The sequence below is a fragment of the Orbicella faveolata genome, unplaced genomic scaffold, assembly GCF_042242905.1.
Source record: "Orbicella faveolata isolate gen_17 unplaced genomic scaffold, um_ofav_v1 contig_34, whole genome shotgun sequence".
Taxonomy (NCBI): domain Eukaryota; kingdom Metazoa; phylum Cnidaria; class Anthozoa; order Scleractinia; family Merulinidae; genus Orbicella; species Orbicella faveolata.
Genome location: NW_028301563.1, coordinates 21073593 through 21145681, shown reverse-complemented (window position 1 = coordinate 21145681; position 72089 = coordinate 21073593). Strand labels below are relative to the sequence as shown.

At 38.5% G+C, this 72089-nt stretch overlaps 2 protein-coding genes across 3 annotated transcripts in view; both read left to right on the top strand.

The window, feature by feature from the left end:
* Positions 1-17424, top strand: part of LOC110064021 (mitochondrial coenzyme A transporter SLC25A16-like) — a 19410-nt gene extending 1986 nt beyond the window's left edge. The window contains exons 2-10 of one of the 2 annotated variants that reach the window (XM_020771024.2): positions 1136-1204; positions 1444-1536; positions 5053-5112; positions 9119-9192; positions 10186-10246; positions 12323-12511; positions 14786-14939; positions 15276-15344; positions 16555-17424. In XM_020771024.2, coding sequence (XP_020626683.1) covers positions 1136-1204; positions 1444-1536; positions 5053-5112; positions 9119-9192; positions 10186-10246; positions 12323-12511; positions 14786-14939; positions 15276-15344; positions 16555-16732 — 947 coding nt within the window. In that variant the 3' untranslated portion in view covers positions 16733-17424. The remainder of the gene's footprint in view (positions 1-1135; positions 1205-1443; positions 1537-5052; positions 5113-9118; positions 9193-10185; positions 10247-12322; positions 12512-14785; positions 14940-15275; positions 15345-16554) is intronic. The other variant, XM_020771025.2, reaches the window with a different exon arrangement.
* A 3854-nt stretch (positions 17425-21278) lies between these two features.
* LOC110064014 (rho GTPase-activating protein 18-like) lies at positions 21279-70181 on the top strand. The gene is made up of 18 exons (XM_089271611.1): positions 21279-21447; positions 23248-23418; positions 25126-25191; positions 34749-35213; positions 39270-39511; positions 40007-40066; positions 42412-42577; positions 42886-42977; positions 45698-45722; positions 51103-51155; positions 51859-51959; positions 52928-52986; positions 56274-56356; positions 56607-56807; positions 57108-57185; positions 57580-57678; positions 61685-61952; positions 68859-70181. Exons 2-18 carry the CDS (start codon positions 23268-23270, stop codon positions 68960-68962), a joined length of 2313 nt encoding a protein of 770 aa, XP_089127737.1. The 5' UTR covers positions 21279-21447; positions 23248-23267; the 3' UTR covers positions 68963-70181.
* The last annotated feature ends 1908 nt before the right edge of the window (positions 70182-72089 follow it).

Sequence of the window (72089 nt, the reverse complement as noted above, 5' to 3'; positions counted from 1 at the left end):
CATGTTATGATACTCCTGAGAATTCTTTCTTTCAAATTTTCAGTCACGTGTGAATGAATGAACAGTTTGCCTTAATTGGATAAAGGAACAACTCTTTAAAGAATGCAATGCATCACATGGTCTTTAATGAGAGAACAAACCACCCAAGTGATTTTTTTTGTTTTTCATTAACTTTAATGACAGTTTAAATAATTAGCAACATGGTTTATTCTTCACTTCTGCAAACAGTGATGAGTACTTTTAATTGGAGGGGTGTGTGCATTAGAATGACATGGTTGTGAACGCAGGGAGGCAGGGGAGTGAAGTGTGCTCCCCCACAGATAGCATTTTGACTATATAAAACCCGGCAAACAGCCAAAAGTAAAATTAAATTAAGTTTTTGACTTTTCACAGTATGTCAAAAGTGCCCAGACAAAGTTTTTTCGGTTGTAATTGGAAAGTCCAAAATATGTCACTTAAATGAATTGGTAAAAGTTCAATTGAGGCCTTACACTACTGTACTTTTACAGTAGTGTAAGGCCTCAATTGTACATTGTTCTTTTACCAATTCATTCAAAATGCTACTGAAGGACAACATCCAACAATTATGTCACTTAAGAAAACAACGTCCACTTAGAATGCATGACACGTTGACTCTAGAATGTTTTTTCCTCACAAAATGTGTAATTTGCTTTTTTGATTGAGAAGCACATTTCTCTCCAGGATCCTCAGAATTGAGTTTTATTGTTGTTTAAGCTAACAAAATTTCAACTTCTCTTTTTGGTAAGGAAAATTTATATTTTGGTGGAAAGTAGTGGTACCCCGTGTTTTCCATGCAGACCCCATGTTTTCTACCCTTGAGTTACCACAAAAAATGAAATTGACATTGCAGGGATTGCAATATTGCACACACTTTACATGCATATTACATGCAGTGATCATGCATCAATGTTGTGGACACGCATTGCATGAAGTGGACTTGATATTGTGTGTAAAATTACATGCAGCCATTCAACTACATGTAACGAGAACAAAACATTAACTGTGTGTGTAATGAAAACAAAACATTTACCTTTAAACATTTACTGTAATGGACTTTAGTGGGACATAGTATAGTCTTTCACCTTCTTGCTTTCTGTTGTTAATGTTCTGACAGAATCAACCGGTTTACAGTTTTTCTCCATTGTGGTTACAACAAATGACACCAGGCAGCAGCAACTAACAGGTTGAGGATTCACGTGAAATAACAGAACATAAACACATAATGTTGCTTTTGTTTTTCATTAAATTTTTAAATTACAGTAATCCCTGTAGTTTAGAACAAACTGAAGATTTATTAAAAATACTTCATACTCTGAAGCATTGGCATTTCTGAAATGGTTAACTAATTTCTCTTCATTTTTATGGAATATGACTGCTCCTACCCAGGTACTACACAAAGCTCTTGTCTCTTTTTGTTTACAGGCATTTCTACATGCTGTGCTAAGACATCTACAGCTCCTTTGGAAAGACTGAAAATACTGTTTCAGGCTCAGAACCGTCATTACAAGGACATGGGTAAGAGAGCATTCAGAGTGCACACTTCAGCTTCAGCTCAAACATGCGTAAGCTTACTTACAATAACACAATTTATTTTTCCAGAAAAATTTTATTCACAAGATTCACCAGTTTTAAATTGAAAGGAAAAAAGATACAAAAATGCCCCTTAATGAACCTTTACTTCTTTTAGAGCATAAAAATTGCGCCCAAAATATGGCAAGTTGACCTCTGGTCAGGCCTTCTGATAGGGTGCGATGAAAAAAATGCAAATTACGCGAAATTTGCGGGGCAGATTATGCGATTAGAAAGGCCAATTATGCGATAAATAATGTAAATTATGCTATTTTTTTCTGAGCAATTTTAAGCTTGTTTTATGAGGTTTCAGGATAAGAAAAACACTTTTTGCTGCCCTAAAGACATTTTGAACACAAACAGTAATTATGCATCTTGATCGACATTAGTTGGGAGAAATAAAAAAAATGAGGTCTTCTGCACTATCGGTGTACCACATTAAAAGTTAAAAGGACACAGTTAACACGCCAAATGAATGATCAATAATTTTTGATATTCTTACGTGCTACGATTAGCTTCTTACGCTTTGTTTTTATTTGCAGTATTATATTTCTGAATACAACAAACCAACTTTTTAAAATTTATTTTGCAAGGATCATCAGTAAAACCACCATTGAATTTTCAGTTTTTAAACACTTCATACTGCTTCACAATTAAAATATTATTCAATCCATAATTAAGCAGGCAGATGATAAACTTATATAAAACCCTACAGTACATGTAGGTTAATTTATAACATATGACAGTCTGTCAAACTCACATCTGATCTCATAATTGTATTGTATAACAAAACTAGCTTGAACATAACAAAACAGTCTTTCTCCCTGTAGACAGTAGATGATAATCAAAGGGGACTCTTTGAGTCACGACTGAAATTTTGGTCAAATCCAGGGGAAATTGGAGTAAACCGACTTGAGTTAGCGGGGTTCTACTGTACAAGTTGACTGCGGGAAATTTTGTCATGAACAAAAGTTTCTTAAGAAATCTCACTGGTTAAAGTTTGCGAGGTGATGAAAACACACCGCAACCAAACGTCTACAAAGATAATGTAGCCAGTAAAACAAGCCATTTGGTTAAAACTGTTGAATCATTTCCAGCTAAACAACAAACCATATTTCCAATCGAACGTATAAACTCCATTGAGTCCGAATGTGTATATATCAGCCATTGAGATTGGCTAATCTGAACAAAGGGTGTGTTTGTGTTTCACCAATAGGCGACCCTTTAAGAATAAGACTCGTACCAGGCCCTCGACATGCAAAATAACACTTTGTAGTTTCGAATGTTTACAAAATCGAAGGTGACAAAGGTTTCTTAGGCTTTTTCCAAAGTAAATCATCTTAAAAATTGCGTATTTATGCCGGAATTCCTAAGAAACTTGTTGATTTATGTTTTATTTTATGAATGTTGTGCGTTCTTTTGTGAACAAGAAGATCTGTTAGATCTTATAACCGTGCTTTTAAAATTTAACGGTTCGCTTAGCACTACCGTCGGAACGCAGTGCACATTCCAAAGCAGTCATTGATGATTCTTTTCTTACTGTAGACATCACATCACTTGATCAACACAAACTGTATTATTGCACCATCAGTGGTAGCCGTTGACAAATCTCCGATGACGTAATGGTCTTAATCTAGAACTTTCTTCGGGATATGTATGGGCATGAACGATATGAACGACACAATAATAACACTATTAACAACAGCTTTCTTTCTTAAAAGTCATGATTAAATTTAATTGGTGTTTTCCACGAGTAAAGGGCTAGCAAAGTAGTCACACAAGTCATATAATTTAATAATAAAACTCTATCCCAACCGATGTATTGATTTTGGTCACTCCAGTGACCACAGATTGAAAACGTGACAGAAAATTGGCGTTACTTTTGATTCTCACCAAATTTGTCATATCCCCCCCTCGGGAGAATTTTGTTAACTTAGCTAATTTAGTATGCAAGCCACCGTAATGGTGGTCACCGTCGACGAAATGTTTATTTGCTCAAAATTGGGGCAAAATCTTTCGGAGATGGAAGTCAAGACATTTGTAACGATACAGAAAGTAATTTGGGACCGGTTGCTGGCTTCTAAGGCTGAATTTATCCAGAAGTAAGCTGTATTTTCGTTTTCGTGCCGAAAGCCGTGCGATGAAATATTATCGGCTTGTTCTGCTGTCTTGTTCTGTTTTTCTCTTGGTATTTTTTGTAGCCCGTTGAGGCCAGTATTTCGTCTAAATCAGTTGAAAAAAGTTCAAAAAAGATGTTCCCATTCAAGTTTAAGCTCTCAGGCGATAATTCTGGAGTTTTTTGGCCGAAACGTTGGCTTTGTTGTGTTTGTGTTTTTCGGTTGCTATGGGCGACCGTTGCTTCCTTTGTCAGGTCAAGTCTGGGGAGTGAGGTCACAAAAAAATTCTAATTAATTCTGGTTTTGTTCGATTTCGCTGAAATTTTAACATGATAAAGCTGGATTGTTAAGGAATAGATTTACCGTCTGCCAATGTGTGGTAGCTATTAATGCTGAAGTGTTATATCGCTTCGAAGTCAGGGTTTTGAAGAGGTTTTTTTGCAACGTGTGGGTTCGGCGTGATTTTGTAATCGGAGGTTTCGGTTGACCCCGAAGGAAAAAATATCTGGAAAAGGTCATTTCATCGATGATTCAAACGAATATAAATATGTATATGTTCTGAGCTAAATTTCTGGTGAAAAAATATAATTTTTGACAAGCGCTGGGTTTTTAATTTTTTCCCGCGAAAGATGAGATTTATTAATGTTTCAACAGCTTTTTGCGAGTAAACATCACAGGTTGCGTGACTCAAAATTTGGCCGAGTGGAAGCTTGGGTCTGCTCGCACAGAAGTTGAAAAAAAAAAAAACCACGGGTAAACCATGAACCGCGCTCGGCCCATGGCCGCGCGGTTAATTATGCAATTTTTCCTGAATTGTGCAATTGGATGCGATTTGAGGTTGATTGAGCCAAATCACACCATTACGTAATATCAGAAGGCCTGTCTGGTAGGTACAGTGGAACCCCGCCTTACGGTCACCTCATTATTACAGCCACCTTTTTTTGTCCAAGCGAAGCACCCATACATTTTCTTATAAGACAGCCCCGTTAATGAGACCACCCCATTAATACGGCCAACGGCCACATTCTGAAATCCCAACCTGTATGTTCCTTTATAATTTTACCCCGTTTATACTGCCACTCAAACCAGTCATGTGCATCTTTCCATTGTTAATATTTTATGCACGGATTCAAGTTAAATTATATCTGCATTCCAGATGCTTGTCAAGGGATAGTGGTTTAGAAGTGTATTGTGATACATCTGACTCAATTTAGACCCGTCATGCAGTTTGACCCTACACATTAATATGGCCACCCCGGCCGTTACTATGGCTAAATTTTTATGGCCCATTGGCGGCCGTATTAACGGGGTTCCACTGTTTGTCACTGTTTGTCTTGATTTTCAGGTGTTTTACGAGCTTTAAGAGTCATTTACCAGAAGGAAGGAGCTTTGGGTTATTACAGAGGTATAGAAGATAATTCAGAATATAATGTTAGTTGTTTTGATCTGGAGAAGCCAAAGAAAGAGGCAGCTGTCAACATAAAATTGTGTCCTATTGCTTAGTTTTCTCTGCCCTTAACTGCCAACCCTACTAAAATGTCCTGAGCCAAAACTGATCACCTCATTATCAGCTTTAAACCAGAATGCACTCAATAAAAATGGGAATAACTCTTATTAGTATATACCAAAGCAGTGGATAGTGCTTTTCGCACATTCTGATTGGTTACTCAAACTCAGAATAGTGTTTGCTATTCCGAGCTCGTGCCGCGATGGTCTTAAGCAAAATGGCTTCCCGGTTTGCTACTGTGACAGAAGAGCAAATTTTAGCAGTAAATGAGGCAGCTGTGCCTGAGAACACCAAGAAGGCAACAAAATTCGGCCTGGCGGGTTTTACAGGTACGGTTTTATTATTTTTAGCCTTGAAGTTATCACCTAAACTGAGCCAACACAATTTGTTTACAATTGCTAAGTTAAGTAAAAGTTATTGTTTTGAGGTAGCGAATTTAGGAATGCAAAATTAAAACAATTTCAATGATGAAATTCCATAAAATATCTCACAGAATGGTTTCAACTGCAGGAAGAATTCACAACTCCTTTTGAAGAAATGTCGGCAGAGCAACTCAACAAGTGCCTTCAAAAGTTTTACCTGCCTGCAAGAAAATTATGTCTCTTGAGATAGTAAACTTTATCAACTCTGATTTTCGGAACGTGGTGGTTCCTCAAATGGCTGCTGCTTCTTCATCAAGCCAAGTAACAACAACATCAAGTACAACTACGGCTGGAAATTTTTCCTTCAGTGGCATTCAAGATGAACTGCAGCATCTGGTCGAAGACTTTGATCCTGGAGGCACGTTCCACAGCTGTAATTTCAACTCCAATGTCAACGTTCTGGGCAGCAGCTTTCAGTAAAACTTGTGAAGATTCTCTGAGGACCAAACTGAATGATTTTTTCTTAGAGATCAAGGCATTGACCACATCTTTTCGCTGTGTTTACCGTGCTGACATTTCAATAAACACACAAGACCCTTGTCCATCACCTGATGTATCATGTGACTTTTCTTGCGTTGTTGCACATTTTGCGCACAAACTTAAATAATAGAAGACCTTTTGTAGTCTTCTGAGTGAATTTTTGCGGATATTTTATCCTACTGGTTTGGTATATACTAAAACAATTATTCCTCACAGTGTTGGTGGCTAGTGGTGGATATTTACTTCGCCGCTTTGCGGCTCGATAAATATCCACCCCTAGCCACCTCCACTGTGGGAAATAATTGTTAAATATTTAGCTTTACATAGCTAATTTATTTGAACTTATCTGAGACTCTATTGTTATCATACAATGTTCATGTAAACTTGGAAATCTTGTCTTTGTAAATTGAGTAAACATCAAGCACTTCTATCATCTCTTGCTGAAGAAGTTTTATTGAAACTGCTGTCATCAGGGTGCAGGGGTTTTGACAATTCTTGACGTATATAGGTCTTACAGGCATCCAGAATGCTAAATGCATGATGCACTCAGTACATCACACACCAGGCACTGATCATGATCGGGGTTCATGTTCATGGCAAATAGACATGTAAGACATTTTGCTTTCTTGAACTTTTTAGGAATTGTATTAAAATGTGGAACTACTTAGCAATGATCTTTAACTGACTTGGTTAATTAGCTTTTGACTTTTATCAGTCATTTCCATGTGACTTGAAATAGTTTCCTTAACTCATTAAACACAAGACATAGTGGAGAATATATCATACGTAACTAGTGTTACTATCAGTAGATGCCAACGAGCGAATGAACCATTGTCAATAAGGATAATGGTTGTTTAGCGAGTATTTTATATGTACATGTAGATGTACTGAATTGTTGCCAAAGAAAGGACAGACATGGAATAGTTTTTGATAGAATTTAATTTATATTTGTTTGAAATGCTTAAAATTTGAGAAATTGTAATTAAGGCGATTCTGAGAAGACTGTTCACAGCCCTCTATTTTTTTGTATTTTTATTCTATCATTGAATGCACGGATAGAGTTGGGAGATAACTGGACACCAGCGTAAAACGGAAGACTTAACTTGACTTATGGCTCTCTTCACTTGCAAACCCCACCCCCACCCCCACATGCTTCATGCTTGCTTCACTTGCTTTTTCTTTCATGTACGTAAGTAGAGAGGCTGTGAACAGTTTAAGTTTGAGAAAAAAGCTCTATTTCTGATATTCGTACAGCATTACGTTCTTGTTGCAGATATTTGTTCAGAAATGCCAAGCAATTCTAAATAGTGTTTTGGTTTTGTAGTGGACGAATTTTCTTAGCTTCGGCATTCCATACAAAAACAGATACCTGGCAGTCAAAAAAATTAAACCATGAGCTAGTAATTGACTATTATGAACGTTTTATTTTTTAAATTCGTATCTATTATAAACACAGTTTTTTGAGGCCAGCGATTGGTTCTTCAGATCAGTCTGATGATAGGCTTGGATACCTTCTTAGAATTGATGGATACCTTCTTAGAATTGATGGAGTTTTCAACTATGTCATTTCAATATTTCAATTGCCGAAGGATAACTGCAGAATACTTCTTTTTGTAAGTCCTATCACATTTTTCTTTGCATTTAGCACATTTTTTTGGTCATTTGAGGTCCAATATGAGGATCATTTCTGGTCCAGGATCATTTGCAGTCCAATTTGGGGATCATTTGTGGACCCCTACAGAATTCAGCAAGCATACCCGGCAATAAATACAAGGAACTCCATTTTCAAAACACATGTAGACGAACACCTACTTTACTAGCAGCCACCATGTCATAGTTGTGAGTGAGATAATTTGCTTCCTATGTCCCATTCTGCATTTTCTATCTGACGTGTTGAATTTTCTTTATCTCGCATTTTCCTCTATTTGTATCTCTTATCTCATTTTTTATCTTGAATCTCACATCTTCTTTCTTTCATCTCTTATTTATGTGTCGTATGTCTTATCTCCTAACTTGCATCTTGCGTGTAGGTATGGATATTTTCTTTAATCACCCAATATCCAGTATTAAATAAATAAATAAATAAATAAATAAATAAATAAGTAAGTAAGTAAGTAAATAAATAAACAAACATATTGTGGTGGAAGAACTGACCAGCCTGCTGGCAAAGAAGCATTCTTGATAAGACATCTTACAAAATATGCTACTAAGAACTTACAATAATAGTGCAAACACAAAGATATTACTACTAAACTACCAAAGTTGCAGGCTCCAGGAATCATGATAACATTAATCAAAAGACCCTTTTGGCCTGCTTTGTGTCACTTGTTTTAGGCCACAGAGTAAACATTTGCTTGCAATTTGCGCTTGTGTTCAAATTTGGGACTGCGAAGACCATGGAAAATTGCCTAGTCTGTCGCTTAAGAGACAAAAACAATCCACAAAATGGAAGATGTCTGTGTGAGAAATTGCAAGATGCAAGGGATAACAAAAGTGAAATACAAGTCTTCAGATGAGATTGCCGCAAATATTGTTACTGCTTAACTCAAGGGTCAACACATTTTAATTGGCTTATCACAGTTTGCAGCATGTTGACTGTTGACAGTTTCCACCTTGACTTCATTTAGTTTCTAACCATTTTTAGGGCATTAAACACATCAATATCTAGTTCCCTTCATCACACTACACTCAGCTAGCATCCACATTCTTATAGTCGCACAGCTCCATGATCAGTGCCAGATCACCTCGGCCTAGGATTGGAACTACCCACTGAACAAGGAGCCTGATGACTGAGTAGGGAAGTGATCAGTGTTGTGGTTAAATGTTATCACTTAGTGCCTGTTATAGCATCAAATCATCCTAAATAACAATATGGTCTCATGTACACGTGCAAGTCAAAGCATGCTTCATCTATGACACATGCACAAACTGTGGGCTTATTTTTTAGTACAATTTATGTTAGCATTTACATGGAGTCTTATGTACTATTTGTTTCTTCAAAGGAAATGGTGCACTGATGTTACGAGTATTTCCATATGGTGCTGTTCAGTTTGTGTCATATGAACAGTACAAAAAGGTAAGTACTAACATGTAACAGAATTTTAGTGTCTCTAATTGTGGTTAGACTCATTATAGATCAAGTTTTGAGTTTTGTCTGTCTTCTTATTGTTGTGAATACAGTGAAGCCCTGCCTTACGGTCACCTCGTTATTATGGCCACTTTTATTTGTCCTAGTAATAGGAGAATCTTTGTTTACAATATTTGCCTCATTACCATATGCGATACAGTTTCTGATGGAGCTACAAAGAGATTAATATTGAATATTGAAAGGGCACAGCACGATTAACTGTCCCAAGGAATTTGAGCGCGATGTATTGAATACTTTTTGTGCGACAAGGGTTTAAAAGCTCAAAATTTTACAAAGAATGTATGAGCTGATTAGCGCTATTGCCACACAGAAATTTTGATGTTTTTGAAAGCTAATTTCTCCTCGAATATTACACCCAAAGAGCCAAAAATTTCACCACTTACTAAGTTTCACAAGCTCTTTAAGTTTTTCTGGTAAAATCGTGTCTAGCATGATCCCTTCTATGCGCAAAGTCGTATGTTAATGAGGAAAAATGTAAACAATGACGTCAACAAAGATTTGGCTATACACCATGGATTTTCTTATAAGGAAACCCAGTTAATGCGACCACCTTATTAATATCGCCAATAGCCACATTCTGAAATACTAACATGTGTAATTAACAATTATTAATGGATGATTAGATAAGCACTCATGTCAGTAATGTGAATATCACCATAAAGGCATTAGGTTAGGCCTAGGATTTTTCAACAAGAAGCTTTAGAAGAGCACACCGCCTTTAACACAAGCTTGTCACAGGGCTTAGTTTGGGTGATTGAGGATAATATTTCAGGTTAACAGGATTAAACCTTCTGATCTCACTCAACAATCACCACTATTTTAGAATATTTATAGTGCTGTTGGTAGATGGGTTCAGCAATTCTTGTGCTACTTTGTTAGTTTTAATATTCCATCATTTGTTTTTGATATCTCTGGGTGCAGGTCATTGGTCCAAGGTGTGATAATTGCTCAGTGAGTAAACTCTTCTCTGGGTCTCTTGCAGGTAAGAAGCACGAAATGTTTCTTATGAATAGTATTGTGTTAATGTAACATACCTGATATATGTACTTCTCCTTCACTGGAGAAATGGGACTGAGACTAGAACCTTGATACCCATCAGACAGCAGTTTTCTTTTTTTTTGGGGGGGGGGGGGGAGTGTTTACAAGTCCTGCTGAGCTGTAATGCTAATGACGAGTCAATGGGTGATTCCAAAAAACATCCATACCCTACCACGGGTGGCATGAACAATTTTACCCCCCCCCCCTTGCCTTTGGAAATTCCAAATTGCTCTACCCCCACCCCCCCCCCCCCCCCGCAAGCCCTCTGAATTCCAAAATTGTTAACCCCTCCTCCTCTCTGGAATTTCAGATTTTTTTCCAGACCCTTTGGAAATCCTGTTTGACTGCCTAAAACTTCCAAGCAATGGGAAGCTTTTTTTTTTTTGCTTTTTCCCCCCTCCAAGAAAATTCTGCACACAATTTTAGTCAAGCAATCGAGCAACTCAAGTTTGTCATAAACGTTTAATAAAGTACACCATAGCTTTCTCTTCTAAGTGTTATCTTTGAGTTGCTTACCACCAAATAAAACTTTTTGTTTTCAGTTCATTAGCTTTATATTTTCAGGAGAGTAGATCATATTAATACCAGACCATTGGAAGACTAGTAATGCAGCCTGCGAATCTGTCAGGCATTCCATGTGGAAACGAGAGACTGGTGCGAGTTTTTCGCATGCAACAAGATCGTTAATCAACAATTTTAGATGAAAGTGACAATTTTAGATCGGAAAGAAACACAGACTTGTTTTATATTTTATTAGGCTATCGACCAAATCATCAACTTTAAGTCCTCTTTGATGTGGAGCTTGTTGCACAACCCATCCACTCACTCATCCGCGTGATCGCTAACACCTGACAGATCAATCTTTATCCTGCTTCCGTGGTCGGTTCGTGCTTGATTTACAAACTGGAAAAGTTATCAGATCAGCAATTTCAAGCGAAGATTTTGCTGTCTTCCCCCTCTGGAAATTCAGAGCTGAAACCCCCCATGCGTTTGAAATTCCAAATTGCATTACCCCCCATGCCTTCAGAATTCCAGTCCAAGAGCCCCCACCCCCTCCCTCGGAATTCCAAGTTACCACCCATGGTATAGTATGGATATTTTCTGGAATTACCCAATTAAATCACACTGGGGGCATTCCTGAACACAGTGTTTTGAGTGTGCTTGGTTGTGATGTCTGAAGACACAGTTCATCAAATGAGGGACTTCTAATCAATATACAGTCACAAGGCAGTTAAAATGAAACCTGATGCATTCTCACCAGCTACCTACTTATAAATCACCATGTGAAGCAATTTTGGTTTTTGAGGGGTTTTTGTTTGATTCCTAAGTGACATTTGATATTAAGTAACCATCTTTTTTTACTTTTATTCAACCATTCAAGTTTACTACAAGTTCTTTGAGGAAGTACAAAAAAATACTATATTTAAGTGTCAATTGTGTTTGGCAATGTTGTGCTAATTGGCAAGACTGTAAATAAATAACCAAATATTACAAATGAACATAAACTATTTAGAATCCCTACTGGTGGGAGGCTGACCAGATGGCTATTTACACAACGCAGTCGAGGCGTTGAACTCAAGACTACTGAGAACAAATCTAGATAGCGGTAGGGTGAAGGATTTGAACCAGGGACCTCCAGATTTCAAATCCAGCACCCTAAACCACTCGGCCACACGGCCTCCCTTAATTTAGTGATGTAGTAAACTGTTATGTATTTGTTCCCTGGGCATTGCCTTTGAAAATTATTAGATGAAGGCATTTGTGTAATGCAGTCCTGTAGTACAACTAGTACATACAATGTGGAAATTCTTCAGTTTTGAATTGACAGTCAGTTATGTCCGCATAAACTGTTGCCAGTTAATGAAATGTTTTGATCCTGTTCAGTCTTGCAGAAAAATTTGAGCATTTCAGTGCAGTGATTAGTACAGACGACTACACAATTTGCATCTGTATCTGCTCTGCACCACATTAATTGTAAAAAGTTATAGCTGAATGTTTCACTTAAATATTGTGTGCTCAGGTATTACAGCCTGTTCATTTACTTATCCCTTGGATGTTGTTCGCTCACGCCTGGCATTTCAAGTGGCTGATGAAAAAATATACTGTGGTGTATGTCATGTAATTCGCCAGATAGTCACCACAGAGGGAGGATTTACAGCTCTTTACCGAGGATATGGAGCTACAGCACTTGCAATGATTCCAGCTGTTGGTGAGTGTTTGAAAGGCCTTGTCAGTGTAGTGTTTGTAACTGTTACTCTCCAGTTATTGGTTCCTTTTCTTTTCTGTGTAAAGCAAACAAGTTTCATGAATTACACACTCCCCCCTCCCCCTCACATTGCTTCATTATAACACCCATTAGTTGCAATATATTTGAATTCATATTCATATACATATTCTCCTCTACTTGCAATCTATTCCACTAATTACATAATTTATATCTAATATATATAAATGAAGGAACCATTGATTTTTTTTCATATATTAATGCATAAGCATTATTGCTTTTTTTCCATAATTAATTTAAGGCAGCTAGTAACAGTTTCCAGTCTGTTAAAAACACCCTTAATTTCAGCTCTAAGTGCTTATCATGTGAAAACAACTTGGTGAAACCATTTTGCTAAGCTTAAAAAAATTTGGTACAGTGTAGGTAGGGTTCAAATCCACCTTAAATTTTCGAAATTTTAAATGGCTCTGAATATTATGTAATGGGAGGTGCTGGAAACTGTTACCAGCCACATTAAAGGACCCTAGTCAGCCTCCGCCACTTTCGACGCCATCGAAATTATTGATATTGCATGGTCTGGCGAAATCTTATTGCTTTACTGTAAGTTGTGTTCCTGAAAGTATGTTTAAATTTATCTTTTCGTAGTTTCACAGTGATTTCCTTCATTTCGACATGCTCCAAATAAAACAATATATACATTTAGCTAAGCCTAAAAGTGGAGCTCCTGGGCCGAGTTGCTCAAAGCTTGATTCAGTTAACCCAGGATAAGTGAGAAATTTGGTTTGAGTTTTGTAACTTTACGGTGAGGTTTTCTGTTTATATTGTTTGGCCTTCTCTTTTGAGTTTGAAGAACCTCAAACTACACAAAAGATAAGCAGTGAAAAACATTTTTATACAAGAAAACTTTATTCTTTGATTACCCTTTGATCCTGGGTTGGCTTCCGAAAAACCCAGCCCTGGTTGATTACAACAAATTAATGTTGCTTGAGCCTGCGAGCCAATCAAAACCCAGTACTTGGTCAGCGGTCAACTTAAAAAAAAAAACATGTGACCTCAATGAACTCTAAACTTGAGCCTGCAATATGGTCATGTGATACTGGTTAGCAGATACCTTGTTTTGGCAGTTGGAATTTATAAACCTCCTGTGAGCTTGGGAGGATCGACAAGCAAACGTTTAAACGTCTCGAGGGGTTAACTGAGACTCTCCGCATTCATTCTCTACAAACATAGTCACACCTTCAGTCTTTCAGATAGCTACTAGCATTGACCCAGTTACACATGTGCTGACTGCAACAGAATATCAATCAAAACTCCCTCTCTCCCTCTCTGTTCGTTACCAAGACTTTGTCTACTGTTTTGCATTTCGTGGTAAAAGATTTGATTTGAGGAGATATAGCTACGGTAATAATTTTGTTTATCAGTGAAGTTGCGTGCTTCCATCACACAACATGGTTAGTGACTGTTATGAATCAGAGGGACCCCATTTTGAGAAGGGTGCGACTTGTTATGTAAAATTTACGTTTTACAAGTTGCATATTCTGATTTCCATGAAAACTATTGTTTTTTTCCCCCTGTTTATTGTTTCATTGAGGTATGAGATACCACGTCCAATTCTTTTCTCTTATAAATGTCAGGAAAATGGTTTCTTGGCCTACTTTTCAGGGACAGTAAAAAAGCTAGAAAGCTGTCAGTTTGAAAAACAACAACAACAACAATAACAACTACAACAACAAATTGAGAAAGCTGTTCATTTGAAAAATCTATAGGGTCTCTAGGGACAGTCTCGAGGACAGTCTCGAGTATGCCACTCTAGGGGCTTGACCAACACACGGGTGAACTGTGAAGAAGCCTGCAAACAGGCTCTTCGACGGGAAAGAAAGTATGCAGAAAGTACGACGGAAAGCGGGCTTACTGTGAAGTGTCAGATACAACGTATACTGCTGTACTCTTTTAAGGTTTCCAGTTTCTTTTAATTTGTAGTACACTTCTACACTATTCTAATTTAGGTCAAAATACTGTACAAACTAGTAAATCTTTCAAGACTGTAGAATTTAATGTTGATACGTCCAAGTTGTGGATTGTAACCAGAGAAGACCAATGAATACGTTAGTTTCTGGAACAACATGAAGTGTCCGAAATTCCGCAATAGCTGGAGTCCGAAATAGCGGGAGTTGTTTCCCTAAATTTCTTTGTATTTTCTGCGGGCTGTCCGCAAGGCGAGGGTTGACTGTAATGGAAATCCTGTTTTTTCCCCCCCAGGTTTTGGCTTCTTTGCTTATGAGAGCTTAAAAGACTTCATCCTGGCAATGAATGGTGCGTTAACAAAGGTGAACAAGGAAGATCAAGCAGTTCTCACCCCTTTGGGTGGACTTATGTGTGGTGCTTTTGCTGGGGCATCATCACAAACAGTCGCGTAAGTTCTTTATCATCACGATGAATCGGAAATATTATTCTAAATCGGTGATACGAGAACAATCATTGTAGTCGTTTTTGAACCACTGCAGCAGAATTTACGTAATGCTAGTAATCAAGTTTGTTGGCTTACACCAAAGTTGAAAATATTTTGCACTATAAAAAAAAAGAACTGTACATGATTTGGTAATAAAAACTCATTGAGTCATTTAGATGTTTTTAAAATGCAGAAGATGCATGTGTCGAAGTTATTTTCAGTCTCTTCTTCTTCTTTGTCATTGTCCCAGTATCTCGCCAAGCACGAAATTCTAAAGTTGCAGTGGAAATTTATTTCTAGATATCCTTTAGATGTTGTTAGACGACGCATGCAGCTTGCTGGAGCAGTATCTGATGGTTACAAATACAGGTAATTCGACCGACAGACGGACGGACAGACAGACAGACAGACAGACGGACAGACAGACTGACTGACTGACTGACTAAGACAGATAGGTATTTGTATATTTCACCCATTTACACTTTCATTAATTTATCTGTCATTAATAGACCATATTCGTATTCTCGGTATTGGACTGGAACTAGCTTGCAATGGAGGCTCATGCGGGGGAATATTATTAAAAAGCATTTGAGAAGACTGCCCGCATTAGCCTCAGTTGCAAGCTGGTTTCAGTCCAATACCGGCATACGAATATGGTCTACTCATGTTGGATTTTTGAGACAATTTAACTCCAACGTATGCAGTTTAATAAAAGGAATTGCAAATTCATACTGTGCATTATTTCGTAATTATGAAAACGAGTTTCAGATATTAAATTTGTTACTGGGAATACCGTAAATCCTCGAATTAACGCCCGGGACGCTTATGTCGAATTTAAGAGAAGACGGGGAGCGCTTATTCGAGTAGGTGCGCTTATTTCATTTTGCCCAAATCGTGGCCTGACATGAGAACTTTTTAATACATCATCTGCGCGTAAACACCAACATAAGCTGTTTATTGACAAAAAAAGCTGATTCTAAAGTTTAAATCGCGGCACTGTTAGTACTTAACGTGTTCAACGTGTTCACTAAACGTGTTCACAAACTGAAACTATGTACAAATCTAATACTACATGACGAAAACTACACATCCTTTGTTGTCTCATTACTCGTCCACAAAATGGGGGTGGGGGGAAGGGGGGGAAGGGGGCGCTTATTCGAGAGGGGGCGCTTATTTTAAATTTCGGCCGATAGGAGGGGCGCTTATTCGAAGGGGGGGGGGGGGGAGGCTATTTCGAGGATTTATGGTAAATTAATCCACAAGCCTACGTTGGATTCGAGGGGATTGATGGCAATCGAGGCGCGGATTTGTTGTACTGTTCTCTCTGAACGAGAACAATTCTGATGATTAGTCTATCAAATTCTTCTTCACTTATGGATCGACGGGATGCCGTGTGCGTGTCAGTATGATCTTAACTAATTGATGATGTATGAGAGACGTTAAATTTGTGGTTCGGTGTTCACTATCTGAATTTTCTTCCAAAGTATCATTCCTCGCTCGATATCCTCTAAGACGTCTATACCATTAGGAGAAGTCCGAGCTCCGAAACTGACAATTTATTACTCTGCATTTTTTGCAGTGGCTGTATCAACACCTTTGTAACAGTGTACATGGAAGATGGTGTAAGAAAAGGCTTGTACCGAGGCTTATCAATCAACTACTTGAGGGTAGTGCCACAAGTGGCAGTCATGTTCAGTGTGTATGAACTGACCAAGCAATATCTGAGTCAAGAGGTAACCAGTCCAAGGAGCGAGTGACTGGTGTATGTCCCGTCTGACTCAATGAAAGACAACTCAATGAAGGTTGTAATTCAACCAATACGGTAAAGCACCATTGACCATCATCTGGCAATTCTTTTTTTGTTCTAGCATGACATTGGAAAAGATTTTCAGAATGTTTTTCAGGAAAAACAAAACAACATCTGATGACCAGTGATTAAAAATTTTGTAATACTGGAAGCTCTTTCAAATGTTGAGTGGTGAACAGAAATGTGGGGATAAGCTATTACGCAGCCAAGAGAACACATTTTATTGATACTGCATAACCAAGCTAGGTGTAGCGCTCGTGTAAGGCATTTCTAGAACACGTGATCTGTCACTGGTGAAAAATGTGAGTATATAAAATGATTAACATCAGTGGAAAGAGTTTGACGAAATTAGATTGCAATTACTATGAGACATCTTATCAGGCAAGGAATAACATATCTTGATAACAAGAGTTAACATTATTTTCATATTGCTCTTATGGTCGGGATAGCGGTAAATAGGTCGCTCGTTTCTGGAAAACGACAACACTTTTTAATGATGCTACAAGATCATTAGCATCAACAAAGAAAGCATTTGCAAAAATGTTTAAATTCTGTAGCGTATGGAATATTAATTATGGGCCCGGAATGCTTGTCTTGCTACTTTGGTTGAGCACAGAATAAAAAGTATTTTTTCCTCTTGGAGTTTCTTTTTTTTGTCTTGTGTCTATTTTTTTTTTTTTTTCAAATGTTTGATGATGTTTCTTTCCAACGTCACTGTCTCTCGAGTTTTTCCGTTTTGTTTTTTTTGGTTTACCAGTTTGATCAGAGCAGTTTTAGTAGTTGGCGGGGCGCTTGCCATTAAGAAAAAATAATTCCGGAAATTGAAATTCATTGTGGAAAAAAAGTTGTTCCATTTCGTTACGATTAAAATCACGCCTGTGTAATGGTGCGTGTTGCCCGAAGGGGAACCTGCATTGCGGCCGATTAATTCCAGACGGACTCTTGGGGTTCACGAAGAATTTATTCTGAGGCGAAATTTAATTAAACAGAAATCGCACTGCGTTCCTGTGACATCCTTACTGGACTTGATCGGACTTTGTATTGAAGTCGGCAGCGATTTTGTCGCAAATCTCCTTTTTTTTTAGGTTGCCGCTGTTTATGATCAGCCTAAGAGGTAACTTAAAAGTTCCTCGCATTGTGATCCTGTCTCTTGTCCAGTTTGCTGGATCCAAAACAAGGGAAAGTCAAGCTGGGCTGGATGGCTGATTTTGTACCATGTGACCGGGTCGTGCAAAGGGTCTACTACGGGATCTGGGACGAGAATTCAAATATTCTTGGGTCATTCGATTGTGCACCGTGTGTAATAAAATGACCAACTTACTTTTTTTGAGAACTTTAACAGTTTTGGTTCCCGATCTACGTGGCATTTTGTCACGGGTGACCCATGATTGAAAAGTCTTTAACGAAAAAAGTCTACTGATCTGGACCATTTTCCACCCTGGGATGTTAAAAGATGCTGCTGGTACAATAGCGAATCCTCTAACTCATGTAAGTAACCTATCGTTAAAAACAGAAACTATACCGACTGGACTTGAAAGTGGCTAAAGTTATACCGCTATTTAAATCTGGTTCCCTGGCCGAAATTGATAGCTATAACCCCATATCAATACTTCCATCGATGGTATACAGTTGTCCCATCTGGAACAGAATGGTTTGCTCTCTCATTTTCAGTATGGCTTCTTTCATAATCGTTCTACAGAGTTAGCAGTTACATAACTCACCGATGATAGTGGCGGATCTAGGAGGGGGGGCTTGGGGGACCCGCCCGCCCCCCTATTTTGGGTAAAAAAAGAAGAAATCACAGAAGGAAGAAAAGCCGGCAGGGCAAGTAAAACAAAACCGGGCCCCCTCGTAGCTCAAGGTCTGGATCCGCCACTCGATGAGATGATCAGAAAACGAGCTGAAAACGGTAATTTAACAGGCTGTGTCTATCGATTTATCCAAGGCGTTCGACACCATCAGTCACTTTTGAACAAACTTTCTTTCTACGAAATCCACGGAAGAGAACTAAAGTGGTTCACTGATTATCTTTTTGGTAGAACACAGCTGTCCAATATAAAGTAGTATTGTCAGAAGCTCAAACAGTTTTTCAGGCATACCCCAGGGAGTATCCTGAGGCCTGTTCTGTTCACAATCCATTTTAACGATATCCGTAAACCGCTGCAATTTTCGAAGAGATGACCGTCTGTAATTTATACCTCCTTCAAAGACATTGTCACCATCCAAAGAAACCTAAACATAAACAACTTATGTCGTTGGTTCAAAGAAAGCGAACTGATAGTTTGTTTAAAAAGGAAAGACTGAGGCTATGCTCTTTGGAACTTCGAAAAGAATCAATCTTTAGGGAAATGAGCTCAATATCTCTGTTAATGGGACATGTATCAACAATAACTTTGTTTACAAGTACTTGCCAGTTGGGCGTTGACCTAGACTCAAATTTAAGCCTCATATCACACTTTGATTGAACTCACAAGAAAGCACCAGGTAGAGCTAACCTATCAAGGTCAATCCGTTCGTCGCTTGACCAAAAATGTGCTGAGACAATCTATAAAACAATGATCTTGCCGATTTTTACATACTGCGGATCACTTGGTCTTGGTTGGTCAGACACCCAAAAAAGTCTGATAAACTTGAGAACATTGAACAACGAAGTTTGAAAATATTGGTAAAAGCAAACTAAAACTTCCATCAGCGGAGGAGTCAAGATTATTAATGAACTAATCCAACTTAGATCCATAACTTCAAGACTTCTATTTAACAAATGCTCAAGTGAACATGTTTACTACTTTTGTACGCCTTTTTTACCTTATTTTCACTATAGTTTTTTTTTCCTTTTTTTCTTTTACAAGACACCCTTGATAACAGCGCTTAATACACTGACGGGTCATCCTGTTAAAATACTGATTCGTAATCATCGTCATCATCATCATCATCATTATTATTATTATTATTTAAATGATTATGATTATGATTATGATTATGATTATAATTATGATGATGATGATGATGATGATCATCATCATCATCTTCGGCGAAAATATGAGTTTGTGGGGGAATAGTTACGTTCGTTGGAAACACTGCGTTTGTAGGCTACTGAGAGTTCGAAATAGTAGGGTTCAACTGTACCGGAAACTGTAAGAAGTAAAAAAGAAAGCTTCTGTCCTCGAGAACAATAATAGCAACAAGCATAGCCAAATTTGCAAGTGTTTTTCCTGACAATACCTCAAACTGGGCAACCATATACCCAATTCCGTTTGACTGGATAATTGGTAACAGGACTAGGATGATCAGAACTGTTACTCAGGATAATGGACTCTTTTCACAAATTCTGCTCATTTCAGTTCAAGATGAAAATATCTACTACTCCTCTCTGCACCTTTTGTGGCTTGAAAGTTAAACCCTTCTGGAAACCTTTCTGGGATGCTTTTAATGCGCGGGTTAACTCTTTAGACACCGCACTTCAGGTAAACGTGAAGTCTGCATACGGGCCAAGTGGCTCATCAAGCCGCAGCTCATCCCGGCCCTGTGACATGAAACGGCTATTAGTATATCTACTCTACCCTAAATGGGTTGCTATCCAGCAGCCAGCTAGCATTAAGTTCGCCGGAACTCCTTTATACATGCGGTTGGAGAGAGGTACTGTGAGAGTAAAGTGTCTTGCCCTAGAACACAACACAATGTCCCCGGCCAGGCTCAAATCCGAAACACTCAATCTGAAGACAACTATATGACAAGCACACTAACCACGAGGTCCCCGCACCACATACCACTTACTTGTCGATACTAGATCTGGAGGAAAGTCTTATCTTTTGACTCTAAACAACTTCGGAATATCTGCGCATGGCCGCAAAAGATAACAAATGAGCTATATATGAGTTTAAACTATGACTGAAAACACGGATAAACTATTATTACTGACTAAACAACAAACTATGATGCTGAGACGAACACCTCACTATTTGGAAAATCAAGAGTCTTCGTGTGGAGAACTTCGAAGGTGAGACAAGCAACAAGGAATCGGATGCAGAGGATACGTACTGAACTGACCGAGGCAACATCTCAGCTTAAGATTCCTACATTTGTTTCATTGTGTTTGGTACTTGTAAAAGTAAGATTTGATATTGCAAGAGGCCAATTTCGATATATTAAAATTCTAACTTGGCTCCGATGCAAATCATTCCTCATCCTCGATGTGATTTCTTTTGTCAGGCTTTTGTTTTGTTTCCAAAACTTTTGAGGTAAGTTAGAATTTTAATTTATCGAAATTGACCTATTTGAAGAATCAGTGAAAGTCGGGCAATTCTGGTTTCCCGTTGTAAATAAGTGTTTAGTTCCCAGTTTTGGACGATTTTCCACAGACAGGTGTTGGGAAGTGTTGGGGAAGTGTTGGGGAAGTGTTGGGGAAGTGTTGGGGAAGTGTTGGGGAAGTGTTGGGGTACCTGTGGGGATAGGGGAGAGAACCTGGGATCGAGGCCAGAGGCTTTCTCTCTGTTTCGCTTCGTCACGTGATTCGAATTGCCCGATTGTTGAACATGATTCATAACTTATTGGTCGGTTTTTCCCAATTTTTTGGAACATTTTGCTTTGAAGATGGAGCTGAAGTTAGCTTGCAACAAAGGAGGGTGAATATCACGTTGTCATCACAGGAAAATTAAACGTGACTAGGTAAGGCATTATCAGGAGAAGTTGGCGAATTTATGTCAACAAGTGTTAGACAACCTTGTTTCTGAAAGTCCTTATTTTCCCTTGTTATTTTTAGTCAATCGTGTCTTAAAATGTTCCTTCTTTTATTAATAACATGAGCCAATAGCATACCTTATATAATTTCAACATTTAAGCTTAAGCTTATTACTGCTTATTACTGTGGACGAGATCGTTCAGGTGCACAATTTTGTGAAATATGGTCGGTTTTTTGTTTGTTTATTCACTGTTCATTGTTTACCTCTATCGATGCAGTTGCACTTATTAACGATTGATAGTTACTTCATCCATGCTGTTCTGTCAAGATCTCAGCTCAAGTTTAACTCCTGTGGCAGAAATATTGAAATATTTGGTTTAACTTCAAGTTGTGCAGCAACCTAGATGCTGCAATAACATTTAGGTGACATAATCACATATAGGTCTACTGGCTAGTGCTTACTTCTGTGGGAATATATTTACCATCATTGCATTATGTTAGAGTCTTATCTTTAAGCTGGTTTGTTAATGCATTTAAGTGCTGCATGTGAGTTACAATTCAGGGCGTAACAGGGTAAGCAATTTCAAAATTGTATGAACATTCAGAGAGGGCTGAGTTGAAATTACAAGCACAATTACCCCCTGAATGGTACAACACGTGGTCCAGTCACTTATAATTAAGAAAAAAAACAAAAAACATGTACCATGTTTCTATCAAGTTTTAGTATAAATCTACTAGTATTCTATCACAAATGCTGTTCTCTGAATGGCTCTGCTACTCACTGTCTATTCTGTTGTAGATAGTGAGTAGAGTAGCAGTGTGCCCTTGCTAACAAAATGATGGCCGCTTCTTGGCATTTTCAAAGTATCTGTGAACAGGATTTAGATAAAGTTTTGAACGAGCATTAGATTTATACTAAAACAATTAGATTATTCGCTCTTGATTTCTATACGTAATAGTTGACGAGGGCACAGCTCGAGTCAGCTATCACGCAATAGAATATTGAGAGAAGGAGAAATGCTGTTGGAATAAGAGCCGACAGGCACATGTTTCCACAGCTTTTTCAAGTTTTCCCAAACCTCCACGAGTCAGGTAGTTGGTGTGCAATCATGTGGGTGTCCAATCACAGGTATCCAATGACAACTTTTAGTAATTAGATACTTGCAATTGCATACCCACATGATTTACACATCAACTGTGCGTGCTCTAATGGCTTCTCAATTTTTCCTACAGTTTTTAAAGGTTGGAGTCATAGTCAGAGTAGTGAGAAAGCTTATGACCTAGCGAAAATCGGAAATCAGAGTTGTAAGCAGAGTTGTAAGCTCGACGGAATCGGAGTCGCAAGAATCAGAAGGTTTCCATTTTTTATGACTCCATCGCCAATGATCTAGGGAAAACTAGATTGTCAGAGTCGGAAGCAGAAGTGGAAGAACTAACCAATAATTTTGTGCTTTATGTCATAAAAAATAAAACCGTCTATTTCTTAAAGTCAAATTAACAATGGTTACTAAGAATTGCAAAACATGGTCAAGTAAATTAAAATATAATTAAATAAAAAGCTAAGAGCAGCTCACCAGTATTTGCACAAAGTTCTCTTTGTGAACGATACGAACAGCAATTGAAACAACATGAAAATGCAGTTAAATATTAACTGTACCACTTTTGAGTCTCAGAGTTATAATTTGACATTCTTTGGTATCCATAGCTTGCAAGTTCCAGCTTAACACTGGATAAAATTTACAGAATACTGGGCACTTTTACTACTAACCTTTCATTTCTCCTTCCAGCTGGAAATATCATCGGGCTTATGGCATTACGTATAAAAGGACATGGTGGTCATGCACTAGACCAACTGGAATATGACATATTTTGGACAGAGTTCAGGGCCATAGAGGAAAGCAGGAGCCCCATACCTGAAGAAGACCATGATGATGAGTCCAGTAAAGAACCTCCAGGAGGTACATGTATGGTTTTAAATGGTGTATGTAGAGATGTAGTATCCCAGTATGATCAGTAATCTGCGAGTTTTTGGCTGTCTAGATCTTGAAATCTCACAGAGATTCTCATCAAGATATCAAAACCTCGGAGGCCAAAAAACCTCGCAGAGAAACTGAGAGATTTCTCAGCAATCTTGACGGCATGTCAAAATGTCAACATATCCAGATATCATAAATATCATAAAATGATTTATGATATCCAGGTATCATAAAATTAAATCACAAAATTCAGGAAAGTTAACACAATGTCAATGTTGAGAGTAATACATGTAACCTCTAGCAGACAAAAGAAACACACTGAAATATGACTCCACTTAATCAAAAACAACCAGATTTATTGACAGATAAGATCATCACATAAGGCTTTAATACAGTATCAGACACTTTCACCTTCACTTCACATTAAGCTACATTTTATGAAAGGAAAATCACGTTACTGAAATTAGAAATACAGGAGAACAAACCTTTATCTGTGGGTCAATGCCCTTTACCTTGAGCAAACAAGAATAATTAACCTGATGTACTAAACTATTTGTCAGCTGCGAAGAATTGAAGGAAATTCATCTGGCTTGGCTACAACGTCATGTCAGAATGAATGTCCTGAAAGAGGTTTATCTTCATCAGCTTCTCAAGTTTTGCACTCTGGCAATACAACAATTTTGTTCTGCAGACACTGAGTTCAGTCGTTAAGTCATTTCAGCAAGTCTTGAAAAAACTGGCACAAGATGTCCACAATTCTCTTGTGAACACTCATGGTCTTACTCACACTTGCAATAAAAACATCAGCAATTAGTTTACCATATGTCTTTTTCTAGAACAAAGCAGCTCATAACTAAGTTCTTTATACTTTCAAAAACATCTGACAGAAAATTTTCCACAACAAGAACTCTGAAACTAACTTTCCTGTCAAGACTTCAACTTTGAGGGATGGTGTGTACTTTATCCCATGTGACAAGACATCCAATCACAGTGCTTAGTTAACTACCTTAGTGAGAAGTATCCCCACACTCTGTCAGTTAAGCGCAAACAAAAGGGTGAGAAAGCTGTTCAAAGAAGGCAACCCTTACCACGATCATGGAGTCTGGAAATACTACAGAAATACTTCTGCTTATCCTGTTGATATGACACCATTACACACCAAAAAATGCTCAAGTGAAATATTTAACATCATGGTGACTGCAATCTGGCTCACAGTGAATTACCTCTAAAACATAGGCACTAATTTGTATTGGAGTTCCCGCTTGCTGGTTTCCATTGTAATATTTATCCCTGATGTCTTAACATGTCCAAAATTTAGATATAGGGCAGCTGGAACTTTTCCTTTGATGTTTGAATGTGAAATACACGTATGCAACACGTTTACAAAACTTTACAAACGTCTTCTGCTTATGGAAGTCTGCCATAGTTGTTTTCCACAAAACCAGCTCTTAGTCTAGCTTGGCCAAATTTCTTATCTACATGGGGCGATCATAGAAACTCGCGGTGGCAGCCCCCACCTCCCTGAATGCACTTCGTAGTTTAGTGAACTTTAGTCATTAGGAACCCTGGTGAAATGCTTGGTATGGTTTTCAGTGTGTGGTCTCCTGTTTTGATTAACTATAGGAATCTCTGATTTTCTCTTCTGTGCTGATACAACTTAAATCATTCTGTTTTTTTTTTCCTCAATAGAATGTGAGCAAGAAATTCAATGGCTCAAAGAAGCTGGTTTTGATGCCATTGTGAAGAAGTACAATGGTAAGATTTGTAACTGTACATTAGTGGTGTAATGATTCATATTCCTTGCGATTCGATTCAATTTCGATTATCGCCTTTCGATTTCGATTATTTCGATTCGATTATGCAAAATATTAATATTTTTTCATTCTTGCAACATGATACACAATGTAAACAACACACAATCCTAAACTCTCAATTTGAGGATACAATACTAGCAGGAAAATCATTAATCTATTACAAGGATGCAATAAAAAAACATGCAATTTGTCAGTGTTCTTCTTTGAGTTCTTTCTAGATCTAGTGCGCCCTAAATTTTTCTTTAAAAAAAGTAACTTATCTACATGTTCAGTACGCAAACATGACCTCTGAGCAGACACAAGGTCCCTTGCAGAAGAGAAAACTCTCTCACTGGCCAATGATGTGGCAGGAACACATAGATATCTTTTGGCCAACTTTGACAAAATAGGGTATTCGAGCTCATTTGCTTTCCACCACGACAACAGATTAGAGTTCAATGGCATGATTTATGCACTCTGCTGGGTAAGTCATATCTAGACTCTAGAACGTTGATCATGTGTTGAAACCGTTCATTTTCCACAACTGAATAGGGCCTTGTGTCCTTTGCAATAAAAAACTCTGATAGACTTCATTATCGCCGTTGCCCTGTTGCCTGACTGTGGCCATTTATTCTTCATAACATCCTGAATTTTTAACTGTCCTGTTCCAGTACTGTTTTTTGTACCTGGTGAAGTTTTTATGTCTTTGAGTGCAACACTGGTGACTTTTCATCAATGCTGTGTTGATGTTTTAAGTATGCACTCATGCTTGAAGTTGAACCGGCGCAATACTTGAAAGTTGCTGAGCAAATTTTGCAGATAGATTTAGACTTGTCTAGATCTGTTGTACCGTCTTTAGCTGGAAAGCCATGATATTTCCACACAGCGGATCTAAAGACTCACCATTGCCTGATCATTTGTCGCCATGTTTGAGAATGTGACAATGAGCATGTCACACATGGTTTGCTTTATTTGAAAATTCTCAAGGGGTGGTAGAAAGACAACATTTCAATCAATAACGCACATTTTAAAGAGTTCTGGATTCTAATTTCACGATATAATGACTCACTGAGGGCACCCTGGGAAAGGTATGCAAAAAACCGAACCAAAATCAAAACAGGGAATCAAAGAATCGTGGATGGAACCGAACAGTCATAATCGCGATTAATTGAGAATTCGATCAATTGTTACACCACTTCTGTACATACGTGTAGTTATCTCATGGCCTCCTAAGAAGTATTGTTTTACCCTATTCCTAAAAAGGTTGAGGGTTTGAAAGATAAGTAACCTGCTCTGCAGGTATCAGTAGCAGTTAAGTCTTGCAGCGACTTCCCCAAGCTTTGTTTTCGCTAATTTAGTGGTGCTATTTAATGCTCTTTTATACCTCTTCTTGTCCGATCTAGCATGTGCCAGTGGAGTGGGCTCGTAGTGCTGGGGAGATAAGTAAGGCTTGAGAACTGTTTACATTCTAGCATGATGCTGGCTAGAGGTCAGCTTGTAGTGCCATTTAGAGTTAGGCTTCTAGGACATGTAAGCTTTTGGCCTTGCCGACTTGTCCGATCCAGTGCAGAATTAACCACTGGGGAGATAAGTTTGGTATTTGGTCACGCAATGGAAGTTCTTCTGTCATGTCGATTGCGGAGCGATGTTCCCCTCTTTACGCCATATATCGCATGTTTATTGCTTGTGATTGTTGGGGTATTTAAAGCATTACTCCCAAGGAACTACAACATTAATTAGACCTACATGTATAACCTGTAATAGTCCACCTGTTAAGGGCCAAAATTATTCGTTTTTTGATGAAAGCATCAAACTTGGCAGGGTTACTAACCTTTATAAGACAAATATTTCCTGATATGGAGCCATGCCAAATTCTCTTCCAGAACCATGGAATGCACATGTCAAAAATATGACATACAAGGTCCTAATATGGAAACAAGGCTGATGCAAAATACCATTTTTTTTTTTTGCCTTCTGGGACTACTATGCCCAGTGTCTTGCTTTTTTAATACAACAACAAATTAACCAGTGCCTTTGAGTCTTAAATTATGTCATGTGATAGTCACATGACCATTATTTTCAATTACCAGCAAAGCAATAGGCACTGATGAAATCATTACCATTCTTTACATGCCAACTTTATCATTTGCAATGTAGATTCTATTATCTGGACTAGAAAATTCAAACCTTAAATGTATGTTTGGGATATGCTAAAAACGTAATATCAGAACTATGCATCATATCAAGGGTGAGATACAGAGTCAATTTATGTAGGTTTCATGCATTGATATGATTTTCTTGTGTTACTTGCTTATTTTGCATTTGAAACTTTCAAATATACCGGAATAGATCAGGTGTGTTACAATAAACGCTAGCTGAACTTTTTGGTCTGAAGGAAATGTTTTGAAAAACAGCTTTCATTGGCTATAATGTTCCTATGCCTGCTTTTAAAAACACTAGTTGAATAAAGGTTCTTCTAGTTGCAATTTCCACCACGATTGCACAAACCGGTACAGTCAAGATTAGCCTTCAAGCATATGTTAATTTTGTAGGAGAACAAGAGTTTCCAATCACTTTTGCTGCAATAGTTTCCAAAGGAAATGCAGAAAAAAAAGGAAATAGCATTAAAACGTAAAATACATCAATCATATCAATTTAGATAATGCAGCCTATGAATCTGTTTAGGTTGCTTTTAAAGTAGTTTTGAACTTAAATGAGAAAACAAGGAAACTTGTAATACGACCTCCTGGATAGTACATTTTATGTCTGTAATAAATGTAATCTTATATTAACTTATCTATCCATCCATCCACCCGTCCACCCATCCACCCATCCACCCGTCCACCCATAATGGTGTGGGAATCAATGATGTGATATTATTTGATTAAAAATTCTAATTGAAGTAGGGTAGATTGATGCACAAATGGCTTAACTCATTATATGGTCCCAATTGCAAAAGCGATCTTTTTACACAGTTTATCAATGTGGGAATGCCACGTTAGATTTTCATTGATATATACTCCAAGTGATTTCACAGAGGAAGCTTGTTCAATCGGAACATTATCAATGGAGAGTTTGAGTGTATCAGATAGAGTACTTAATCTTTGCCTGGAGCCGATCAACATAAATTCCGTTTTTGAAGTGTTCAAGGTAACTCTGTTAGACACAAGTCATTTGCCAGCTTTTCAAGGTCGTGAGATAGACTAGACTGAATCAGATGCAAATCAGAACCAGCATAAGTAATGTAAGTGTCATCAGCATACACTCTAGAAACGGTAAACAATAGACAGTTAGGCAAATTGTTAATATGAATTAGAAATAAAAGAGGACCAAGGATCGTTCCCTGTGGTGCACCACATTCAAGAGTAGTGAAGTCAGAGAGACAGCCATTAACGGAGCACCATTGTGTGCGATTAGTCAAATACGATTTAAACCAATCAAGAGTTTTCCCTTGAATTCGGCCCCAAAATTAGTTATATCCTGTTAAGCCAGACTTAAGCAAATCATCTCAATCCATGCTTTGTCTCAGCCTCGACTTGATGCAAAGCCCCAATATGACATTGTACATGTCGAAACACAAGTTTCTAAGTTTAAATCTCTGATGACTCTATATTGTAATGTTCAAAATAATTACTTCTTTTTATTTGCGAGGAAAAATGAGAAAGAAGAAGAGAGAGAAAAATTATTAATTGTATTAATGCAATATGCGGTATTATATTATTGTTTATTGAAAATGATGGTCGTGTAACTAATCATGTGACACATTTTTAGACTTCCAGATACTTTATAAGTTACTGTTATATTAAAAAGCAAGACATCTAGACAAAGTACTCCAGAGACGGCTTAGAAATAAACATTGTAATTCAGCCTTGTTCCCATGTAGGGGCGTAATATGTCATTTTTTGACATGGGCGTAGGGTAGTTCTAGGTGTAAATTTGGGATGGCTCCATATCAGAAAATATTTACGTTATAGAGGTTAGTAATCCTGGGAAGTTTCATGCTTTTATCAAAAAGTGAACAATTCTGGTTATTTTTGGCTCTTAACAGCAGGATTGTTAAAAATCGAATGATTATATAAATTGTAATAATTTGATGAAATCAATATTTAACTCATTGCCTCGGAGATTACTGCTTAAGTGTATTGCAGGCGCATTTTCACCACGTAAAAAATGGGAAGACACATTGGATTGTAAGAGTTTTGTGAGACCTCGTGGTTAGTTATGGTGACATTAAATGGTGAAAATCTACGTTTTGTGTGTATGGAACCTTCGAACCTTTGACAGTTCTACCGTTTGAGAACAAGGACTACAAGGTCTAGTCCACGCTAGCAACATAGTGACATAACTACATAAACATAATGATATACTTGTAAGAAGGATGTTATTTTGTTATAATGTTTGCAGTGTGATCATCCTGACACTGTTGGAAACTAAATTTTTACTGCACTTGCCATTCAGGGGAGTGACTCTCAAAATACACTCATCCAGTGTAATTTACACTCGCTCAGAAAGATGCCTCCTTTACCTCCCAAAAATCTGCATAATGATTCACAAAGCATATGTTTTTAGCTATGGTATCTTGTAATCAGAGAGGACCAGCTTGCCATTTCGTGTTGAGCTTTCTTGTCTGGTCTATTTACGAGATGCTTCCCTAGGCAGGGCTTCTGATATTTTGCATGGTCGCGGGGCCATGAATTTTAAGTAAATCCACTAAATCCCGCAAAATTCACAAAAACAGGCAAATACCATGAAATTTGGTAGAAATCTTACCAAATACATGTCGGTACAAGATATTTGAAACTTATCTTGGCTATTGGGGCTGTTTACTTGCCATAAACTTGCAAATTTATCATCAAACTTCGTCACTGCAAGAAGTGAACAACATGCATAACTTACCAGGTGTTCTTAGACAAATGTTGCAAATAACTGGACAGTGGCCGTGATGTAAAAAGCTTAGTGCTATTGAAGCATTTCTTGAGTGCATTGTTGTTAAAAGAGCAAATGATGATCTCTGTTAAAAAGAATCTTGTGGTCGAACAAGTAACAAACACATTCGATAGTCCAAACAAGCTGCTCAAATTTTCCTACAAAATTGCCGGTTTTAGAAAGGCAACATTTATCAGTAGACAGTGTTTCAGTTGCACGGGCTCCTAATGTTCCCCAATAATGGCAAAATTGCCATCTTTTGTCATTAAAAATGTTTGTCAAATCAGTGCAAAACTGATTGCGTTCCAGCAAATTTTGCCCAGAAAATTCCCACAAAATCAGCTGTTTTTTATCGATTGTTTTTCAGCAAAATTTGCCCTGAAAATTTCTGCGAATTTCCCATGAAATCAGCTGTTTTTTCTGTGAATTTGTCTCTGAAAATCCTGCAAAATTTGATTTTTTTTATCGCGACCTATCAGAAGCCCTGCCTGGGATTGCAGACCAATTTTACTGTTTTGTCCTCGTTTTTATCATCAACTTTTGATGCTCCATGAAAATTTCTCCAAGGAGGCCTGTTTGAGTTGTTTAAAAATAACTTGTAACTCGTGCCGTGTTTCCAGCCTGTCGGGTTGCAGCATGATCAAGTCAACAGTGATAACTGACTCATTTAAATTATTTTTTTTCTCCACTATCTCCACAGATTTCTAAGCGAAATGCACCATTTGAAAACTAGGTGAATGTAGATTTCGCAGTACGTACAGTACCGATCAGAAGAAACCTAACAGGGAACGCGTTTGTGAACGGGAACGGAACGGATACAGAATGGGTATGAGAACGCGAACAAAACAGGAACAGAACGGGTACAGAATGGGTACAGAACGGATACAGAACAGTTATGAGTCACAAAAATGGAAAAAAAGAATTCACCAGAACACAAACTGTAAGAGAACGTGTTCTTCAGAACACATGCTAGTATGTTACGCCATCAGAGTGCTTACCAAGGATTTGGAAACGATGTAACTTTAAATACACTTTAGTCCAATTTTTGTCCAGCCAGGCGATCTTGAGAAAATGACAGAGCGAATCATCTATTGTCTTTTTTTATTTCTTTTTACATGCACTAAGTCAGCATCTTCCCTGCATCTTCTCGTCCATTTCATGTTCATCGCAGCCATTTTGTTACTGTCAACAAGCTCAACTTATGTCCAAATAAGGAAATGGATGGATAGGTCGAGTTAGACTGGGATTGAAAGGTTTCCTCATGAAGAGAAACAAAACAAAATATCGATGTTTTGGTTGACCTTTATTACAGTGTTGTTCACCAACTTTGTAGAGGGATTGGCGAGGATAACGTTCAATCTTAACTGAGCATTTGCCTATGAAAATAACATCAGTAAAAGTATCACAAAATGCTCACTTCGACTTTTTGTCAGTACTTTGCACCGCTCGCGTCCTCCAGCCAAGTTTCTTCCGCATTCACCGAACAGTTTTCAGTGAAACTTCAATGTTAAATCTCACTAAAAGTATTCGTGTAAATACAAGAACTGAAAGTTCGTCTTTTGCTTGCATTTTTTCATCGATGGTGTTAAAAGTGCTTGGCAAGCTGGTTTACTTCTTCCTTTCCTTGGGCAATCACACAGACTGCCGGTTGCTTTGTATTGTTTCGGAAAATGACTTACTATAAACTGGCCTTGAAGTTACAATACCATCTTCCCGTATTTTTTGAGTAACTGGACTCATATTTTCACCCCGAAAATTTAAGTTTACCCTTGTATTCTCACATAACGGCGACAGTTTTAACCCATTTCATGAAATGCAAATGAGTGTCGCTAATCTTGTAAACGAGTTCTCAGAAACCTCGTTCTTCTGAACGAGTTCCAAGAACGCTTACCGATGGAACGCTAACAGAACGGGGACAGAGCAGCACAGAACGGATATAGAACGGGAACGGAACGGATACAGAACGGATACAGAACGGATATGGAACGGATACAGAACGGGAACGGGAACGCGTGTGTAACGGAAACAGAATGCGTTCTTTTAAGCATTCCCTGTTAGGTTTCTTCTGATCGGCACTGTAATGATTTAGAGGCTGCAATAGGTTAAACAGCTAAAAAACCATGCCGTATTTCACTCTACTTGCCATTGAATTGCAATACGTTCCATCTCTCTTTCATCTCTACATGGCTATTGACTCATGTAAATAATTTCTTTTCTCCACTACATCTCCACAGATTTCTAAGTGAAATACACCAAGCTAGGTGAATGTAGATTCCACAGAATGTAATGATTTATAGGCCACACTGCTAACCAACTCGACACGTAAATATGTTTTTTCTCCACTACATCTCCATAGATTTCATAATGAAATACACCATTTGAAAGCTTTGAAGTGAATGTAGATTCCGTAGTATGTAATGATTTAGAGGCCACGATACGTAACACAGCCAAAAAATCATACTGTATTTCACTCTACTTGCCGTTGAATTGCAATATGATCCATCTATTTTAACTCCACACGGCTAACTGACTCGTGTGAAGAATTTTTTCTACTGTGTCTCCGCAAATTTCTAAGTGCAATATGCCATTTGAAAGGTAAGTGAATGTAGATTCAGCAGTATGTAATGATTTGGAGGCCACGATATGTAAAACAGCCAAAAAATCATGCGGTATTTCAGTCTACTTGCTGTTAAATTGCAAACACCATCCATCTCTCTTTCAACTCCACACGGCTAACTGACTCATGTATTTTTTTTTTTTCTCCATTACAACTTCACAGTTTTTTAAGTTAAATACGCCATTTGAAAGCTAAGTGAATGTGGATTCTGCAGTACCTGAAGATAGATAAGAGGCCATGATATGATAAACAGCCAAAAAAATCATGCCGATTTAAACCAAAATTACCATCAAATTGCAACATGCATCTTTCAAACAGTATGATATGGAAAATTACCCCAAGTCTTTTTGCCCCAAATCAAAGATGTTCAGCCTCAAAAAAGACAAACAACTTACAGATATTTCCTCCTATTGATGTGAACTGGTAGACTGAAGTAACTGTAGCCTCTTCCAGGCATTTAGTAAGTTGGGGCACAGCGCGAAAAACATCGTGCGAAAAACTAGGAAAAGTGAGCTGAGAGGAAACGAAAGAACACCTGTTGGCAAACTTAACAAGATTTCATTTCCGTATACTAGTAGGATTTGACATACCCTCTGATTGGTTAATTTTGACAGGTTTTGTCTACACTCGGGCATTACTGATGCAGATGAGATAGGCGATATGGCAGTGGTCAGAGACCTTTAAACAAGTGATGTGGCATTCAAATCTGTGATAAATAACATGCTAAAAGATTTTTCCCATATGGAGTGTCTTCACGAAGAACAGAAGGATTGCATAAAAAATGTGGTCAGTGGAAGATGTTTTTGAAATCCTTCCCACTTGGAAAGAGTTTAATATTTCAGCTCTTTCCACAAGTAATGTCTTTGATGAATGGAAAAGCTGGTGCCATCGCCACGATCATGGTGGTCTAGCTCTTGTGGCCATAATGAAAGACCAAGTTGAACTGTTGAACAAAATCGGAGTTGCAGCAACAGCAATAGGTATTGACAAAGGAGCTGTAAAGAACCAGAAAGTGGGAGATTGTGTGTGGATAGGGTTCCTGACATCTGTACATTTGCCGTTCTGTTTTCAGTATCTTGACCTTTCGCTTGACAGAGTTTGACACCTCTGTGATTTGCCATGCCATGCCATTTTATACTTTGTTTAGGCTAATTTCTATTGCAAGATATGTTTTATAGTCTCTGTTAAAGTATTGGCTTTTGAGGGACAAAGATCGAAATACTCCGTGAACGTTGACAACTGAAAACCACAAGCCAACGGTAATGTTACAGGTCCCTATAGGCGTTCTATAAGTATTTGGAAGGACCTGCCCACAGGTGTTCTTTCGCTTCCTCTCCCCAAGCTTTTTAAATTTTTCACGCTCTGTTTTTTGTGCTGCGTCCCAACTGACTGAACACCTGGAAGTAGGCTAAATTAACTGATGAACTAAACTGAAACTCAATGCAATCTTATGCAACAAATCACATGATGATGGACAAGTTAAATTTTAAATCAAGTGTAACGCACGTAGGGGAGATGTCATGCACGTTTGAATCCTACATACTGGCCCCTAAATGCATTTAAACATAGTTGAGTAATTCAAACTGAAAAACTTGAGTATTATATTGTCACTAAATTGATTTGAAATGGTTCATCACAATCAAGTCAATAAATATACAATTGTTCTCTCACATTGCAAGCAAACTTTTAGGTTCAGGACATAGACTGCGAGCAGTCTCCCTTTCGCTGGAAAATCAGTAGGGAAGAATGCAAAGAAGAATGCAACACAAGCAAGCGGTGGGTCGTGAGCGTGGGAACGTGATATGTGAAGCAGTGACCCACAAGTATGGCCCACAAGTATGCATTGTGGACCTATTTTTAGTTAAGCCTCCATTGTCACACAATCTTTAGTGATATTACTTTCTGTAGGGAAAAAAAATCATGTGTAATTGTTTGTGTGCATTACACAATTCATGGATTGTATTTTCCTTCATCAGATAGTAAAGAAATTGATCCTAATGATGTCAATTTTGAAAAGATCACTGGTTCTCTTACAAGGAAACAAGCAGAAGCTGTTAGGAAAAGGATAGACACTCTAAATCAAAGTACCAAGAAAAAACTTGGTTTACATGTGCCACCTTCAAAACATTCTGTCAGTAGCTACCCTACCGATGTCAGGACAATTTTTCCAGTCAAAACTAATGGGCAGCCTAGCAATGCAGCAGAGCAGATTCATACAACAAGACCAGCATTGAGGAAATCGTACAGTGAAGGAGTACATGTCATTAAACAACCATCTCTTGAGATTGGTGATATGGAAAATGAAGTGGGACATTCATGTAGACATTCTCATTCTGCTGGTGTACTGTCAAGTCCAGCTGATAAAGAGTTAACAGGAGTTTACTTGCTCCCAGATTGTGCTTTGGAGAGACGAGCAAGTGATGAGATGCAATTACGAACAGGTGAGTTTTCTTGAGTCTTTTGACATCATAAGAACTTGCGAGTACATGTGCTACATGTATATCATGAGTAAGTAATTTTGATATGTGTCTTCTTGCAATTAGGCATTGTGAAGTCATCCCCGTAACAAAATTCTCTTTTGTCAGGAACCAGAGCTGTAGCCAGAAAAAATTATGACTGAGACAACATCCAAGGAAAAATTATGACTGAGGCAATGTCCATTGTTAAAGTCTCTTCTTAGGTATTTAAGTCCTGGTCAAACAGACTTTCAAGTAGTCGCAAGTGGCTTCAAGTTGAACTTGCGTAGAGACTTGCATTGGGTGACTTCTGAATTAAATAATGGACTGTCTAATTTTAAGTTTGCAAGTTGGACACCCACATGATTGCACACCGATTACCTGACTTGTGGAGGTTTGGGAGAACTTGAAAAAGCTGTGGAAACAGCCTGGTGGCTCATGTTCCCACAGCATTTCTTGTTCTCCCAAACTTCCACTTGTGTTTCTATAACTCGATAGAAACACAGTACATGTTTTCTATTTCTTAAATTAATGGTAAATACTCATAGCATCTCTCTACATTACGTAGTTTACATAACTTTATTTTGACTCGAATTTGTTGGGTAGCTAGAAAGCTAATATCTTCAAGGAAAATAAACATTGCAAATATAAAAACAAAAGGTACTACTACTAACAGTTATGTTTGAGTACATTATATAACTATGTACAGTCAGGTGGAACCCTGTTAATATGGCCACCAATGGGCCATGAAAATTTGGCCTTATTAACTGGGTGGCCGTATTAATTGTCTTAATTGAGTTACGTCTTAACAGATATGCACTTCTAAACAACTTTTCTTTAATAAGGAACAGAATGTATACATAATTACATGGGATGATGGTCTTCTTGTTCTTGTTCTTGTTTTTGTTCTTGTTCTTGTTCTTGTTCTTGTTCTTCTTGTTCTTCTTGTTCTTGTTCTTGTTCTTGTTCTTGTTCTTGTTCTTGTTCTTCTTCGTCCTCGTCTTCGTCTTCTTCTTCTTCTTCTTCGTCTTCGTCTTCGTCTTCGTCTTCGTCTTCTTCTTCCTCTTCTGCTTCTGCTTCTGCTTCATACCAGTATCCCCCAAGACCACTGGTCTTTGTGTTTGTTTGCGTGGAGGAATGAAGTTGACGAAGTTGAAATCATGTCAGGCCGAAGGAACATATCTATTTTAACCATAAATTTGCGTCAAAAGCTCCCATCACCTTCTAATTTCAACAAGAGCCTGCTCGATAGTTGCCCTAACCCTCACTTTCCACATTACCAACCAAGTGGGAATTTAAGCCTGCAAATCTCACAGATATTTTTCATAGCGAGACCCACCATGAAGGCGAAGCCCAGCATTGCTTTCCTTAATCGACGGCAAATGTCCGCTATACAAGTGTGAATTTACATGTAAGCTCACAAATCTCCTCTCCAGTACATATTTAATATTTGGTCTGTTTTAGGAATAGTACTGTTTCATCTTTCTATATGCCAAGGCTGTTGTCAAGATTTAGATTATTTTAGGCCTAATCCAAACATCGCTTCACTCATGTGTCAAACGGATAGGTGAACCTGATAGTAAGGTTCGACTGTGGAGTGAAGGCTGATTCAGACGGTGTACTTGCATCAAACTTAATTCAGGGAGCCTGTGGTAAACAATCAGTCAATGTGAAAATCTGTGCTGTGAATTCAAAAACTCCCTCCAAATCAAAAAGCTGTAAGTTGCTTATTTTTCACTGTATTAGCAATATTTAGGGAAAGAAAATTCAATCGCAAGATTGTTTGTATTTGGAAAGGTTTTCTTTCAGTAAATTCAACCTGAAAATGAGAAATCTCACAAGCTGGGCTATTATCACGAAGAAAGAGGAAAAAAAGTAACTTGCGCTAAAGAAACTTGTTTATATAGGTCTATTTCTCGTGAATTAAAGGCTAAAAGGTGAGCTCTGAACTGCAAAGAGGTTTTGTTGGTGCAACTTTCTATCAACCACTTCAAACTTCATGCATGAGTGGTCATGCCACTCATTTTTGAGCCAATCATGAATCCTGTCATATCAAAAATACATTACAGTAATTTATGCATTGGGTTTGGCACGTGAGGAGAACGGCATATGAATCAGCTGCCGCGCCAATGTCACACAATGTGACAGGCCCTGCCGAACTTCTCTTTGTTTACCATACTTGATTAAAATTGCCAAGTCAAACTAATTCAAATGCCACTCTTCTGCCGTACGTAACTAATCAGTTAGGTTTGGCACATGAGTGGAGTGGCATTGGGAGTGGCCCTTAGTGTATCTGAGTGCTTTTTCAAAACCACACCTGCAGAAAAATCCCCTCACTTACGTAACCTGGTGAGGTTTTTGCACTTCTTAAATGCATCCGTTAAAGCTTACCTAGAGTGATGCTTGCTGCATTATTTATCTATTTTTAATACCATTACTTGCACGTCCCCCCTTTTCATAGGTGTTATGTTTAGCACAGTCCACACTTGAATGTTGTGCATTTGAAATTTAGTTTGCTCAGTCACAGACTCAGAGAAGGAGCTGATCAATTTAACTGTCTATTTATAACTGCTGTCCACAATCCAAGAGTCTGCTTGGGGACATCATCAAGTCCAGTGAAGTTGCAAGTCTAATGATTTCCTAGTAAGCTTCCCATCTGTTATTGTATATGATATGATCAAAAATCTAACTTGTCACCATTTAGCCTCATTAGGGCAATTGCACTGTGGCAATAATGTAGTGCTTTCTTTAGATGGCAAAAAACTTAAGCCACATGACTTACGGCTTTGAACTGCAATTGAACAGACATTTCTTGCTGATAAGTAATGGCTGAGCCAAATATTGAATATTTGGCTTGAACTTTGATGTACATGGCTTTGTAGTTCAGGACGGGTACTTTCCTGCTTGATCAAATTGAATTTCAATTAACACAGCCATGCCCAGAGGTAGCAAAATCATTTCAAGCACTGATGTGAGCAGGCTGTTTTGTTGTTTTGTCAATTTTTGGCATTCGCGGCTCTGTGGGAGGCATGGCGGCCTCATGGTTAGTGCACTCGACACCAAAGCAAGCGGTCCGGGTTCGAGTCCTGGCTGGGGACATTGTGTTGTGTTCTTGGGTAAGACACAGTGCCTCTCTCCACCCAGGTGTGTAAATGGGTACTGGTAAATTTAGTGCTGGGGGGGGGGGGGGGTAAACCTGCGATGGACTAGCATCCCATCCAGGGGAGAGTAGAAATACTCCTAGTCACTTCATGCCACTGAAACCAGGATAAGCTCTGGTTTGATGAGCCACTTTGCTCACATGCAGACTTAACCTTACCTTTACCTTCAGCTCAGCCAACAATTGGTTCTCTGTGATTTGCTAGTATGGAAGGAATTTAATAAATAACTGTGTGGTTTTCCGGTGGACGACAGAGTTGACAGTTGGTGTAAACAATATGCCAAGATTTCTTACCTAGTTAAACTGGCTTGAAATGTAATGGATTCACAATGTAGGACTCTCTTGTTCAGTCTATTTGAAACAGCACATTCCTTCACAAAGCTACAGATCAGCTCTTCACCTGGGTCTTGATATGTTTATGTTTGTATTAATTTAGACTGAACTTCATGTTGAAAATACTCTTGATTAAACTGTGCAATTGATGGTTGAATGATAAAACCGTAAATTCAGTCTTCCTGGTCTGAATAGGCATACAGAAAAGCTATTCCCCTTTATTTGAATTATATAAGGCTTGTGGAAAGCTACATGTAGCTGTAGCGAAAAATTGGACCAAGTTTATCAGAGACGTGAAATTTCTGTGGTTCTGTTTTTGTGACTACAGATAGATATAATCATATACTTCTTTATTTTTTCCTAATTTGTTTTGTCTAGTGTTTTTATGCTTTAAATAATGTTACCATTGAAGTTACCATTACCTCGTATATAGACAGAAATAATAATTTGGACTGCTGTTATCTTTTGGCCCCAACAATTAAATTAATGAGTATCACCTAACTCTGGCTCCTATGTTACTAAAGAGCCCACACCTTGTCAAATTGCAGGAATCCAACAGCATCCTCATGGGGGATCAGTGTTTTATGTAACTGGCACAACAAAACAAGAACTCTTCAACACAGCAGAAAAAACTAAAGAATCCATTGTGGATGATGTTAACAACTGCAATTTAAAAAGTCTCAACTTATTGCCACCGGATAGCAGCCCAGACTGTTTTCATGAGGTGCCTGTAGACTGTCCTGAAGAACTTCCAGTTGACATTCCCTCAGACAAAATTCAAGGAAAAGTGGTATGACGTGTAAGAAAGAGACAGCTTAATTTAACAAGCTTGACCTGAAATTATTTACCCTGGCAGAATTGTTAAATATGTCTAGTAATTAAAATTCACCACCTAGTATTTGGTATGACTACAAGCTGGGGTAATTTGCTAACATAATGACTTGACAAGCACGTCATTAATACAAATAAACATTGTAAAATAGCAAGAAAATATAGAAATTCTTGGTCTGCTTCAAGTAGCCTAGCAGTTTGTGGCTGTTAATAAATGGTGTCCCTGTCATGGCGTTTTCAAAATTTCTGTGAATAAGATTTACTATATGGAGTGAACAACTGGTAGATTTATACTAAAACAATCAAATCGTTTTCTATGTGCGATAGTTGGGTGGTGGCCTTGTCAACTGTCATACAATAGAAATCTTAAGCTCGTAATAGATCTATTATTGTCAAATGTACCTGTAGCATAAGAGAGTACGATTGCAGACTTATTTTTATTCATTTCCCACAGAATGGAAAAATAACGAGTGACGAGAAGCCTTTCAGGGAACCTCAGTTTCCTAGATTACCAGTAAGTTATTTGGCAACTTTGTCAAGTTGGCAGTTAAAGTTATTACGTGTAAGAATGTCTGCACACTAGACACGCACTGTAGCAGCTGTTAATTATCTTGCGTGAAAGTGAGATATGAGGGAAACCAAGGGAGATAAAATCACTGCTTGAGAATGGCCTCTCTATCTTTGTTGTGTTATGAAAAGGAACAGGTATTCATTTGTTGCACTTATTTTCCATTTCGGGTGGTGCATGAAACAAAATAGGTTGGAAGGCCAAAATTAAAAGAGGGGTTGGTGAAAATGGCATCGGTACAAATGTTATGAGCTGTAGGCGTCGTTTGGGCCTGTCTATGATTGTCATCAGATGACGTTTCCGGCAACCTGAAGGGCCACATGAATTAAATTATGCATTTCGTTACAGACATGCTTTGCTGCTCAGGCATCCAGCCATCTCTTCTTGGGATGGAATGTAGACTGGACTCAAGTAACTGGCAGAAATCAGGCCTAATCATTGGCCTGTTTCAATGACAATAAAGAAACAGGAAAGCTTGGCTTAACTTTCAAGTGAATCTTTTAATATTTCCATCTCAAACAAATTGAATTCATGGAGTGTTTTGAAACAAAGAACCAAAAATGGAGATCTAAAACTGAAGACCCTTATCAAAGACCATTGGACTGAAATGGAGTCCCACTGAACTAAAACCAAGACCATTCATAAAGTGTCTTGTTTAGGTTTTTGGTACAGGAATGAGCAATATTTCCTCAAAGCTTGCCAATAATGTCATGTGAATTTGAACCCAGACTGGTATGATATGCAGTGTCTCTTGTTTTAGTGGTGACTGAAAAGGATGAGGGAATGGAGGCTTTAAAGAGATGAGGGCTAAATAAATTTCTTGCTTCAAAAAGGAGTCTATTAGAGTGTGGGGTGGGGGACATGCTTCCTCTTGCTATTTTCGTACTGTGTGTGCTGCCTATCAAAATGTTTTGTAGTAATAGGAATAGATGAAGGAACTTAAGTACTTGGCTACAGGGCAAGAGGCCCTTGCCCTTTATGGGCGTTCTGGGACAAGCTTCCTGAAAATGATAAAATACTTTAGTGGCTTCATATTCTTGGATCTGGTGTACTTTAAAAGAAAATCAGCCCCTGAGTATAGCAAACTATGAGACAGCACTCCTGAGGAACTTCCTTTTTCCGACCGCGTGTATTTTCCAGTGGTAGTTATCTACAACCAGTGCTGTTTTTTGTTCCAAATGAGGAGACTTTGTACTACTTATTTTCTTTAGGAAAGAACTGGCCACTACTTTCCATACAACTATGATAAACCACTTTGTGCCTATATGCAAGTGAAAGGAAAATGGCAGTCTGTTTGCTTGAGTTATACTATAAAGAAAGCATTGTAAGCCACCAAAAGTGAATTTGTGAATTCTAAAATTCAGTTGAGAGAACCATAAAAAGAGACTCGCTTGAATATGACAGGCCGGGTCCTTTAGATGAACATTTTAATTGGTCTTTCTGTTAGATTTTCTGAGATTATCTTTACAGTTATGTAGCTTTTTTAAGTATGCAAGATTTTTAATTTAAACACCAGCTTCATCAGAGAAGCGTTCAATCCTGGCCAAACGTCCTTTGAATGCTTGACAAAATACCAACTGATGACCCATTATTTTGAAGTGGGAAGTCATTATTCAATTTTCTGAGTCCCCCTCGAAAGCAATGTTGTGGCTTTTCAATGTACAAAGAGCACAAAACTTAACACTTTCCATTTTAAATTTCTCCATAGAAGAATATCAACAAACAACTTCTTGAAAAAAATTGGTCTCATCGATAGCGAGAAATGCACTTTCTGTGAAAGAGAAACAGAGAAACTGACACATTTATTTAGGCTGGCCCAAAAACTCAAATTTTTTGGACCAATGTTTAAGTATGGTTACAGTCTTGCCAAGTCATTGCCAAAGATGGCTCTAAATATAAACCCCAAATTAACTGCGGCTGCTTAAACGCGAAATATTATATTTGGCTATGTAGACAGAAAAAGTGTTCTCCAAAACTCATTGATTTCTTACTGTACTTAAAACATATCTATGAAATGGCAAAAAAAAAAAAAAAAAAAAAAATACAACTACAATCGCTTTCAAAAAGTAGGAGCCTCTTTTGTCTCTTTTGTAATCTCTTGACAGCTTGACCCTAGTCCCCTGAAAACGAAAATAAAAATGAAGGGAAAGGAAACGAGGCGCATATATACCATGTATTTTTTCTTTAATCGGAATTCAACCATTCATTCTGTTTGGACTTTTTTTGTATTTTGGCAACTTTATTGAATGACTAGTGTCACACACTACTAACACATTTTGGGCTCTACACAGAACTTTACACTTACAAAAGATGAACTAGGTGTCACAAGAGTACAAGATATCTCCTCACAAGACATGGAAAAAGTACGTTCTCTATCACTCATAGAACTCACAGCCTTGTTTGACTCTCACGGATTAGCACTACACAGACGGAAGCCTGTTAAAAGAAGAGTCAGAGGTAAGATGCACCAACTTGGTTTAATATTAACAACTGTCTTGTGTGCTGCTAAAGTTGTGCAAGCTACTGGTGATTCTCATGAATTTTGGGCTGAAACATTCTATTTGTCAACTTTTACATCAGGCAAATCCTTTTGAAGTTTCTCGACTTGTGTTTAATACTCACAGGTTAAGCAGCTTTAATGTATCATTAGAAATGGTGACTCGGTTTGCTAATACCCAGGTGTAACTCAAGATACAGCTCAATTAATAAACCTTTTATTTTATTAACCCTCCTATCTATTTCATTTTTAACTCTCTTTGTCTTAGAATCTGGTATTTTTGGAGTACCTCTGCAGAACCTAATTCAAGAGGACAAAATGAAAAATGAAAGAACATCAGTACCTTCTTTTTATGTTGAAGTACGTTTGTATTTCTCTTAAGGTATCAGTCTACCTCAGTTTGTCTCAGAAATGCGAATTTTCTTTCTTTTAATCACTAGCTAGCTGGGTCTTTCCTTTTCTAAAGCTTCAGAATGATAAGCTCTTTTGGTTTTAGCTTTACCGTGATATAATTATCGTGCCCAGGATTGATTTTGTTGGTCACTGTATTTTTTATGGCGTGATATAAAATAGTTATATGTAAACAATACTTTCTTGTAGGATATTCCATGTTATACATTTAACACTTAATGACTAGTCCCTTGGGGAACAGTGAATTTTGTTTCCCCAGAATTTCAATCTTTCCCTCGACGATTTTGAAAAACGCGCTAAGATTCCAGCGACAACATCAGGCTACCTTCAACTGAACGCTCTGATCACGTGCAACAGCGGTCAACTTTTCGCGGGTAACAATGAACTGTTTCCCATTTGACGTTATAAATTTTACAATGTTGCCCGCTCATGGTATTTGGCGGTAAACAGTTTCATTGATAGATGTCATGTGGCCATGAACTAGCCAATGAATGGGCGCGCTGTAGAAACGCCAGGTATATAGCAAGAGAAAATTGTTGCATAGCTAGTATTTAGAAAATACAATCAATTAGTATATTCTCAGCTCCGACTATTGCATTTCTAGCTCTCTGATTGGCCCAAAAACTCGGACTATGAGCCATTAGTCGGAGTTTTACCTTATATGGAAAACAGTGCGCCAAGTTTAAAAATTTTCCGCTCTGTAAAATTGTTGAAATAAAAATCGGCGGCAAAAACCCGATTAAGAATATACTAAAACAATTATTCCATTCGACCTTGTTGGATATGAAGTGATCATAACCAACTCGCGCTACGCGCTCGTTGGTTATTTATCACTTCATATCCAACGCGGTTTCATGGAATAATTGTTAATTAGACTTTAGGAAAGCCTTTGACGTGTACTTGAGGGTATTACACCCAATCTTGCCAACATGCCCTCCACAACAACTTTAACACCTAAATTTAAGCCTATCTTTATGATCTGCATTTTTTTTTCTATTTTGTATACCAGCTCATTAGCATGTACATACTACATGCAGTGATCTATTATCAATTTACATCTTCTGTAATATTTGCACAGAAGAAGGCAGATAAGTCTGCCATAACATGTTTGTGAAACTCAAAATTGTCATTTTATATCTGAAACTTACTCGTACCCGTACCCGTAGCCCTTGCGTGCTACGGGTCAATAGCCCACGAGGTGAAGCCAGATGGGTTATTGACCCGTGGCCCTCGAGGGCGAAGGGTCTAATTGTTTTAGTATCACCCAACTAGTCGGACAGAAAAGGCGATAACGAAGTTAGCAAATGCAAGTTGAAGAAATACTTATTTGGGAATAAAACGAAAGAAAGCGTCACGCTCGATTGCGCTAATTTCGCTACTCGAGAACTATTACTAACAGTCCTGTAGTAGCGTGGCCAATTAAAATGCAGGATTTGCATTAGTCCAGTAGTTGGGTGATACTAATGATACATACACAACGCGCCTTACTTGTGTGTATAAGATAACTGAAATACTAATTTGCACGCTTTCATTGGTCAAAAGCCTATCACTTATTGCACTGGTAAACCCAAGGTTTCCGAACACAGCACTATGTGAGAATTAAAAAATTTAGTCTGACTAGCAAAAACCTAATACACAGTTTGGACTTTCACTGCCTGAGATATCAGTAACACGAATATCTTTTCATTCAAAATATACATAGAGATTTGTAAGGAAAAACAGGATCAGAATTTGGTTGCGATAAAATGCTTGATCTTTTTTTCCATGACAAAAATTTTACATCAATTCCTATTACGAGTTTAGCAGAAAGTTTTTAGCGCTTTCAGTTCTTTCCGCGATGTATGGAGGATGCAGTTCTGACTACAGCTTGGCTAGACTGATCAATTTGGGTTGTTAAAAAAAACAGGGGAAAGATTTTTTTCAAGTTAACATTAAGCTTATTGGTAGCTTTGGCAGTGCATTTATTCTTTTAGTCACTGTTATTTGTTTGCCATGCACGTCATCTCATGAATTTGTTCAGAACAAGCAGCTTGATCACGAAAGTACAGTCATTTTCCATTCCTTGACAAACATACGTTTTCCATACTTATTTTATAAAAGTAATAGACCACCCTTTCTTTGGGTTCACCAGTACAAGAAACCCACAACACTCAAAAAAACTTGTAAATCACTTGCCTAATGGCTCGTGGTTTACAAGCTTAAATTCTTGTGTTCTCCTAGCATCCCGCGTGGGTTTATGCCGCCTGTAAACCCATAGAAAGAGTGATTGATTGCTTAAGTATTGGTATGAACCTACGAACCTCTGTGTTAGTGATAGGTGACTTGTTTATATTTGTATGTACAGTTTGTTACTGATATGTTTCTCGTGTGTATTTACAACCATCTCCCTGTATGGCAGTGTACTTCTGTGTTATTTGATTGTATGTTGCTCGTGGTACTCGTGTGGTGTTTACTTGGAGATGCTGTGGTGGGAACAGCACTTTCAGGTGGTACTGTAGCAGCCTCCTGACTTCCTTTAATGTTATTATATCATAAGAACTGACTTGTGTGGTTCTACCGTTCATGTATAAACAGCCATGTGAAAGCAAAACATTTTTCATTTACTTGACAAATGAAAACGTGGAATTACAGACTTTTATTTAAAGTTAGTATTGATTGATTTCTTTCAGCTTGTCCGATATTTGGAGTTTAAAGGTATGTTAGTTTATATATGTAGACTGAAACTACTTTGCCCTTCCTTTCCTTTTTCTTTAGCTGTACAAATCTTTGCATGTACACTGAAGCTAAAACCGTCCTTAAGAGACAACTAAATTTAAACTGTAACTTAAAAACTTACTCTTGGCAAAAAAAGCTATAGAGAACTTTAAAAACATTTTATATATTCAAAAGGTCTAGATAGCAGCAGACATGTAAAGATTTTAAGGAAAACGACCAATTTTTTAAGTTTGAAAGATTTGTTTCGACAGAACTTCTGTCATCTTCAGTTGAATGAATGCTTACAAAGCAAGTTGAATAATAAGTAGGCAAAAATGCTAATTAAGACAAATAGTAACAACAGAACGTGAAAAGGTGTAAATTAAAAGAATAATTTTAGATTTACATGGTGTAATTGCTGATTGAGGCAAGGTAGCTCTTTTTGAATGTGGATAGCCTCCTTTATCTTGAGTTGAAAGCTGGTAGTGGCGTGATCTAAAATATGAAAGCAGTCTATTGAACACAATGAGCGACAACGTTCAGAATTCTGAAGATGTTTGAAGATGTGAGAGGCCCTATCAACGGCTAAGTGCTCACGTACGCGTGTGGAAAAATGTCGGGAGGTTTCGCCGACATAACAGGTATTACAGCCCGCACATGTAAACTTATAAACCACACGTGAACGAAGCCCGCCGGGGATAGGGTCTTTCACCCCAAAAAGGTTACCTATCTTAAAGGAAGAAAAAACTAATTTGATGTCTAAATCATTACAATACCGCTTGATTAAGTGTCGAATCTTCTTCTGAGTGATGACAGAAAAATAAGTTTACATGTGCGGGCTGTAATGCCTGTTATGTCGGCGAAACCTCCCGACATTTTTCCACACGCGTACGTGAGCACTTAGCCGTTGATAGGGCCTCTCACATCTTCAAACATCTTCAGAATTCTGAACGTTGTCGCTCATTGTGGTCAATAGACTGCTTTCATATTTTAGATCACGCCACTACCAGCTTTCAACTCAAGATAAAGGAGGCTATCCATATTCAAAAAGAACTACCTTGCCTCAATCAGCAATTACACCATGTAAATCTAAAATTATTCTTTTAATATACACCTTTTCACGTTCTGTTGTTACTATTTGTCTTAATTAGCATTTTTGCCTACTTATTATTCAACTTGCTTTGTAATCATTCAATCAACTGAAGATGACAGAAGTTCTGTCGAAACATGTCTTTCAAACTTAAAAAATTGGTCGTTTTCCTTAAAATTTTATGTATTCTAGCAAAATCTATTTTGAAGGTTGTTCGTCTCTGTCATCAATTAGAAGGAAGTTAAGCTGGCTTCAGTTGCCACGAGGGATTACTTCGTTTGCAACTTTTGTCAGCCAAACTCAAAACCCGTCCAGACATATCATTCAAAGTTAGTGTCTCTAAAAAGTGGAGGAACAATGAAAGAATCGCAGATATGGTTAGAAATTGATTTGGCTTATTTTCTGTACAGATATAATTTACTAAAATCAATTGAGGTTAAATTGTCCAAATTTTCAGGACAAGATAATTATTTGTTAATGGTCAGTCGGTCGGTCGGTTTTTGGTGATAATTCCACTGACCGTGGTATTTTGCGAGTGACGGCATTTGCCTGAACAGTGGGAACAAAATGGCTGCCAAAGTGATGAACTAATCTTTCATGCTTGGAGTCGAACAAGTGTTCTCAAATTAAAGATTGTTTACTCAGCTTGTTTCCAAAGGAACCCGAGTTTTAATATGGGAATGGTTATTTTCTTCCTGTCGCAAATCGCCCCCTAACTTCTACAGCGCATGTGCAAGATATAAGAGTATGCATGGCAGTATGTGTGACAAAGTTCAGCGGAGCGTATGATGCATTTGCAGAGTGCTTGCTCGCTTGATCAAGTCATGCAAAGCTGTCTGTCTTTGGTGGAGTTTAAGGGATCGTAAGCTTGAATACTGTAATTGCGTTCGTAGAACGCAGTCCTAATGCAGAGTTTGAGTCAAGTTTCATGGGACGGTTCACCTTGGTACGATCTTTCGACACCGATTTGGCCGCCCCGCAGCAGGGGCGAAAAACGAATGACATCATTGCCAAACCATGTGCTGTACATTTCGTGTCCATCTGCTACGTCATTTTTGTTCTCTTTTGTGGCTTCTTTGGTGGTTTTCGACGTTTTGAAGTCTTCTTTGAACTGGTTTTTCACTCTGATTGCTTTTGACAAAAAAGGGAATTCAGTCCCAATGCAGACTAGAGTGATATGTTTTAAGCGGGTGAAAACAAATTACATCATCGCAAAGCACGCGTAAACAAGATGATTTGCTTTTTAGATCGTTCGCGATCGCCTGTTTTTTGTTTTGATTCTGGACCGTGAGTCCAGTGGCCAAAAATAGTTTAGTATTCAACGAAGCTCAAAATTGAATCGATGGAAGAGTACTCTGAAGCCAAGATCTATAAGAGTAAGCCAGTACTAAGGAACAGCAATGTAAATGCTGGCTATTTCTATTCATCAGCGGAAATATTCGAATCAGTTGTCAGTTGCACAGAGTTCGTTTACGATAAACCACGGATAAACCGGCACGTGAGTGCAAATGCTAGCTGATATTTGTGCTTCCAGCTTAGAATACTAGATGTAACGCAATTGTACTATACTAGATGTAACACAGTGCACTTTTAAAAATTAGCCTTTATGCTGAAAAATTGCCAGTAAAATGAGATTTCAGCATGAATTTTGAAGGCAAATGTTCTATTAAACCACAGGCAGCCCAAGCTCTCTCTATGAACCACATATGGGATTTTCTACAAGATATCCATGGAGGTAGTTAAAAGTGAAAATTCTCAATAAAAATGGCTTACCTTATTCCAGACGTGTGTTGTTTGCTCCTGGTGCGGTTATTTTACCGATTGAACTTGATTTAAGCGACTTTTTTGAATTCCGATTTTCCCTCTATAAAGAGAGGACAAGGCGAAACACCTCAGTCGGAACAGCCTGCCGAACGAAGTCAAAAATCCCAGACTAAAATGTGCCCACGGCCACAAATCCACCGCAGGCAAAGGTTGATCTTTCATTTCAATCCTCTAGCCACACAATTGCAGCCCTGCGAGCGACGTCAGGCGGCTCTTCGTGTCTCCAGTGAAACGATAAAACCATGGAAGAGCTCCGTGTCGTTTGATCCGCGACATAACGACCGTTGAAATCGGCTTGGTAACCTCGTCATGTTGGCAAACCAAGACTCGCGGGGGTACTAGACCGCAATTTGTCAAATTTGTCAAACGTAAGATCAACGGCGAAAGCTCCGTAGAAACTGAGGAGATCTTTTTTGAAGTGGAAGTCATGGTAAGTTTTCACGTTTACGTACCTTTGAGTTACTTGGTCCTCGCCTCATCAATTTAACTTCATCTCCCCATAATTCGTTAAGAATTCTCCCGAGCAAAAGAGAGTTCAATTTGCTCACGGCAATTTCTTTCTCTTCGTATGCTCTAGACAAAATTTTGCTGGCTTCCATTACAGTTTCCTCACAATATTCGTAATTCCACAATACCCTAAGAGAAGCAAATTTAGTTTATCAGCTCGGGAATATTTTATACAAACAAATCAAAGGTACATAAACGAGAAAACTTACCACGACTTTCACTTCAAAAATGATTGTATCTCCTCAGTTTCTACGGAGCTTTCGCCGTTGATCTTAAGTTTCTTTGGTTTTGAAGCCATTTTGCAAAAGCGTTCTGTACGATTTTTATTTTGCATTGTAAATTCGACCTGAGGGGATTACAAGAAATTTAGTTGACAAATTGCGGTCTAGTACCCCCGCGAGTGTTGGTTTGCCAACATGACGAGGTTACCAAGCCGATTTCAACGGTCGTTGGGTCGCGGATCAAACGACACGGAGCTCTTCCATAGTTCTAGCGTTTCACTGGAGACACGAAGAGCCGCCTGACGTCGCTCGCAGGGCTGCAATTGTGTGGCTAGAGGATTGAAATGAAAGATCAACCTTTGCCCTTGAATTCTGCGGTAGATTTATGGCCGTGGGTACATTTTAGTCTGGGATTTTTGACTTCGTTCGGCAGGCTGTTCCGACTGAGGTGTTTCGCCTTGTCCTCTCTTTATAGAGGGAAAATCGGAATTCAAAAAAGTCGCTTAAATCAAGTTCAATCGGTAAAATAACCGCACCAGGAGCAAACAACACACGTCTGAAATAAGGTAAGCCATTTTTATTGAGAATTTTCACTTTTAACTACCTCCATGGATATCTTGTAGAAAATCCCATGTAAACCCTTATAATTCGATGCCGTGTTGTGTTGCTTGTGTGGTTCATAGAGAGAGCTTGGGCTGCCTGTGATTAAACTTGTGACTTAAGTACCGAAACTGGAGCCATCACGCAACATGTTAACAATAAAGTAAGGAAATCAAAATACAGCCGAACCTCTATTAGGTGCCCCCCCCCCCCCCCCTATTAAACGGCCAACTTTTAATTGGCTGCCAGCAGCCAAAATCCCGGAAGAAATTGTCAGCTATACACTGTAATAAAAACCTCTATTCAACGGCCACCTCTATTAAGCAGCCGCGGTCAGCTTCTTGCCGTCCCAAGGTTGATTTTGTTTTGTTTTATACCTCTAAGAAGCGGCCAGTTGTCTGGTCCCCCAGAGTGGCTGCTTTTTAGAGGTTTGACTGTAATCTGCAGAAAAATAGCGGACTTTGTCATTATGTTACATCTGTCTACAAAACTTTCGCTGTTCACAAAGATAATGATTTCAGCAACAGACAGCTATTTAAGTTAATAACAGGCGTAGAAAACGAACGCACTCATAATCTTTGATTACTACTAGTTTCTAAGAAGCTAAATCCATGGTAGACCTACACTTAAATATGAGGTTGAGATCTTCGCTGTGTCACCACTGCTCAATATGCCAACAAATTTCAAATTCTGACATTATCACCGGGTCCCAGTTCCCGCTGGCAGCGTCGCGCGTGTACATACGCAAGTACAATATTCTATCGGCGAATTTTACTGGTCAACAACAAAACAAAAGTTTTGACCTCACTGAAATCAATCTCTTGCTTGGCTTTGCGTGAAACGAGAGCCGAAAAAACGGATGCTCTCTGTCCATGCAATACCCAGTTTACTATGAAATTTTTGCAGGAAAACATCTGTTTTTCACTGCAGTGATCCAATCTTCTCATTTCATTGGGATGATTTCTGGTCTGTATCCAGTGTTGAATACCTGGTGCATATTTTGAGATGAGATTTTGATGATGCCGTTATGCTGCTTGTGCAATAGTACATGTGCATTTAATATATCGGTTTTGACATTTTACTAGGTCATACATATGACAAATGCTTGAATGTGGTTTTCTTTACCTGCTTTTTTCAGGTTTGAAGGAGGAGGGTATCTTGAGAGTTCCTGGAAATGCTGGAAGGGTTAAGGTAGAAAATCCATTATTGCTGTTTTTGGTTATAGAGAAGGTCCAAATTAACTGAATTGTTCTTACAGTGAAACCTCTATTAATCCGACACCCTCGGGACCCAAGTGTTAAAATTTTATAACAATTGCGTAATGTTTGTTAACAATTTGTTTGTCATAATGCCCTTTCAATACTGCAACGATAATGTGGCTAATCGACTATTTCAAGGATGTAATCCAATGCCACGTTGTCAAGTCAGTCCGGTGTCCGCTTAATAGAGGTTATTAACAATAGAAATTAGCTAAATACAATTTATTTTAGTGTCCGCGTAGAGGTGTCCGCTGAATAGGGGTTCGTTATAAAGGAAAATGTAAGACGTTGATTTTGGGACCAGGTTAAGTGTCCGCTTAATGGAGGGTGTCCGCTTAATTGGGGGTCTGCGTAATAGAGGTTTCACGGTAATTACCCTTCCAGAGTTTTTTCCTTGTTACCTTGTCAGTCGTACCAAGAAATGGTCTATTGTACAAGATATCTTTCTGTGATTTAACATCAAGCACGTCTTGCTTTGAAAGCTCCTTGTAAAAAAATTATTTCTAACTACATTTTGAGCTTAAAAGATATACTGACAAAATTGTTTCTCCCTTCCTTTGCAGAGCATGAGCCTTTAGGTTTCCTGTTTCTTTTCATTTGAACATGTTTTTTGATTAGTTATTCCATTCTCCCAGGCTATAAGAGAAGAAGTAGAAGAGAAATTTAATGACGGATGTTTTGTGTGGGATGTCAGAAGAGCGCATGACTGTGCAACCCTGCTTAAACAATTTTTACGGTAAACAAAAATACGTTCATTTTATCCATTTCCACTTGCATAGTTAGAATTAGGTAGTTAAAGCAAAATAGTCATTATTATGGCAGGCTTCACCACTGCCGCTGGAGGTCAATGAATTTTTCAGTTATTACACGTCAGTCAGTTATGTCCAGCTTTAGCATGAAATCTCACTGCATACGGGGGGGAGTTTTGCTGTATTAGCCTGGTGAAGTGAAATAGGCTATTTCTAAGTTGTCCCTTCCCTCTGTGTGAAAACTGGCCTTCGTGCAAAACCGTTCAAATGAAATGCACTTCATTTGCATGCAAACAAAACTCGTTTTCATAAGAAAAGTTTCGAGGCAGAGAGAAGTTTTGAGGTGAAAGGGAACGTGGAAATTTCCCAGTCATGTTAGGCACAAAAGTGGTCTTCAGTCAAAGGTTTTCAGTAAAAGTTTCCTGTGAGAGTTCAGTGAAGGTGCTTTATACTTGTATGTGAGATGCGACTATGATGACGCATTCTGTTTATTTTGTTCATTGCCTAAAACTGGTACTAAGGGAGCATGCTCTTTTACCACTAGTAACGTCTACACCTTTCATGTCAGAAGTTGTTTTTGATATCTGCTGACAGAGTGATAAAAAGTCTTACAAAGCATGCCTTTTAAAGTCTTAAAAAGCAACGTGGAGTGAATTGGGCCTCTTCAAATTGAAGAGAAACTTGACTCCTCTGCTGTGGACAAATTTAGTTATAAATGTCTACTTCCTTTGACATTTAAACGGGCACAAGGGCGACAGCCAGGCCAAGAAACAAAATGGAGGTAGAAAAAGAAAACGAGAAAAAGGCAAAAAGAAAGTGTGACAAACAGATGGGAGTAACACAATTCAGTTCTGTTACAAGTGACAAACTAAGTAAAAGAGGCTTTAGATCTATCATCCGAGCATGCTCTCTTGTTAGGCTAATTATGTTCTTTTGTTTTGAAATTCATTGACAGAGAACTTCCTTTTCCTCTTTTAACACAAGAATATCAACCAACATTTGCATCTGTAGAAAGTGAGTGGTTAAGTAATCTTTGTCTAGTTGCCATGCTGCCACAATGGGGACCTTAAACAATGATAAGAGCAATGCCAAGGAGGATACCTTGTAATATATGTATTCATATAATTTAACCTTCAAATTTTGCAGTTACTATCTAGATCTACTACGGCAGTACGCCTATCAGTTTTAAATCGTACTGAAACTAAATAGGTAATGCTAGCTATCAATTCCAAAAGGAAAATAAGACAAATCTTATCAGCTGTCATAGCTCACATTCCCCAATAAAGCAGAACTTAGTCATCTGACAGCAACAACAATCCTTCTGTGTACTTCCTCTTGCCCTTACAATAATATTAGATTATTAGTTAAATATGAATAAGATTAGAGTACTGGCTTCTTGGAATAACCATAGTGGCTAGCAGAGCTGGGCATTCAGTTGATGCTAGCATTAAATTACAATTAACGTTGTTTTTAGGAAACGGCTACAAAATGTACAAAGATTTACAGTACAGCTGCATAGCCATTTTGCTCATAAAACCTTTGTTTGGTGACGTTCTCAGGTGCCGTTGCCAGTTGCCATCGTGGTTTGCTTACACTATCAAACAGGGAACTTAAGCAAACAACAATGTCGCAATATCAAGAATGTCACTAAAGGATACTAGGCACGTGCGCTCTAAATCTTTGTATATATGGAGCAAAAATTATAAATTTTGATTGTAGTTTTGATATACAGTTGCCCTCTGGTAACTCGAACCAAAACTGACTTCTCCAGGATTGTTGCTCCTTAACTCGAACCCCTGATAACATGAATCTCTCTCATGTTTGTTGTAAATTTATAAGATGATTCAAACCCCATTTGTATAAGTCTAATGAGTGGAAGGTCTCTAGAATCATTGGAAGGAGATTAAGATTGGTTTCAAGGCATGAGGACTTTTGGCAGACTGTGAAGTCAACTACAGTGGACTCTCCACAACGGCTACCTCGGGGACAGAGGAAAGTGGCCATTGTAGAGACGTGGCCATTGCGGGGGAGATATGGGTGTAATATATATATGTTATTTGCCGGCTTAGGGTCGGTCCGTATAGTGAAAAACTGTGACCGAGGTCCCGCAGGCCTCGGGCAGCATTTTCAAGCCCGAGGTTAATTTTTTTTTTTCCTGCGGTAAAATTGGTTTTACAGATTACAAATGGGTTTGTTTTCGCAACTTTGTCATTGAATCGGCTTCCGCGCCGTCTACTAACGATTTGTATAAAAGTCTCAGTTTGCAATGAGCGAGCATCTCAGATAGTAGACAAAGACAGATGTATTAAAGAACAGATTTTTTTATATAGTTAAATGGAATTTAACATAGTTAACGACTAGGAGCTAGTCTGGTCAGTAGCGTTTTTATAGGCGGTTGTCAGTGTCTTGGCCGTCTGTGAGCGTTTGGTTAGCGTTTGGTGCGTTTTGTAGCGTTTGATATAGTTCAATGAAATTTTACATAGTTTATGACCAGGAGCCAGTCTGGTCAGTAGCGTTTTTGTAGGCGTTTGTTAGTGCCTTGGCCATCTGTTAGCGTTTGTTTAGCGTTTGGTGCGTTTCTGTAGCGTTTGCAACAGTCATATGGTCGTGAGAGCCCTGGGGCTGACATTGTCCAGCGGTATATTTGGTTAGTACATGTGTTGTCGTCCCACGTGCTCGCAGTGTGTTCATCGCTCTGCTAGTGTGGCGTTGTGGATTGAATTATAGTTTAGCGGTTCTCGGCGTTCCCTCCCTATCCCCCCCCCCCCTTTCTTTTCAGCATTTTATTTTATTTATTTATTTATTTATTTATTTATTTATTTATTTATTTATTTATTTATTTATTTACTTATTTATTTATTCATTGATTTTCCACCAATGCCGTCTGGCTTGAGTGTGACGGGTGCCTGTAGGGGGCTTGGCACGGGGGGCTCGTGGCTTGGTTGCGGGTTGGGCAGGCCAGTCGGGTGTTCTAGCGCCCTGGGGATGTGACTGCGGTTGCAGCCCCCGCGCTTCGTAGGCACCTTCCCTCTACTAGCGACTTGGGCGTTAACTAACTATGTTATGTTAGTTGCATTTGTTTCACCAGTTAAGTTCTCCAAGATTGTTTTTGCGTGTGAAATTTCGTGCGAAGTTTGAAGTTTTACTACAACAACAATTTCTGTCAGTCGTTGCTTTTAAAATCACTTGAAATCAGACTTTTCTATAGTAAATTGAATAGCAGAAAGCGAGGAAATTCGTCAAGTGTATTCCACAGAAATTCTCCTAAATACATCAACGATCAGAGAGGTAAACTCGACTGAAATTGACTCAAATTTTACGGCGAGAGAAACACAGGATTACGCGCCATTACAGCGCCAAGCTACACTGAAACAACTAAGCAAACTCTCACAACTTCAAAACACTCAATTGAATTTACTTGCAGTGACTTTCCTTGCCATTTTAAAGTGAACAGAGATAAACTTGCGTTGACTAATCGTCGATGGATGCGTAAAAAAGGCAGAAGATTAACCATTACCGCTAACTTTTAGGAGCGAAATTAAGGCAGCGGGGAAAAAAATCCGGCCCGTGGGCCGTATCGGAAAAAGCTGGACCAGTCACGTGCGTATGATTAGCCAATCAAATTCGGGGATTTAGGATTTCGGCCCGCTCAGATGCTCGAGAAAAAAATAAGAGATTTTTTTTTCTTAAAAGAAGTGCTTATTTTAACAAATTATACCAAACGTAATAAAAAAAATATCAACAGGACAGACACAAAACAGAAACTGAAACCAACGATGCACTGTAGGGATGCTGTTTTGCTTTGTTTTATCCCGTCAGATCTGTTATGATTTGCTATGCTGGCAGAGCATCATGGGCTGTCTCACTCCTCTGTAATAAACCTGATTGAAACGCACTTCATTTTATTTCCTAGCTTCTGGTCATTTGTTTCCATCTCATGATAATTCAAACTTCAGATACCTCGTACGTCGCTTGATTTTCCTCAAAGGTTCGGGTCATCAGGAACTGCACATGTATACAGTAACCTTAATAGCTGTTATTGCAGTTGAGTCTGCGGTCAGATATTCTTTTGTTTTAAAAGGCATGCAAACGAGGCGAAAGGGTCAATACAATGTAGAATTGACCCTTTCGCCTCGTTTGTGTGTCAAGCCGCTGATAACTGCGAGAACAGCCATTAGCATGGAGTTCAATGCCTTTTTCCTAGTTCTTTATCTTTTGAAAGACACAAATAATATTCATCTTTTTAATGTGTATTGTTATTTGTTATGTCACATGTATTTTATGTTACTTCTTCCATCTAGGTATACCTGATAGAAAACAGCAGCTTCAAGCATTGAATCTTTTAATTCTACTGTTGCCGGCAGTTCATAGAGATTGTTTGAAGGTAGAATAAAGTGTACACGTACTGCTGCTTGTGCTGCAGATGGATGTATTCCTAATTAGATAATGTTTTAACATCATCGACAGATAATATGATTGAGCCTGAAAATATAAGTTTTTGAACATAAAGAATTTGTTATGATGACATTGTATTTACATATGCATTTTTTAGAATTACATGTACTAGGTTTATGGTCAACAAAGGGAGATGGTTTAGGCATAGTAAGCTGATACACCCTGTAACCTTTTTTCAGATTCTTGTTCAATTTTTGAGCCAAGTGGTAGCCCATGAAAAACAAAACAAGATGGGCTTGAACAGTGTGGCTATGATTATGGCTCCAAATCTTTTCCTTTGCACATCCAAGTCACAGCCATCGTTACAAGAAATCAAGCAAGCTCAAGGCACAGTGAACATTGTAAGAATGTTAATCAAGTATCAAGCTATTCTGTGGACGGTAAGTTACACTTTTTAGATGTCCTTGGTGTGGAAAAGACATGGTTTTGATAATTTGATTTGCTGTTAACTACTGTTACGTCACAGCCTGCAGAGTAAAACCTCTTGCCAGTATCAGAATGAACTGGCTGTGATATTAAGATACTACAGTTTACAACAACTGACAGTTATCCACAGCCAGTAAGAACAAATTTTAAATTGAGGACGCTTTAAGAAGCGGTGTACAGTTATGGTCGATTGACCATATGAAATGTTATATTCGGATTTTGGTTCAAACTTCTGCTTGTGCCTGTTTGTATAGATCCCTGGGTTCATGGTTATGCAGGTTCGGTATCTGTATGAAGCAGAAGGAAACAAGAAAGCTAAAGACGCTAAAGCGGTGAGTTTCTTTACAGTTTTGATAATATCCCCTTCCCTTCCCTTCAACAACCATACTCGAAAATAAACCTCCTAAAGTGTCCCTCCTTCATAAAATCCTTCTGCCAATAAGCCACCACCTTAGCTTTGGTCTTAAAAACAGATATAACTTCTATTGGAGATTCAATTGTTTTGAATTTTATGTTGTAACAATAAATTATACCCACAGACCTGCGATGAGTTATTTTGGAATTCATATTGTTTTATTTAAACAGATTTACCAGGTGGTGATCTTGTTTGCACCCTAACTTTTGAACGGTTATATTGGAATCTACAGTATTTTAAGATAAGTAAAGCAATATTGATTATTTATGATCCTTGGTAATTAGGTTTTTATTTTACGTGTATCCCTGTAGGTCAGGAAGTTACTTGCGAAACGTGCTCGAGGTGATGGAGTGGGTGGTTCTCCACAGAAGAAGCATTCTCTAGGAGAAGCTCCTTTAGTGTCCATGGATGTATGTCAGATTTGCTGCTTGTTGAATATCAGATAGAGCTTCCTCTAATATTAAGATGGTCAGGTACACCATATGGTTGTACAACCATGCTACATCTAAGAACAATGAAATTCTCTATTAAATCCATTTTGAAATCACTGGTTATCCTTGCAATCTGATTGGCTCCCAGTGGTGCGATTTATTCACTAATCGCACTGTTTTTTGCTCTAAATCGCATCTTTTTCTCAGCCAATGAGAATGGGACAGTAAAACAAAACAACCAATCAGATTTCAAGATTAGTTTAAAGTAGTCAATAAAATTTCAGGAAAATAAAAGGCAAAAAGCCATTGTATGGAGAATTTTGCAACTACTACTGCCAAAACTTTGTTATTGTAGTTTTTTTCTTTTTCTAAAAAAATTGACGAATTTAATTAATTACAGTTTCTGAATGACGATTATGAGCTCCTTCAGGCTGAAGACCTACTTTAATGGGAGTTTCCAACTTTCAGTGTCCATTTTGATGAATATTTTGGCGATTTTTCTTCAACATCTGCTCAAGATCCATATGATACCGAATCCAGTAAAACATATACAAACGAAAACCACGCAACAACAAATTCAGGGCCATCTCAAGAAAGTAGATGTTTCCAGGTTTCCGGTAGTTTCAAACGAAGCAACAAAAGAGCTCAACTCTGTCGTAAATAAACATAGTCAAAATACGCCACACTGCACAAAATAGTGAATGAACGGACGTCTTACCAAGCCGGTGTCCCGCCATTTTGGAAATATCTTAAAACAAATGGCGCCGCAAGAACTTGACAAGGTCCTGACTATTGAGTCCTACGCCGAGGTCATAAAAAGAAACGGAGATGACAACGAGCTGGATTCCCTTAAAATCATGTCATTGAACGGTATTTAAGAGGAAAAAAACGTACTATCCACTGCGCATCGTGCACTCGAGGGAGTTTCACAAGTCAAAAGAAATCGATCGCAGAATTACACAGGATGCGCCTTCAAATTCCTTCTCCAAAGACAATGAAAAGTCTCAGCCTCAACCACAGAAGAAAGGAAGGCCTTCCATAATTGATTCAGGCGACGAGAATTGAACTTTTATCCCTGAAGTAGGCTATTTTCATTCTGACTTCAGAACTCCCTGTTTCTTTGTCATGCTCGAATGAGTTTTCGTCACATGACATCGTTTTGCATACTAAATGAGACGTAAAGGCGTTTCCGGTTCCGCTTGTTTTTAACAAACTGGCTACTGGAACAATACATCAAAAATCTAAAATTTAAGGCGATAAAATTGTGCGATTTCAAAATGGATCTAATAAAGTGGCAGTTGAACTTCGGGTCGTGCAATTTTGGTCTGAAATCATACTTGTGATTTCAGACCAAATTGCACTCCACTCAGTTCAATTACCATTATAAACCAGATGTGAAATGAGGAAATTGAAAGTTTTGTGCAAACTCAAGCTACACAATTTTTGGTACTCCAGATATTTCAACAACGTTTGCCCTGCTTACAGCATTTATTTTTTTTGTAACCCCAATGCTGTGTCTGACTGAAATCAAAATGTTATGCTACGGTGTAGTGATTTCTAGTGAGGTGCCGCCATTACAATAACAACTAGATATAAGTGAGAGGGGTGCATAAGATTGCCTTGCATGTCTTTACTGCGTAACGGTAAGGGTGCGTTTGTGATGCCGAAAAGTAAGGCCAAAAACCGTTTAGAAAGGACGTTTTGGTTCCGTAACTAAGGTGAAGCTGTGTTTTTTTTCGACTAGCTTCTCTTGGGTGATTTGAGATAGTTTTCGTTTGCGAAGAACTGGCTTGCCTTTTCATTGTCTATGTAACACTGATTAAAAAAATATCAGGAAGGTTTGGGTACCATTTGTTGGTGCAACGAACTTCTTTAGATGATGGAAGGATACTAAAAAAAGCTAGACAAAACAGCTTGAAAGAAATATCAAAAACTAAAAGTGCTCTAGGGCCTTGGGTATCAAAGAAATGTTGAGTTACATATGCATAAGGTTGTAAATATTGATGTCGGGCTCTGCCAGCTGAGCTGCCATAAAATCTTTCCTTTGGTTTAAGAGCCTAGTGTTCTGTTCGAAACTTTTCGAACGGCCGTTCGAACCGCTGGCGTCATCCATTTGAAATTTTCCGTTACCGTTCGAACGACTGGCATCATCCGTTCGAAATTTTTTTTTCCCGTTCGAACGGCTAGCATCATCCGTTCAAAATTTTTCGTTAGGCGATCGAACGGGTGGCGTCATCCGTTCGAAATTTTTCCTTTGCCGTTCGAACGTTTACAGCATCTGTTCGAAATTTTTCCATGGCTGTTCTAACGGTATTTGAAACCGTTTTAAACGGCTGGAACATTCGTTCCTCATCAATTCGTTACCCGTTCATTATCCGTTCGTTTTGTCCATTAAATGGATATCCGTTAGTGTACGATTTCACGTGAGAGGTCACATTTTTCCAACCGTCCTAATATATTACCTCTCTTTTTATCATCTCCAAAAGTTATATGCCAGTAGCTTCCTTTGGTAGGGATTAATAACAGAAAACGTTTCTGGAGGGCAAATCTTCCTCACTTCTAATTTTTGCAATATTCAAATCGTCATTAAATATAAACCTTACATGGCCTTGGTCAGAAAATGGTGTTGTGGCTAATTAACACATCTACAGACATGTTCTGAAAAATGGCTGAACGCTAATTACAATTTGTCCCCCGTTGAACTGTTCACTTTAGAGTAAACGTCAGCAAAAATCAAATGTAGGGCGGTAAGACTTGAAAAATAGAATTTGCCGTACTGTTGTATACGTTAAAGTAAAGGCACAATGTATTTTTTCCGTCAAATATTTTGGTATTTCCAAGAAAAAAGGGGATTTTCGATTTAACATTGAGTGGGCTAAAATTGACCGTTTTGTTTGGATTCGTATGGCTCAACTATTGCGCTCAGAAAAGTTGTAATACAACAAACTTTATATCGCACAATTATGGCACATAGTAAATGGTTTGAACCCAGGTGTATCCGTAGTTCGTATAGTGTGATCGTCCGGGTGAGGGTAGTTCTGAAAAGAACTGTTGTTAGTGACTGACGTTTCGACAACCTGAGCAGAAGTCATCTTCAGGCTGATCCGTTGAAAGTGTTTTGTTAGGTTAGCCGCGATGGTATTTGCTGAAAGACTCGTGTAAAGTTACCAGAAACCGACCATTAACTGCTAACAAACTTTAAATTTTAAACTGTACAATAACAAAATCATGATTTCTGATGTAAATCAAGCCAGATTTTCAGTTCTTTGGATCAAAGTATTACAATAAAACGAGAAAAGTCATTAAAGTTATTTTAGATTTTATTAAATTACAATTATTATTTTTGATTCATTCTTTCACTGAACCTTCATAATGGTTCCCATGATTCCTAAACACACGTATAACCCTCCTGCCATTGTATATTCGTATGTAATCTGTATTTTACCCGTATGTATCTCATGTATTCGTATGTTATCCGTATGTATTCGTATGTTACTCGTATTTATTCGTATGTATTCATGTGTTATCCGTATGTATTCGTATGTTACTCGTGGGTATTCGTATGTTACTCGTATGTATTCGTATGTTACTCGTATTTATTCGTATGTATTCGTGTTACTCGTGTGTATTCGTATATTACTCGCATATTTTCGTATGTTATCCGTATGTATTCGCATATTACTCGTGTGTATTCTTATGGTTGTTCGTATCTATTCGTATGTTACTCGTATGTGTTCGTTTGTTTACTCGTGTGTATTTGTATGTTACTCGTAGTACTCGTGTGGTGTTTTAATCATGATCGTTCTACGAGCATATTGTTTATCGCTGAAGGTACTCAGTCATTCTTTCACGCTGTTTTGCTCTAAAATCGCTGCAATAGTGTCCTGTTTAATAAGGTGTTCAGTTGTTCTTCCAGCATTGGTGTGTTTGTTAAATAAATGTATGTAAGGTAAATTTTAAATTATCTTCTTTCTTGCTATCGTAGTCTGATTATGAAAACAACATCATACGAGTGAAAGCCCCGATGCTGAACAAGGTTCTTATGGCAATTCAGCTCACTGAGTTCATGTGCGCTGGCGACATTGTTTCGAAGTTCAGACGCCGATCATCTCCGTCTGAAAGCCCCTGCAGTGAAAGTTCTAAACTGCCTGAATCTTCATCAAGTGGTTCTTATCGCAACTGTCTCAACCCTCACAACAACAACAAGTTTGCCTCAGATAATTTCTTTCTCTACGAGGCAGGCGGCAACATAGGTGAGTAGAGAAACTTTCCATGCCGACCCATTCCTGAACCAACATTGCATTGCCTCCCTCCCTCCCTCCCCCCCCCCCCCCCCCCCATTTTACATCTCAAAAAGGGTGGGTGTCTTTTCAACATTTTCGAGAGACAGTTCCGTGGTTTAATATTCGGTGTAGATTAGTAGATAAAGTTCACGATGTTTTGTTCCATATGAAATATTGGGCGATATTGTTTCAGTTTCTGCGATATTCCGCTCCAAAGCGAGTGAAATATTCCTCTCGCTCGGCGAAGTATCGTTCATCGTGGCGAAATATTGCCAGTAAACGATGGTGACCCTTTTTTTAGTGCAAAATGCACTATTGTGTGGTTTAACGTGATGCCGTCCGCTAACTTACTAAGTCACTAACGTGTAAACCCCAGTTTAAATTTTTTTAGTCAGAACATATCTCAGTTCTTATATTATTTGGTTTTTGTTAATTAGTACATTTCAAATAGTAGTTATGAGGGCCCCGTTAGCTTTTTTGGTGTTTACCCTCTCCAAATAATTATTACCACCAGAAAAGCTAACGCTAAGTTAATTAGAGTGGCCCTCATTAACTACTATTTGACATATACTAATTAACAAAAACAACCAAATAACATAAGAACTAAGAAATGTTCTGACTAAAAAAAATGAAACTCGTCTAGGCTATAGCTCCTGGCGTCTCCAGGCAATGAGTTCCAGTGATGTACTCCTTTGTACCGAAACAATGTTTGTCCTGTCTTGGAGCATAGCTTGGGAAAGTATGACAAAAGTATTAAGGAATTTAACCAAAACAAGAAATAAAACTTGTGGTTGCAGAAAGTTTCGCAGATGCAACAAGTGTTTGTTCATCCATTTTTTAAAATCCTTTTGTTTTTATTTCACATTACTGACGAAGCGATTGTGTCCTTATAACACTTGCGACTTAACAACATAACCATAACTTCACGAGAAGGTCATTTTGTCGTGATGTTTGCAGTGTGAACATGCTGACATAACGACATAAGAGTAACATAACACTACAGCCTGAACATAAAGAAAAAACTGATCTGTTCATTACGTTGTTATGTCTATGTCGTTATGATGTTATGTCTGAACAACATCGATATAACATGACAAAAAAAAAAAGCAAACAATTAGAGTGGCCTAACATTTGAACCGTCTACCACCAGCACTATTTTCTAAATGGCGACCACTATCAAATGACATCAGGAGGGTTAATCCTGTTTACCTGAAATAGCATTCACAATCACCCAAACTAATAGCTCTGACGAGACTGTGACACTGGGCATGTGCTCTCCTAGCTTCTTATTGAAAGATCAGACGTACCCACTCTTTTCTTCCAGTATTTTTTCCCTTTCTTTTCTTCGCAAATGTAATCGATGCTTTTTCCACCACTTTTGAAGTCTTTGTCAGTTTTAAAGTCCTTGTGTCTTTATGTCGATGTTCACATCATTGACATATGTGATTATGTTGTTATGTCGCTAGTGTGAACAAGGCCTTACTTGGTGCGTATAAATAAGAGCTCTGCATGTCAATTCAGTCCAGTCCGCGTAAGAATCCTTCGCTTCGTAACCTCACGTGTTGTGCACAATGCCGGATGAACAGCTTCTCGTCCATGCTACTTAAACAGCTCCTGACTCCTTCAATTGAACCAAGCGTGTGCAGAAAGTCCAGTGACCCATATTCGGCGCCCTTTCTGATATGACTGAACTGTTTTTGTGGTTTGTTGCTTTAAGTCGTTTACGAGCTTATTTCTGCGCACGCCTCCTTTCTTTTTCCTTGTCTGGTTTTTATACATGGTTTTCTCTTTCCCCACTATCTTTTAGTATTTGACGTTTTTTGTGTGAAGTTGGAGAACTGTATCATATAATGCGTGTTCCGCTTCACAAAAGTTGGGATTGTGTAGTGCTCTCCCCCAGCTCTCTTCAAGTTTGCATGCTAGTGTTCTTTACTATTTACTATTTACTATTTTTACTATTCAGCGATGTTTATGACTGATATGCGTGCTTTGCCTCGCAAATGTTGGGTTTGTGCAGTGCTGATCCCTCGGCTCCCTTCAAGTTCTTGGTTTGTAATATTCGATGATATTTATGTTAAGTGTACGTTGCTTTGCAAACATCGTTATTGGCTCCCTTTAAGTTTCCACGCTTGTATTGTACTTTATACTATTCAGTTATGTTCTTGTTACATGCGTAACAATGCGTTGTTTCACAAACGTCGGGTTTGTGCAGTTCTATTCCCTCGGCTCATTTAGTTGCAGGCTCATTCTTGTTTTGTAATATTCAGCAACGTTTTTTGTTTTGCATGCTTTGCCTTACAAACATCGGGTTTGTCCAGTGCTATTCCTTTGGTTCCCTTTAGTTCTCACGCTTGCTCTTGGTTTTAATTTCAGCAACGTTTTTATTTTTTTGTGCGTGCTTTGCTTCAGAAACCTCGGGTTTGTGCAGCTGCTATTCACTTGCTCCCTTTAATTTGCATGCTTGTATCCTTCTTGTTTTCGTTGTGCGTGCTTTGCCTCGCTAATCGCGACAATCCCTTTCACACACGCTGAATAAGCATTCAGCGAGTGTGAAAGGGATTGAAACAGGATGGAGCAATGCTCCGCGTCCAGAAGTTGAACGTTTAGTATAGGCTTAAGACGAGAAACATTGCCAATACTCAAAAGCAAAGCCCCAAACTTAAAACTAAAAAATCCTAGCTACCGAAAACGTAAGATGGAGGGCTTAAGGAAACAGCGACTGTGAAATGGGTTAGGCTGTGAAAACAGAATATGACGCCATTGGGGTTTTGGCAAAAGTAGCATGCCTATCAGACAGGGCTAGAGTGAAGGTTACCTCGGCTCTAAAACTGTGCAAAGTTTTATCCTTCTTAAGTCTTTGCCGAGGTAATTGACAAAGGAGGGCGTGAATGAAATATCCAAAAGCTGCCAGCCCTTGAGTGTGAAAACAGGGTAAACTACCGGGGATAAAGGCATATGCTAAAGGAGAAAAAAAGGACGCGGAAGATACGCGAGGAAACCCACTCAAGGGATGGCAGCCTGAGCGTCAGTGATCTGGCTAGGGCTTTAGACAGGTTTTCAACCTACCATGGGAGGAGTGAAAACGATGCAACAGCACGTGCATATTAACATAATTCCAAGTTGATTGTACACGTTACAAGGACATAGGTGTGGGAACTAATAGCAAACCAAAGGGAATACATTGCTAAATAGTACAAACCAAGAAAACAAGCGGTCAAAAATACGGGAGCCACAGGTAAATACTGCACAAACCCGGCATAAGTATGGTATTCGCGACAGTTTCACGCTCGCGGAATAAGAGATCGAGAAATGCCACCGCGCTGGAGTGAGCTGGAAGTTTAGAAGGAAAGTAAAGGAAAGGAAAGGAAAAGAAGGGGGAAAGGGAAAATGGGAAGGCCGGCAGCTTTTGGAGGCAAGCTAGAAAGAGAGATATGTTGCGGCTGCCAACAGCCAAAGGATCCTTAGGCGAACTGAACTTGAATGAGATGCGGAGCTCTTATTTGTACTTGCTTAGTAAAGGACTGACGCGAATAGTACGCAATAGATTAGGAGCAAGATACAATTCACGAAGGTTGAGGCTTGTCCTTGCGGTAGAACTAAACGTCTAAAACGCATGCGTTTCAACATCTTTAGCGCCATACACTCCGTTCTCGTCCCCAGAGCCGTGCGGTTTTCTATGTTGTGAGATACCACTCTAATTCCGACCGAGGACAGCAGTTTTAATTCGGGTAGCATCTCTTCTTCCTTTTTAGAGCAAAGAACGCTATTGTTACTGTGTATTTTGGAATTACCCAAAGCTCGGCTCAAGAAATGTGGTCTGCTGTTTTCAAACTACACCAGTGTGTTTGCCAGGGTTCAAATTAAGAGTGGAAATGTATTCTTACCGGCTTCTTTATTTCTTCTTTTAATATGCATTTTTCAAAAAAAAAATTATTTTAAAATCTCGAAACACATGCGAGAATTAGTCGAATTCTATTGGAGCGATGATCGATTAAACTTGTTCAATAGTTCATATTTATTGCATAAAACGTACAACAGTTTTTAAAGACATGTTTCGGCATGCTTATGCCATCTTCAGTTTAATAGAGTGACTAATGATACGTGACACAAGTTATATACTACAAAATATGAATAAATTATTTACAATATGCATTACAAAACAGTGGAAACGGAAATTACAGAGTTAAAAAGGTGTTGAAGTGATGTAACTGTTTGTTAAGGTCAGGTTTGTTCTTACTAATATAAAAGGCTTCTTTAAGTTTAAGATCAATAGAGCTATTCGCTGAGTCTAAGATGCGAAAACAAGAAGGTGTGTACATGCCCCTGCATGAAGAAAATTGAGAAAGATGTTTAAAAATATGCGAGTTTTTATCGCTTACTGTATGTTCTTTAATCCTGGTAGAAAAATGGCGACTGGTTTCACCAATATAACAGGAATTACATCCCGCACAAGTAAATTGATAAACTACCATGGATTTTAGAGCATCAGGAGTACGATCTTTAAAACTGAACATATTCTTGATTTTGAAAGAAGTAAAAACTAATTTGATATTAAGATCCGTTTCACAAAAACGTTTAAGTAATTGCCGTAGTTTGAGTTCCGTTATTCTAGAGTACTGGCCGATAAAAGGAAGCTTAAAATAGCGTATATTGTTTTCATCATTAACGTTGCGGCTTTTTTGATCAGAAGGCTTGTTAAGATACCGCTTGAAGGTTTTTTCAATGATGTGTGAAGGAAACGAGTTACGTTTTAGAGTGTCCGAAAGCTTGATCAAATCGTTTTCAAAACCGGAAGAAGTGTTGTTGATTTTATAAGTTCGGTCAATGAGAGTACGGACAAGGCCAATTTTATAGCGAAATGGAGTGAAACTAAAAAAATTTGTTAAGAGACCAGTGTAGGTTTTTTTATGAAAAACTGAAAAAACGCAGTCATGCGAAGAGCTGTCAATCAGAACATCCAAAAAGGAAAGTTTACCGTCGTTCTGTTTCTCGAAAGTAAATTTGATGTCCGGTTTTGAAAACGATTTGATCAAGCTTTCGGACACTCTAAAACGTAACTCGTTTCCTTCACACATCATTGAAAAAACCTTCAAGCGGTATCTTAACAAGCCTTCTGATCAAAAAAGCCGCAACGTTAATGATGAAAACAATATACGCTATTTTAAGCTTCCTTTTATCGGCCAGTACTCTAGAATAACGGAACTCAAACTACGGCAATTACTTAAACGTTTTTGTGAAACGGATCTTAATATCAAATTAGTTTTTACTTCTTTCAAAATCAAGAATATGTTCAGTTTTAAAGATCGTACTCCTGATGCTCTAAAATCCATGGTAGTTTATCAATTAACTTGTGCGGGATGTAATTCCTGTTATATTGGTGAAACCAGTCGCCATTTTTCTACCAGGATTAAAGAACATACAGTAAGCGATAAAAACTCGCATATTTTTAAACATCTTTCTCAATTTTCTTCATGCAGGGGCATGTACACACCTTCTTGTTTTCGCATCTTAGACTCAGCGAATAGCTCTATTGATCTTAAACTTAAAGAAGCCTTTTATATTAGTAAGAACAAACCTGACCTTAACAAACAGTTACATCACTTCAACACCTTTTTAACTCTGTAATTTCCGTTTCCACTGTTTTGTAATGCATATTGTAAATAATTTATTCATATTTTGTAGTATATAACTTGTGTCACGTATCATTAGTCACTCTATTAAACTGAAGATGGCATAAGCATGCCGAAACATGTCTTTAAAAACTGTTGTACGTTTTATGCAATATTTATCATTATTGCTAGTATTACGACCTTATAGTTCATATTTAGTTACTATAAAGCCTTTTCGGTCGGCAAGCACACAAACGACACGACGTGTTTGGCAGGAAATATTACTTGATAACAAGCCGGTGGGCGAACAAGATAGGAACGTTTATTGAGCTAGGTCGTGTACACCTAACATCCTAGCAGTGGGATGTTTGAAATCGAACAAAATGCATTTTAGTGGGCCTCATTTGTGTGAATTCCACCTCTTGACACTATCACTGCTCTTGACATGTTAACACGCTCAGAATCAGTGGGGATATCTGGCAATGGATAAAGTATAACCTCGCAAATCGATCCTGGTTTTAGAGATCGATCACAAAATGAGTTAAGTCCAAGACTGAATTCTGCCGCAAAAATTTGCTAGCAAATTGCGATAGCTTAAGCTATATACCATATACTGTCGACTCCCGGTAACTCGAACCTTCAGGGGAAATAGAGAAAGGTTCGAGTTATCGGAAGTTCGAGTTATCGAGGGTAAAATTATATAGAAAATGGCCTGAACGGAAATGAAAATTACCTCAAGTTAGCGGGAGGTTCGAGTTAGCGAGGGTTCGAGTTATCGGGAGTCAACTGTACCACCGACGGTTCATCGACAAACTATCGACAGTCCACGGATATACCACCAACATAATGCCGACAGTTCACTGATATACCACCGACAAACAACCGACATACAACCGACAGTCCACCGATATACCACCGACAGTTCATCGACGTACAATCGACAGTCCACCGACAGTTCACCGACATACAACCGACAGTCCACCGATATACCACCGACAGTTCACCGACGTACAATCGACAGTCCGCCGACAGTTCACCGACATACAACCGACAGTCCACCGATATACCACCGACATTTTACCGATATACCACCGACAGTCCACCGATATACCACTGACAGTTCACCGACATGCCGCCGACAGTTTACCGATAAGTCGCCGATATGTTTTTGTGAAGAATTTTGTTCACATCTTTTTGAACATTTTGTCCCAATCGGAACGCCATAGCTTACAGCAACAAATATGTAATGACTGCTCGTGTTTTTCAGGTGAACGATGTCTTGATCATGACACCAATATGATGGCATTGCGTAAAGTTAATCCGCACGCGGACTGGATTGTCAAACCACAGACTCAATATCTACACTTCTAATAACTGGTCACAACAAACTCTGTGCCTGGACTATTGTATATTTTTCCCTTATGATTTGTGCAGAGAAATTACGATATAGTTGTTACGAAATGAAAACTATACTCATGTATATTTACGATGCAACAATTGCATTCTGAAATGTTGCTGGTTCAATATTGTGCTAGGAAATAGTGTTTTCATTGTTTGAAAATACTCTGGTCAGTAGAGTGTATAATAGGTTGCAAATGCACATTAGATGTTACATAATTTGACGTAACTGTACCCGTCAAATACAAGTTGACAATCTCGACTCAAACAGGCTCCCGCCTACCATGAAGAAAAGAATTTGGCGAGCAAAGCGAGCAGGGCAAGGTCCTGCTCCTTTTGCTTGCTGAATTCTTTTTTTTCGTGCTCGTCGGTTCCCTTCGCTAACCAGATTTTTTTTCCCACCCTCGTCGATCGCCCTTGCCGGGCGCCGCAGGCTAGTCCTCGATGCTTTCGAGAACTGAATTTACGATCTCAAGTGCCCACGGAAAAGAAAATAGTTGACATCTTTACAGAAGCTAGTTTGGAGACACTCCAAGAATTTTTCAAGGAAACGATTCCCTTGTAATTTCTCAGTTTACACACTCGCCTTAAGGCTCGTGTGTGCATTTGTGACATTCCACGTACGGTATACCACGAGGACGTGCTGCATTGTAATTTTATACCATGCTACGGAAAATATAGTGGCCAACACAATCAGTGGGACATACGCGCCTCAAACCCCGTTCAACTGAGTTTCTGAAATTTGTCAAGAAGTCGAGCTTATTCCCTCTCCGTCTGTTTTTTTATTCTCTCAGTTCTTTGTTTCTTTGTTTCCTTGAGTCGAAACACAAACAACTCGACTCGATACTCGAAGTTTTCTAGTTTCGAGGATCGATTTTAGTTGTGCGGCTTTCGAGTGACTGTCAACTGTTTACATTCGACCGGTACTGAAAGTAGTCTTTGTTTGATGGGCATGCTATTGCTACTAACTTATAATGACAAGTTGGAGTGGAGTTGAATAATTTCTAATTGAAAATGGTTATTGTTGCTAGTGTAAAATTTATGGTGTAATGGAAAGTTATTTAAAGAAATAAGATTAAAAATGAATGCAATAACAACATTGATTTAATATATAGGATTTCATGCAAATATTGCTCATGCACCATAGAAAGGTTTTTCAAGTCTTCAATAAATTATTTGTTATAAGAGCAAACATTAGTTCCGCTTCAGAGTTTCCATTCCTGTGTCATAATCAAGCTTCGAGAACCTCCAATAATCCTTCTGCACCTGGAAAGTGTTCTCGCGCCAAATAAGTTCGTCTTTTTTGAGGAACAAAGTTAGTTTGAACTGATTAGTAAATTAGTATATTTTAACACTTGGGCCTATAGAGTGATCTTTGGTAACGTCGTCGTTCGCATTTTGCCTCGTAAGTATACAACTTTGAGTGGAGTAAGGCATCATATTAGATAAGAATTGACTCCAGACTGTTAATGAGCTTGTAAAAATTACTGCATGACGAAAGTGTTAGCTCTTTGGGTGTAATATTGAAGGAGATACTGGCTTTCAAAAAGTGCAAAATGTCAGGTTGGCAAAAGCGCTAGTGAGGCCATATATTCTCTGTTAAATTTTGAGCTTTTAGACCGACGAGGCAGAAAAAGTATTTAACACATCGTTCTCAGATTCTTAGGGGCAGTTAATCGGGCTACGACCTCTAAATTTTGAGAACGAATATTTTTGTAGCTAAGATCAGAAACTGAATCGATTATGCTTATTAAGTAAATATTATAAACAAAGATTCCCTTACTTGGCAGAACAAAGGCGCGAGCGAATTGAGCCCCATGCCTTAGGAAATTTGTTAAGGTGGCCGAACTCAGTAACTGCACACGCTCAGTGCACGCAAAGGATTACAAAAAAGTAACATGGCGCAGATACAGCGATCATTTCAGTTGTTCCATGCTCACGCTATCTGTGCTTTTTTTTTTCCATAAATGAAACAGTTTATTTAATGGGTTTAGTCTTACTAGTAAGGCATGTTAAAAAACCGTAACGAACCCAGCAACTCTGAGATTTGTCTTTGTTAGTAAAAGAACTAAAGTTTTAGGAAAGCCCGAGTCATAAAATACAAGCCGCCGTTCGCCGTTGTATTTGGTCGATAAATAGGGGGTCATGGTCCCAGGCATTCCAAGCGTAGAGCGTGGGAGCCGGGAATGAGAATGGGACGGCTTGCCTTTTCGGTAGTCACTTGAAGCGATAGTCGAGAAGGCCCTTCTTTCCTCTGTGACATGTGGTCACCAATCGTAACGATCGTCGAATTCAGTTGTCGGCAGAAAGAACGTAAAGTTTACTTTTTCAATTCCAACAAAGCAGGAAAAAAAGAGATCTCCATATGTGGACACCGGGAGAGGAAGCCCGGATACTTGTTTCAGGATGCATTCAGTTAATCACTACACCATCGAAGGTCCAGCTGAAAAGAGCCAAATTTTGTAACTATAGATACTGCAAGTCTAAGTAGGTGTAATGCAGTGTCACCCAAACCACATCGTGCATTGACCGTTCGTTGCGTACATTCGTTGATTCAAAGGGAAGCGTTCGAAGGGTCGAGATTGATTATTTTGAGGTAGTTCTTCTCCTAAGACAGCGACGAAAACACGCCATTTTGTTCGTGACGAATTTTTAACGTCCAGGCTAGCCTGCGTAGCAAGCGTTTCCGTGGGGCTGGGGAGCAAAGAAAGACCGAGGAACGGGATTTTCGATGTTTTGCCCGCGCGAAAAATGGGGCGAGAGCCAAAAAAAAGAACGAGGGAGGTGGGGGAGAGGCTTTGAAGGTTTGAAAATGTAAGGTGGCTCTGAACCCTATGTACAGAATTTTTTTAAACTTTGCCAAAATTTGCGTCTTGTGCTTATTAAAATTTGATAATGAAAAAAATTTCACCGTACTGTTTAAGCCCCTAAAGCTCTAAGTAAGGGTGTTTCTAGCAGGTCATGCTGTTGCCATGGTAGCCTTTTGTGTCACGAAAATGATAATGTGTTCACCAATGATTGGGCAGTGTTTTGATACTATTATTGTAGCACGACCCATCAAAATCAAAAGTCAAAGTGCTGGAATTCCCTAGTAACAGAA

Bases quoted from the DNA above. Each gene is read 5' to 3' on its own strand.
- LOC110064014 (XM_089271611.1), top strand. From the start codon at position 23,268: ATGGCATTACGTATAAAAGGACATGGTGGTCATGCACTAGACCAACTG. The intron at 42,578-42,885 runs GTAAGATGCACC...TCTTTGTCTTAG, and splicing joins TGTTAAAAGAAGAGTCAGAG to AATCTGGTATTTTTGGAGTA. The intron at 42,978-45,697 runs GTACGTTTGTAT...GATTTCTTTCAG, and splicing joins TACCTTCTTTTTATGTTGAA to CTTGTCCGATATTTGGAGTT.